The sequence below is a fragment of the Pipistrellus kuhlii genome, unplaced genomic scaffold (genome assembly GCF_014108245.1).
Source record: "Pipistrellus kuhlii isolate mPipKuh1 unplaced genomic scaffold, mPipKuh1.p scaffold_m20_p_1, whole genome shotgun sequence".
NCBI lineage: Eukaryota > Metazoa > Chordata > Mammalia > Chiroptera > Vespertilionidae > Pipistrellus > Pipistrellus kuhlii.
In genome coordinates this window covers 150,058,632-150,130,466 of record NW_023425404.1, presented here as the reverse complement: position 1 = coordinate 150,130,466, position 71,835 = coordinate 150,058,632, and the positions used below count along the sequence as shown (strand labels likewise).

At 41.4% G+C, this 71,835-nt stretch overlaps 2 protein-coding genes across 9 annotated transcripts; one reads left to right on the top strand and one right to left on the bottom strand.

Annotated features, from left to right (window-relative positions):
* Positions 1-32,469: 32,469 nt before the first annotated feature.
* Positions 32,470-37,648, bottom strand: HNRNPDL (heterogeneous nuclear ribonucleoprotein D like). 5 transcript variants are annotated; one of them, XM_036412101.2, is made up of 8 exons: positions 37,203-37,648; positions 36,251-36,419; positions 35,988-36,149; positions 35,409-35,540; positions 35,193-35,307; positions 34,318-34,488; positions 33,897-33,989; positions 32,470-32,739 (listed from the first exon to the last, which is right to left on the bottom strand). In XM_036412101.2, exons 1-7 carry the CDS (start codon positions 37,646-37,648, stop codon positions 33,919-33,921), a joined length of 1,266 nt encoding a protein of 421 aa, XP_036267994.1. In that variant the 3' UTR covers positions 32,470-32,739; positions 33,897-33,918. The 5 variants fall into 5 exon arrangements, with proteins under 5 accessions (XP_036267994.1, XP_036267983.1, XP_036268012.1 ...); XM_036412090.2 differs by lacking the exon at positions 35,193-35,307 and adding an exon at positions 33,420-33,524; XM_036412109.2 differs by lacking the exon at positions 32,470-32,739 and adding an exon at positions 33,460-33,524.
* On the top strand, positions 37,609-64,197 carry ENOPH1 (enolase-phosphatase 1). Of its 4 annotated transcripts, none has more exons than XM_036412154.2 (6): positions 37,609-38,211; positions 53,066-53,167; positions 54,918-55,120; positions 56,216-56,348; positions 57,859-57,982; positions 63,691-64,197. In XM_036412154.2, the coding sequence occupies exons 1-6, from the start codon at positions 37,609-37,611 to the stop codon at positions 63,828-63,830; spliced, it is 1,305 nt and encodes a 434-aa protein (XP_036268047.1). In that variant the 3' UTR covers positions 63,831-64,197. The 4 variants fall into 4 exon arrangements, with proteins under 4 accessions (XP_036268047.1, XP_036268053.1, XP_036268068.1 ...); XM_036412185.2 differs by lacking the exon at positions 37,609-38,211 and adding an exon at positions 38,706-38,841; XM_036412160.2 differs by lacking the exon at positions 57,859-57,982.
* Positions 64,198-71,835: the final 7,638 nt, after the last annotated feature.

Below are 71,835 nucleotides of genomic sequence, written 5' to 3'. Positions count from 1 at the left end.
GGCCAGTTGTTTCTGGACGTTTTGGAATTTATGTTTAAAAAAAGAATAATTTTGCCCTGACCGGTTTGGCTCAGTGGATAGAGCATCAGCCTGCAGACTGAAAGGTCCCAGGTTCTATTCTGGTCAAGGACATGTACCTTGGTTGCGGACACATCCCCAGTATAGGATGTGTAGGAGGCAGCTGATGGATGTTTCTCTCTTAGTGATGTTTCTAACTCTGTATCCCTCTCCCTTCCACTCTGTAAAAAATCAATAAAATATATTTTTTTAAAGAAATTTTAAAGCTAACACCTTTACTGTCTACTACGTATGTATGATGCCATATCATTCATGTCATCAAAAATTCCATTGCTTCGGGAGGTTCAGTTGTGTTTCAGATAACACACTGAAATACTGGATCTTCAATGAATTCAGCTTTTGTGAAGCAATAACTGCAGAAAAAAACTAGAGTACTTTTAAGAGGCGAAAAGAAAAAATTCATTTAAGATTGAAACGAATCACTTTTACCCAGGAGAATCATCTCACACCTGTCAGAATGGCCAACATCAACAAATCAACAAACGACAAGTGTTGGCGAGGTTGCGGAGAAAAAGGAACCCTCGTGCATTGCCGGTGGGAATGCAGACTGGTGCAACCACTGTGGAGAACAGTGGAGTTTCCTCAAAAAACTGAAAATGGAACTCCCATTTGACCCAGTAATCCCACTCCTAGGAATATATCCCAAGAAACTAGAAACACCAATCAGAAAGGATATATCCACCCCTATGTTCATAGCACAATTTACAATAGCTAGGATTTGGAAACAGCCTAGGTGTTCATCAGTAGATGATTGGATCAAAAAACTATGGTACTCTACACAATGGAATATTATGCTGCCATAAAAAGGAAGGAATTCTCATCATTTGCAGCAATCTGGATGGAATTGGAGAACATCATGCTGAGTGAAATAAGCCAGTCAATGAAAGAGAAACACCACATGACCTCACTCATTTATGGATAATAAAGAACATTATAAACTGATGAACCAAAAGATAGATGTAGAGACGGTAAAGCAACAAGCAGACTGTCAAATTACAGCGGGGAGGTTAGGGAGATCTGGGGAAGATGAGATCAACCAAAGGACTTGTATACATGCATATAAGTACAACCAATGGACAAAACTCTGGGGAGGGAAGCCATGTATGGGGGGGGAGGGGCAATGGTATATGTACACAGATAATTTAATTTAAAAAAAAAAATAAAAAAAAAAAAAGTACATGCCTCTGACCAGAATCTAACCTGGGACCCTTCAGTCCAGGCTGACGTTCTATCCACTGAGCCAAACCAGTTAGGGCAAGGAATCACATTTTTAATCTGCTAAATAAACTACAAACAGAGCAAGCATATCCAGAGCTTGAATTTTTAAAAGTGGCAATCTAGAATAAACTGTTCTGAAGAAACAACTGGAAGAACACATTTCTTATACAAGGTACACATATTTGAGCCTCTTCTACAACTATGCTAGTCATTTGCTCATCTGCAGAACACTCAGTAGGATTTAAGCATTTTGTTAAAGAATTAGCTTGTGGTTTTAGGTGAAGTGACCAATTGCCCAAACATCATGACAGGAAACTTTTACTTCACTAGACAAATAGAGGCCCCATCATTCTGAACTGTCACATTTTACTTCAGCAAGTCTGTCGTGTTCTGCTTAACCAGAGATGTCAATACAGTCCTTTAAATTCAATTAAAAGAAAACCTAGCTCCAACAGACAGCCCTAGTAGCCGGTTTGGCTCAGTGGATAGAGTGTCAGCCTGCAGACCAAAGGGTTTCTTGATTCTCGTCCAGGGCACATACCACAGTTGCAGGCTTCTCCCTGGCCTGGGCCCTGGTCAGGATGCGTGCAGGAGTCACACAATTGATGTGTTTCACTTCTGATGTTTCCATCTTTCCCTCTCCCACTCTCTCTAAAATCAATGGTAAAATATCCTTGGGTGAGGATTAAAAAACAACAACAAAATAACTCAGACAATAAGGCAATGTAATTATCTAACTCTAAACCTACATATCCCACTGCATACTTAACACCTACACTTGATGTTCACAGGCATCTCAAGCTTTAGAGGTCTAAAACAAAAACCAGAATTATATGAATTGCTGAAGGGGGTTCTTTCAGAAGAGAAAGAAAATAAAGATAAAAATTATAAACAACAAATACATAGCTATCAACAAGTGATTCTAAAAACCAAGGGAATTAAAAAACCTGTTGAACAATATTAACTATTGAATATAATAGAATCAGAGGTATGGAAGGGGAGTGGACTGATGATTCTCAGGGAAAAGAGGAGTGGGAGGTGCGGGAAGAGACTGAACATAAACTGCACCTATGGATGAAGATAATGTTGGGGAAAGGGCAGAGGGTGGGGTAGGAACCTGGTGGAGGGGGGAAAAAATGAGGAACTTTTGTAATAATATGAACAATAAAGGTTTATTTAAAAATTAATTAATTAAAAAAAATAAAACACCTTCCCAACAAACTAGCTTCTTGTCTACCTCCACCCACCCATGTGTTCCTGGCAAAAATCATGGAGTCCTTGATACTACTCCATACATCCAATCAATCAGTTTCTATCTCCAAAATGTATCTTCTTCATTCTAAGTGCATCTTAGAACATAAATAGTGGGGTTATTTTTAATTAGATTTACTCACATTCAACCATGGAATTTAGCACATGTACATTTCTGATGCTTGGAATATGTGCCCAAAACAGAAAAGTCTTTCATCTCGGCTTTGATTCAGTGGGAGAGGCAAACAGACAAATAAGTAGATGTCATATAATTTTACGTAGTAATAAGAAGGAAAATAGTAAGGTGCTACAGACAGATTATGTTCTGTTTCAGATAGGGTAGTCAGAGAAGACTGCAAGGAGGTAGCTTTTTGAGTAGAGCCCTGAAGAAAGCGATAGAGAACGCCATACACATACTTTAGGGAAGACTGCAAGGTAAAGGTTGGAGGGTACATGGTACTTTCAATGAATACAGTGAAGAGAAAAAAACATACAGATCATACCTGAGAAATAACTAAGAATGAGATCAGCCAGGCCTTGTAAGCTGCAGTTAGCACTTTGCTTTTATTATAAAGGCAACGAAAAACTATGTGAGGGTTTTGAGAAGGGGAAAGGCATGACTTGACAAACATCATTCTGGATGTTGTATGGATAGTGGACTGTGGGGGGTATCAGAGATGAGTTAGAAGGCCACTGTCATGAAGCCTCTCATGGTTGATTGTTTCTGACAAGAAGCAAATCTACAAATAGGGTATTGTTTAATCAGTCATGTGACTGTTTTGAGTTAATATTGTCAATATTTCCAATAAAGATTAAGATTCTCGTTTTCATTAAACTCAGAATATTTTCGAATTTTTTTCTCACCCTTTTCGAAGCTCTGGGATGAAGTTTGTTAGCTGTTGCAGCTGGGGTTTGTCCAAAGCCTCTTCATAATCCTGCACAGGGAATAGGGAATAACAAGCAACTGATCAGAATTAATTCATCTCCCCTGGTCACATTTTCTGGTTTGGGAAGGGCACTAGGCCTAAGTCAGCCAATGACATGAAGAGCTTCTCTTTGACATTTGAGTGAAGAAATACTCTCCTACAGATTGATCATTCACAAACTGAGAAGCATGTAACTGAGGGAACCACTCAACAGCCGTTGTTTTACAACAGAAAGATGCCTATGAAATTAGGAATCAAACAGCAAGTAGGAGTTACCAAGACAAGACGGACAGGATACCAGGTTCTGATCATATTCTTTTAACTACTCTCTGGAGATTAGCTTACCCTTGCCTGAGGACCCCAACAGAACAAGTACATTGCATAGTATTCTGTGGATTTACCATAGTTTACCAAATGTGGAAAGCTATTTGTAAAGACTGATAAAACATTTCTCAAAGGTGATACTGTATTTGTTCAAGAGGACTGAAACTTTTTTTGGTTTGTTGATAGTTTAACTGTACAGCTAACTGACAATCTGTGTGCCATATAGCTCTATTTGTGGGGGCTGATTTTTTCCCTTTAGTATTACACCATGGCTATATGATGATGGTAATGACCCAGTAGAAAGACAAAAACTAGTGATGTAAAAAAAAAATAAAAATAAAAAACTAGTGATGCAGGTGGAAATAGAGGAATAATAGCAAAAAACAAGTTCTTAACTAGGTAAGAGGAGATGGGATCCAATGCACAAGATGGAGTAAAGATGGTTCTTCCATTTTATAGAAAGATTATATGACTACAGATGTAGGTCCATTGATAGCTTTAGTGATAAATGGATAATTCTGGTTCCTTAATTTTTTTCTTAACAACTAGTTAAGAAGTCTGTCATTAGCTGAGAATGTGCACGGGGTAGAGATAGAGAAAATTTAAGTACGTACATTCGGGAACATGGAAGCACAAATTCACTAGATCTTTGAAATTCAGAACTAAAAAAAAATGTTCATCAGGACAGAGCCCTCAAAGAACCTTTTGGATGCTATTGGAGATCTACTTATATGATTCGAGAGCCATTCCCTCCAAAAAACCTTCAGCAGTATGTCAGTGAAGTAGGTATGTAATCATTTACCAGTTACAATTTATCATCTTGTCTATTCAGTCACCTCCCATTTCTGGACCTTAACCCTGAAAACTCATGAAAATCCAGGTAGCAAATACCTTCTGAGATGTCTGCCAAGCCATGACTCCCTTCTCTGTACTCTCCCCCTAACGAAGGGTGGCCTCTTTGCAACCAAATTTATATTAGATGACCCCACCCCCACTTCCATTGCCAAAGCCAAATCCAGGGTGGACACCTGACCCAAGCAATGAACTAGATTTTCTCTCCTGGGAATTGAAATTGGGATACCGGTTCGCTAAGCACTTGCACTAAGGGCAGGAGATAGGAGAAATTTGATTATAAGACTGGGCAGCTTTTTTGCCCCGTGTGCATCAAAGAAGCTAAACACATAGGCTGGTGGTTAAAGGGAAGAGAGAATGAGGCAGGATCCAGAGGCACGTGGTTCTGACAAGATGCAGTTGATATTTCCTTGGTTCTTGATGACATATCTGTCACTGACTTCAGTCCTCAGCTGAACTCCTTGGGTTTTATGCAATGCTCCTGGTTCCCCTGGATTCGCAATTTAACATGAGAAAATCTAAGTAGAGTTCTGTTACTGTAACCCAAAGAACTTTGATCAAGATCAAAGATATAGCAAATGCTATGCTAAAATTAGGATATATTTTGTGTATAGTAGTTTGTTAATCTAGTACAATGGTCGGCAAACTCATAAGTCAACAGAGCCAAATATCAACAGTACAACGATTAAAATTTGAAAGCCAAATTTTTTAAACTTAAACTTCTTTTAATGCCACTTCTTCAAAATAGGGCATGCAGGAGACAGCCTACCAGCGATTCTCTTTCATCATTGATGTTTCTATCTCTCCCTCTTCTTTCCTCTCTGAAGTCAATACAAATGTATTATAAAAAAAATAATAATACAGCCAAAGCCGGTTTGGCTCAGTGGATAAAGAGTTGGCCTGCGGACTGAAGGGTCCCGGGTTCGATTCCAGTCAAGGGCATGTACCTTGGTTGCGGGCACATCCCTAGTAGGGGGTGTGCAGGAGACAGATGATTGATGTCTATCTCTCATTGATGTTTCTAACTGTCTATCCCTCTCACTTCCTCTCTGTGAAAAATCAATAAAAATATATAATAATAATAATAATACAGTCATTATCCAGTACCCTCTGATTTGAAATTCTAAAAAGAAGTTCCTAACTTGGTGAATATGGCTATTTTTATATTTTAAAAATTTCTTTTTTATAGGATTGTAAATAATCAGACTTTACCATTTCCTGCATCCCTCAATATTAACATTCAACTTTTTCTTGGATCTATACTGGGTCAATCACCATTTAATTAATAATTCAGCCTCATAGTTACCTTCATATGAGGAAGGTGTTATTCTTCATGGTAGCCATAAATGTTAAAGTCACTGGGAAGGAAACGTTTCCCAGTGCCTAAAATTGTATATAGCCCATTGATGTGGTTCAGTGGTTGAGCAATGACCCATGAAGTAGGTCACAGTTTGGATTCCCAGTCAGGGCACATGCCCAAGTTGTAGGCTTGATCCTCAGTAGGGGTTGTGCAGGAGGCAGCCGATCAGTTGATTCTCATCATTGATATTTCAATCTTTCCCTGTGCCTCTAAAAAAATAAAATAAAATTATACATAAATACATTAATAAGTTGGCATTTGGGTATATGATTTTGTTTTTTTAAATAAGCCTGGGGAATGTGTGTGTGTGTGTGTGTGTGTGTGTGTATAGCATATATATATATATATATATATATATATATATATAGTTTTATTTTAGAGAGAGAAACATTGACTATCTCCCCTATGCACCTCAACCAGGGATCAAACCTGCAACCTTTTTGGTATACGACCAGACACTCCAACCAACTAAGTCACCCGGCCCAGGTGGCATTTTGGTTTTTGCAGTGGCATATTGTGTGTTTATACAGTGGCAGAATCTGAACCTAAAAATCTGAAAACCAGATCTTGGTCTGGGGCGGGCATACTAAAGTACTGCTCTGTGAGCCCTTCTGGGGAGGTTTGCCAGCCCCCTTCATTCCCATATCTGTCTTCTGAGTTTTGGCCTCACTGACTGTGGAAAACATCAAACCCAAAACTGACAAAACAAAAACAAAAAACAGCCAAGCAATTGCAGAGTAATTTGTAGGACATAACTAAGAAAAAGAGTGATCTCATCTATACCCATAGCTTCAAATACCATCTCATGTTGATAACTTTAAGGCTTCAGGTTTCTGTTTTATTGTTATTCTATGTTATTTCAGGTGCCTTTTATCATATATATTTAATATTACCTAAATTCCCCCCCCCTTTTTTTTTTAAATATATTTGTATTGATTTCAGAGAGGAAGAGAGAGAAACATCAATGATGAGAGAGAATCATTCATCAGCTGCTTCCTGCACAGCCCCTGTTGAGGACCAAGCCCACAACCCGGGCATGTGTCCTTGACCAGAATTGGACCCAGGACCCTTCAGTCTACAGGCCAACACTCTATCCACTGAACCAAACCGGCTAGGGATTCCCCCCTCTTCTTCAACATTTAACTTAAAGCCCTCTTGGTTCATTTGGCATATTTCTGGGGAAATCTGTTTTCCTTACTCTCTTAGGAATGAACTCTATTCCTAACCACAATACTAGTTTTCATTATCCAAAGATAGGATTCAAAAAACCAAATTCTTGCCGAAACCAGTTTGGCTCAGTGGATAGAAAGGTCCCAGGTTCCATTCCGGTCAAGGGCATGTAAATATCTTGGTTGCAGGCACATCCCCGGTAGGGGATGTGCAAGAGGCAGCTGGTCAATGTTTCTCTCTCATCGATGTTTCTAGCTCTCTGTCTCTCTCCCTTCCTCTCTGTAAAAAATCAATAAAATGTATTTTAGCCGAAACCAGTTTGGCTCAGTGGATAGAGCGTTGGCCTGCGGACTGAAAGGTTCTATTCCGGCCAAGGGCCTGTACCTTGGTTGCAGGCACATCCTCAGTAGGGGGTGTGCAAGAGGCAGCTAATCGATGTTTCTAACTCTCTATCCTTCTCTCTTCCTCTCTGTGAAAAATCAATTAAAAAATATATATATATATATATATATATATATGATTCTTTGCAGCAAAGCATCTGCATACTATATCATATTCCTTCCCACTAACCTTTTATTGAAAACACTGTTGAGAAAACTTTTTACTCCTAAATACTTTGTCTTCTGACCCAGCACTTCAAATTCCCTTAATGGACATAGTCTCTTCTGCAAGGGGGATGGACCTTCCCCACAAATTAGAAAAGGCAGGTAGTGACTGTCAAGTTTGAGGACATTAGACCATATATCACTGACCAACTGGGTACTCCAGAAAGATAGCATTTCTCTCCGTTAGCCAGAGCAGAGACCAAGGCTGCCTGTGAGCTCTTCCTCAGGAAGTTGCCAAACATCACTCAGCAAGCAGTCTGTCATGGCCTCTTGTATGGCAAGCAGTATGACAGGCCTAGCACATGGTCCAGCAGTCTAATAGCTTTTCTTTCTGGGCCGAGGAGCCAGTATCCTTACACTGTTTACCACTTGTGAAGCTTCATTACTTTATTTTGTACTACCTTCTTATTTTCAGTTTAAAGCAATATTGATGGGCACAAGTAATATGTGAATACAGCTTCACTTTTAAAATCTAGAGAAACAAAAGTATGTGGAGTAAAAAAAAGAAAGTCCTCTTTAACCCACTCCCAGTTTCCAAAAATAAACTTTAGAGTGGTACCACCATTCTGTGCCCTTAGGGCATGTCACCCTCAACATGTTTTTGTGTTCACCAACCAGGAAGCTTCCACTGAGGTTCAGTGTTCAGAGTTCTTATAGGGGTTTCATGATATAGTCATGATTGAATTATTGGCCAAGAGAAACAATTCGATTTCCAGTTTCCCTCCCCTCCTCAGATGCCAGAACAGAAGTTTGGGCTAATATCACATAGCTCAAAGCCCCAAATCTCTAAGCACAGGGCCAGGCACCATCCTGAAGTTATCCACCGGTCCACCATGAGTCACCTGTTAGCATAAAATCCATTGTGATCCCAGGGGCTCATGAAAAACAGACATCCTCCCGGGGACAAAAGCCAATCTTATTGGATAACTGGAAGCCTGGTGCATGAAATTTGTGTGCTGTGCACGGGGTTGGGGGGCTCAGCCCATCTTGTGCCCTCTCACAGTCTGGGACCCCTCTCTCCTTACCAACTGCCTGCTTGTTGCTCCTTGCTGCTTAGCTCACTGTTCCTTAGTGCTGCCATAGAGGCTGGAGAGGCTCCTGCCACCACCATTGTGTTCGACAGCTGTGAGCCCGAGTGGCGCTCCCCTAGTGGGAGTGCCCTGACCACCAAGGGGCAGCTCCTGCATGGAGTGTCTGCCCCCTGATGGTCAGTGTGCATCATAGCAACCAGTTGTTCTGGTTGTTCCACCATAACGGTCGCTTAGGTGCATGGATTTGTGCACATTGAAAGGAAATTAACTAGAAGAAATATTTTTTAAAATATATTTTATTAATTTTTTTTATAGAGAGGAAGAGAGGGATAGAGAGTTAGAAACATCGATGAGAGAGAATCATCGATCAGCTGCCTCTTGCACACCCCCCACTGGGGATGTGCCCGCAACCAAGGTACATGCCCTTGACCGGAATAGAACTTGAGACCTTTCAGTCTGCAGACCAATGCTCTATCCACTGAGCCAAACCGGTTTCGGCTAGAAGAAATATTTTAATATTGCTATTCGCCCTTTATCTATAAAACCAGTGTCCACCAAATTCACAATCGACAACAGATTGAAACACACACATGTGATTGGAGCCAGCAAGAGCTTTATATGTATCACGCATGTGCAAGACAACCTAGCTTTTTACTGGTGTGTGTGTGTGTGTATATATATATATATATATATATATATATATATATATATATATATTAAACTTGCTTAATTAGACCTGCTTTTTGATTTAGCTGAACTTTTTCCAGCCCATTGAAGCAACTCAACTTCTCTTTAAGGTAATTGTAAGCAACACAGCAGTAAATATCAACATGAAGCAGATTATTATTGTAGATCATGCAGTCTGAAAAAAGGGTGAAATATTTCATTGCTGCAGTGTTTAACTATATTCTGTGCAATAAAAAAACCTGAAGTCATTTTCAAGGTCTACCATTTCTTACTTTTTTTCAGTTGGGTCAAATTTCTAACCTTTCTAAATCTCCATTTTCCAGCTAATAAAAAAAAAAAAAAAATAGGATTCTACTGAGTCTCCAGGACTTCTGTCAGGATCAAATGAGATGAGGCATGGAAAACACTTCACAGACATTTGGTTAAAGTGTAAAATATTTGCACCTGGCTATAAAGCAAGTCATGTAACTGGGATGAAGAAACTGCAAGGAGACTAGTTACTACCGTGTTTCCCCGAAAATAAGACATCCTCTGAAAATAATACCTAGCGCAACTTTGAGAGAAAAAAATTAAATGTAAGACACTGTCTTATTTTTGGGGAAACAGGGTAGGGAGAGGAAATCAGGCGTTGCTATGTGATGTCATTACCTGGCACCCACAGTCATCATTTCCGGGCTGGGCTGGGCTGGGCTGTGGGCTGAGTTTTGTACCATGGGGTCTCTGCAGTGTCAGCTGCGATTTGGTGGGCTCTCGTTCCAGGGTGATGATGGGGCCTGTTTCCCACTTGGGGGAAGCCAAGTGTTTCTTTGTCAGCACCAGGTCCATGGTGCCATTTCCTTTTTTAAAAATATATTTTATTGATTTTTTTACAGAGAGGAAGGGAGAAGGATAGAGAGTTAGAAACATCAATGAGAGAGAAACATCGATCAGTTGCCTCCTGCACATCCCCCACCGGGGATGTGCCCGCAACCAAGGTACATGAACCTAGGACCTTTCAGTCTGCAGGCCAACGCTCTATCCACTGAGCCAAACCGGTTTCAGCTATGGTGCCATTTCTTTGTAAATGGCCAGTGCACATAATAGCAGCTCCTGCATTGAGCCTCTGCCCCCTGGTGGTCAGGGCATGTCATAGCAACCAGTTGGACAGTTGGAGGGACATTTAGCATATTAGCGTTTTATATATGTAGATAATAACCAAGAAAAAGTAAAATATAAGTTTATACCAAAACTTGTGTCTGAATGCTCAGAACAACATTAATTATAATAGTCAAAAAGTGGAGCCAAAACCGGTTTGGCTCAATGGATAGAGCGTCGGCCTGCGGACTGAAAGGTCTCAGGTTTGATTCTGGTCAAGGGCATGTAATTTTGTTGTAGGCACGTCCCCAGTAGGGGGTGTGCTGGAGGCAGCTGATTGATGTTTTCTAACTCTCTATTCCTCTCTCTTCCTCTCTGTGAAAAATAAATTATATATATATATAATTTATTTTTATAATTATATATATATAATTTATTTTTCACAGAGATATATTAAATATATATATTTAATTGTTGTCAGCTCTTTTTTAAAAATAAATATATTTTATTGATTTTTTACAGAGAGGAAAGGAAAGAGATAAAGAGCTAGGAATGTCGATGAGAGAGAAACATCAACCAGCCGCCTCTTGCACACCCCCCACCGGGGATGTGCCCGCAACCGATGTACATGTCCTTGACCAGAATCGAACCTAGGACTCCTCAGTCCACAGACCGACGCTCTACCACTGAGCCAAACCGGTTTTGGCAAAATATATATATTTTTAAAATGTGGATATAATCTAGATGTCCATCAACTAATAAATGGATAAGCAAAAATGTGGTATATTCATATGTTTCAGGGGTTCTCTGATTGAAGACCACCCCTATATTCAGTAATTCATCAAGATTGACTTGTCATACATTAATTTTTATTGGTTTGGAATACTTAATTGTTATAAACATATATAAATGAACTTGTTAAACTTTTCCACAGGAGTCCCAAGCTAGGGAAAAACACCTGAACACAACATTGCAGTGTTGCCTACATAAAAGAACACAGGCTTTCGAGCCAGACAGGTTTGAATCCTAACTAACAGGGTAAGACATTGGACGAGTCCTCTGTCCTTGTAGAGGCTTTTGTCACATACAGTTATTGAGCAAGTTACTCCACACTTTCTAAACTGGATTTCTGTCCACAGGGTTGTTGTGAGAATTAAGTAGGTTAAGAAGTAAATATATTTAGTGTTGTTCCTGTTCCCCAAAACATGCTACCCAGAGCCTTGAAATGTAAAGGGAACTCTGGATGAAGGGACCCTGGAGTCATTGCCATTCAGAGTTCCAGCAGATGGGTGAAGAAATCATTGCAGCTTTATACAAGGAATGGGGTCTGAAGGATAGTGTCTAAGAACCAGAGACATTTGGTATGTTGACTTTTCTTAAATGATCTTTTTTTATGATATAAGATTTCTGAAGTTAGAATACAGTTTAAAATCTTATATGTAAACTTAATACAGTATTCATGTTATGGCTATTATTTTCTTTTTAATTTTATTGCTTTGTAATCAGTGATTAGGTCTGGTTTCTGTTTTGCAAACTGTGTACTTTTTTTGTGGCTTAAAATTAAATCATTTTAATAACTATTTTAATCAAGCTTGCTTATTGTATTACTCAAATTGCCAATGGCCTTATTTTTTTAATTTAATTTATTTATTTTTCTGAGAAAAATCTATTAATTTATCACCGATTGGCTACCCCCTGCATTCTCCACACCGCAGATTGAATATTAGTACAGTATAAAATGGCTAAAACTGGTTTGGCTCAGTGGATGGAGCATCGGCTTGCGGACTGAAAGGTCCCGGATTCGATTCCAATTAAGGGCATGTACCCTGTTTGCGGGCACATCCCCAGTAGGGGGTGTGCAGGAGGCAGATGATCGATGTTTCTAACTCTCTATTTCTCTCTATTCTTCCCTGTGAAAAATCAATAAAATATATATATTTTTTTAAAAAGATAATTAGTATAAATGGAATATTTGTATAAAATATTCCACATTATCTCTTATTTATTTTTACCTTAAATTCAATTTTCTCTGTTATTATTATTGTTAATATTGTAATGCTATGTATTTTCTGATGCCAATATTTTTAACTTTCATATATCATTTTTTAGGGTATATCTCTTATGAATGGCATATCCCACATTTGTCTCTATTTTTCCCATTTGTGTTTTATCAGATAATTTTAATTCATTCATACTGTGATTATTGCTATGTTTGAACTTATTCCAGCCACTTGATTTTGTACTTTCAATTTATCATTCTTTCTTAGAGTATTATCTTTCTTGTTAACTTACTTTCTAGCTATGCAGACAAACTCTGAGGTGATGACCCCTCACGTCTTTGTGCAGTCACCTATCCTTGAGTCTATGGAGGACTTAGTTGCTTCTAATCAATACAATACAACAAAGGTAATGAGATGTCACAGCCATGATTACCTTACTTGCATAAGACTCTTGTTATCAACTCATCCAAATATTCTTCTTGCTGGCATAAAGAATCCAACTGGACAATTTAGATTAGTGAGGTAGCCAAAGCATTGGATATGTAATAACTCCCTCTCCTCTCACCCCCACACTAAATAATAGTTTTAGGTTAAAAAAAACAACTTGTGTTGTACCCCACAATGTTATTTTGTTGGTGATAAATTGGCCAAACCTAGGTATGCATCAGTGGGGTAGCAAACGTATTATGGTACAGCCATATGATGATTTATCCATGAATGAAATCTTGCTTTGAAAATACTAAGTCACAGAATACCATAAAGTTAGAATGGACTAGAATGCTATATTTCCAATGAATAAAAGGTCTACTGTGAGAGGAAAACAACAAATAAAAAATAGTTTTCCGCCAAAACCAGTTTGGCTCAGTGGATGGAGCATCAGCCTGCGGATTGGGGGGGTCCCGGGTTCGGTTACGGTCAGGGGCATGTGCCTTGGTTGCGGGCACATCCCCAGTGGGGGGCGGGAGGGGAGGCAGTTGACTGATGATTCTCTCTCATCGATGTTTAAGGCTCTCTATCCCTCTCTCTCTCTCTGTAAAAAAATCAATAAAATATATTTAAAAAAAAATTTTTTTTTAATAGTTTTCCCGCCCAAACCGTTTTGGCTCAGTGGTAGAGCATTGGTCTGTGGACTGAAAGGTCCCGGGTTGATTCTGGTCAAGGGCATGTACGTTGGCTGCCAGCACATCCCCGGTAGGGGATGTGCAGGAGGCGGTTGGTCGATGTTTCTCTCTCATCAACATTTCTGGCTCGCTATCTCTCTCTCTTCCTCTCTGTAAAAATAATCAATAAAATATATTTTAAAAAATAGTTTTCCCCCTGTACATCTACCTAAATTATAGTAGAAAATAAATTTTTGAACTTATTTCACTAAGTTGTTATGAGAAAATAAAAACAAAAGCATTAACAAATAAAGATTATATTTTATATATTTTTCAAAAACCTGCCACTATAATTTATTTTTATGACCATAATTTCTACCAAATCAAATTTCCCAGCTTTAATTTTATATATTTAAATTTTTTCAAAAGATTTTGTTCATATAATGTGTGTGTGTGTGTGTGTGTGTGTGTGTGTGTGTGTATATATATATATATATATATATATATATATATATATATATATATATATTTCAGGGAGGAAGGGAGAGGGAGAGAGATAGAAACATAAATGACGGGAGGGCTGCCCCACACTGAGAATCGAACCCAAACCCAGGAATGCGTTCTTGGCTGTAATCGAACCTGGGACCTTCAGTCCGGAGGCCGACGCTCTACCTATCCACTGAGCCAAACCAGCCAGGGCTGTTCTTCAATTTTTACTTAGTAAAAATTTTTCTTTTATCAGTTGAAAGTTGTGTTTTTTAGTTAATTATTTCTAAGCTTTTCTTAGGATGTACTGCAACCAAGGTACATGCCCTTGACCTGAATCGAATCTGGCTTTATCCACTGAGCCAAACCAGTTAGGGCTACACTTACCTTTTAAAAATCATTCCTTTTTTGTATATCAGGCCTCCTGGGATCACTTAACTTCTACATTTAGTGTAGGCTTTAGATTTTCCTGTAGTGAAAAAATTCCTCATGGTGAAGTGTTAGTTTCTCTCCACCACCCCACCCCCCGAAAATATATTTATTTTCTCTCCAATCTGGGGGGGGGGGGGGGGGGAGGATTGGCTGATAGGGAATCCTTGGTTGCAGTTATTTTCTTTGAGAATATTGAATATAACCCTGCATTGTTGACTGACTTCCATTGTTTCCATTCAGAAGTTAGAAATATCCCTTACTCTTCTGCACCTTGGGAAATAATACTGTCCCCAGTTGCTTGTTATTTTATTTTATTATTTTTCATACTTTCAAATGGAAATTTCCCAGTATGCATAACTAAACTAGAACTAATTAATGTACCCAATTTAAAAATTATCAATGTTATTCCAGTCTCGTTCTTCTTATTTTTTTAAATATATACATATATATATATATATATATATATATATATATATAATTCTTATTTATTTATTTTAAATATATTTTATTGATTTTACATAGAGAGGAAGGGAGAGGGATAGAGAGCTAGAAACGTCGATGAGAGAGAAACATCGACCAGCTGCCTCCTGCTCACCCCCTATTGGGGATGTGCCCACTGCCAATGTACATGCCCTTGAACGGAATCGAACCTGGGACCTTTCAGTCTGCAGACCGACTCTCTATCCACTGAGCCAAACGGGTTTCGGCTACCTTTCTTCTTATGCTGTAATATACCATATCATTTTAGCATAAATATTTTTGTTTGTGTTTCTGACAAAAACTTTTTAAAAAAGATAATTACCCAAAAATAGATAATTACCATTGTGATAGCCATGTTCAAATTTCTCTTAATGTATTTAAAAGTTGTCTTGTTATCGTTGATAGTTTGAATCTTTTTTTTAAAGACCAAAAGTATACTCTTTGTATTGGATGTATTTTTTTTTATTAACTCACACTTTTAAAGAGATATAATTCACATAACATAAAACTTATATTTTTAAATGTACAATTTAATGGTTTGTAGCATGTTCACAAAGTTGTGCAAATACCACCACTTTAGAACCTTTTCTTCACCCAATAAGGACATCCTGTACACATTAGCAGTCATTCTCTACTTCATCTTTTCTTAGCTCATGGGTGGCTATTAATCTACTTTTGTCTATATAGATTTGCATGTTTTGGACAGTTCATATATATGGGGTTATACATGTCCTCTTGCATCTAGCTACTTTCACATAGCATGATGCTTTCAAGTTGTAGTATCAGTATTGTATCACCTTTTATGGCCAAATGATATTTATGGCCAGATATATCACATTTTATTTATCCATTCATCAGTTACTGGACACCTGGATTATTTCCTCTTTTTGGCTAATGAATAATGTTACTATGAACATTTCTGTATACATTTTTTGTGTGGATACCTTTTCATGTTTCTTGATTAGACTAAAATTGCAGGGTCATATAAAATTTTGAGGAAATATCACATTGTTTTCCAAAGTGGTTCCACTATTTGACGTTCCAATCAGCAATGTATGAGGATTCTGTTTTCTTCATATCCTCATCAAAACTTACTGTCTTTGTGATTTAGCCAGGTTAGTGTGTGGGAAGCATATCTCCTGTGGGTTTGATATTTCCACTTCCCTAATGACTAATGATGGTCAGCATCTTTGTGTACTTTTTGATAATTTGTTTATCTTTTTTGGAGAAATATGTGTTAGGTATTAGAATTCTTTGCCTATTTTGTTTTATTTTTTTTTTCTTTGCCTATTTTAAAATTGAGTTGTCCTTTTCTGCATTTTAAGAAAAATTACATATATACATATGCTAGTTACAAGTCTTATTATATTTATGTTTTGCAATATATTTTTTTATTGCTTTCAGAGAGGAAGGGAGAGAAAGAGATAGAAACATCAGTGATGAGAGAAACTCATTGATTGCTTGTCTCCTTCATGCCCCACACTGGAGATCGAGCCCACAACCCAGGCATGTGCCCTGGCCAGGAATCAAACTGTGATCTCCTGGTTCATGGGTAGATGCTCAACCACCAAGCCACACTGGCTGGTCTGTTTTGCACTATTTTCTCCCATTCTGTGGGTTGTCTTGTTACTTACTTGATGGTGTCTTTTTGAAGCATATGCATCTTTAATTTTGAAGAAATCCAATTTATCAATCTTTTTTTCTTTTGCACCTTGTGCTTTTGGAAAGTGTTAGGCCTAATCCAAGGTCACAAACAGTTACTCCTATGCTTCAATGTTTACTTCTAAGGTTTTTATACTTTGAGCTATTACATTTAGATCTTTCATCCATTTGCAGATACGTTTTGTGTATGTTATAAGGTAGGTGTCCAACTTTATTTTTTTGCAGATGGCTATGACATTGTTCCAACACTGTTGGAAATACTATTCTTCTTCCATTGAATTGTGTTGGCAACCTTATCAAAATTCAATTGATCTTAAATGTAATGATTTATTTATGATCCTTCAATTTTATTCCATTGATCTATATATTTATCTTTATGCCAGTAAAATGCTATCTTGATTACTGTCTTCCAACTTTAGTTGTTCTTTTTCCCCCTAAGTTCCCCCTGGGTCTGTTATATTTCCCAAAGTAATTTTTTAAATGTTTATTTTTTATTTATATTTTACATTCAATATTATTCTGTATTCTTTTCAGATTTACAACATAGTGGTCAGAAAGTTGTGTACTTTACATGGCCTCCCACACCCCCGCTGTTTTAAGTACCCACCTGGTCCCATACATATTATGACATTGACTATTCCCTACGCTTTAATTTACTTATTTCCATAATAATTTCAAGGTGAGTTGTCATCATCAGTGTCCAGCTGAGGGTATGATAGTGATTACATTCAATCTGTAGATCAACTTTAGGGTCTGTTGCCATTTTAACAATATTAGGCCCAACTCATGAACATGAACTATATTTCTATTTACTTAAGTTTTCTTTTATATCTTTCAACCATATTTTATAGATAACTATTTTTAAAGTCGTACATTTATTTTGTTAAACTCCTAAGCATTTCATTCTTTTTGAGGCTATTGTAAAAAGATTTTTCTAAATTTCATTTTTGGATTGTTCATTGCTAGTGTATAGAAATAAAATCGATTTTTGTATTTTGATCTTATACCCTGCAGCCTTGCTGCACTCAATTATTCTAATGTTTTTGTGGATTCTTTACTATTTTCTATATACAATATGATCTCATCTAAATAGTGATAGTTTTATACTTCTTTCTTTTCAATCTAGATACCTTTCATTTCTCTTTCTTGCCTAACTGGGCTGGCTAAAACCTTCAGTACTATTGTATGTTGAACAGAAGCTACAAGAGTTGATAACCTTGTCTAGTTCCTCATCTTAGGAGCAAAGCATTCAATCTCTCATCATTAAGTATGATGTTGTTGTTTAAAAACAAAACAAAACAAAACAAAACAAAACAGTTTTATCAGGTTAAGGAATTTCCCTTCTATATTAGTTTTGTCAGGCTGCCATAACCAAATACTGAAAACTGGGTGGTTTAAACAATAGACATTTATTTTTTTCACAGTTCTGGAAGCCAGAAGGCCAAGATCAATCATTAATAGTGTATACTGATCCTTTCTATATGTTGCTGGATTTGTTTCCTGGATTTTTTTTTTTTTTTTTTAAGTATCTCTGTGCCCTAACCTGGTAGCTCTGTTGGTTAGAATGTCATCCTAATAGGCCAAGGTTATGGGTTCAATCCCTGGTCAGGACACCTACAAGAATCAACCAATGGCCGAAACCTGTTTGGCTCAGTGGATAGAGCATCGGCTTTTAGACTGAAGGGTTCCGGGTTCGATTCAAGCCAAGGGCATATACCTTGTTTGCCGGCACATCCCCAGTAGGGGGTGTGCAGGAGGCAGTTGATTGATGTCTCTCTCTCATCGATGTTTTTAACTCTCTATTAATCTCTCTTCTTCTCTGTAAAAAATCAATAAAATATATTTTTTAAAAAAGAATCATCCAATGGCTGAGACCAGTTTGGCTCAATGGATAGAGCGTCGGCTTGGGGACTGAAGGGTCCTGGGTTCGATTCCAGTCAAGGGCATGTACCTTGGTTGCGGGCGTATCCCCAGTAAGGTGTGTGCAAGAGGCAGCTGGTCGATGATTCTCTCTCATCGATGTTTCTAACTCTCTATCTCTCTCCCTTCCTCTCTGTAAAAAATCAATAAAATATATTAAAAAAAAAAGAATCATCCAATGAATGTATACATAAATGGAACAACAAATCAATAACCTCTTTCTCTCACCTTGATAACCCTTCCTCTCTCTCTCTCTCTCCCCCTTTCTCTCTCTCTCTCAAATAAATAAAATTTGAAAAATAAGGTATTTGTGTGTATATATTCATAACAATATTGGTCTGTACTTTTCTTATTTTATCTTTGTCAAAGTGTGATAACAGGGTAATACTGGCCTCATAGAATGAGTTGAGACATGTTCCCTTCTCTTTTGTTTTTTGGAAAAGTTTGTGAAGGATTGGTGTTTATTCTTTAAATGTTTTGCTAAAATTTACCAGTGAAGCATCTAGCCCTGGGTTTTTCTTTATGGAAAGTTTTTTTAAAAAAATTAATTTAGGTGAATCCAAGATGGTTGCACAGGTAAACACCTAACCGCAGCCGCACACAACAATTTCAATAAAATACAACTAAAATATAAAATGGACATTACCCAGAACTACAGGAAAGTCGACTGACTGGAAATTCTACAACGAGAAGGAAAGAGAAAACCGGAAGGAAGAGTGGAGGAGCTGTAAAAGCCTAAGGTACGGAGACATGCGGAGCGCGCGGAGAGGACAGAGCCGGAGAGGAGGGGCGGCTGAGTGCCTTGCTGGCGTTCCCTAGCGGGAAGGAAATAAAAGCTCCGGACTGTGCTGAGCCCCAGTTCTAGGCCAGACCCTGGGGACCCAGGCTCGTACAGAGAGAGCCAGGGCTGTGAGGCGGAATCCTGGGGGGAGCGGCGAAAGGTAGAGCCCCCAGAGGCACGCACATTGCGTGCAGAGAAGGGACGGTTGGCTGTGCCACGGTATTGCCCTGGCAGGAAGGAGATAAAAGCTCCAGTCTGCTCTGAATGCCACCCCCAACTCCACTTCCAACTGAACTGAACCCCAGTTCCGGGCTCATTGGGGGAGAGACTAGAATGTTTGGTAGCGGGTGAAAATCGAGGGCACCTTTCTCTCAGAGGTGCTTACAAGGAGTACTGAAGGACCCTAAGGAACACTGAGACTCAGGAGCCTCATAGGGCGGGGTTGACGGAAGCCAAGGCTGTATGCTTCACCCTGAAACTACATCCAAGCAGAACACAGACTTTTAAGGCTACCAACTCAGGGAAGCTGCGAAAATGCAGAGACAAGGAAAAAGATCACAAAGGAAAGAAATGGAGGACAAAAAGCGACTGGATATAGAGTTCAAATCTATGCTTATAAGGTTTTTCAAGAATTTCCTAGAAAAGGTCAATAAGACCTATAAGGATATGAAAAGGGATCAACTATTGTAGAATTAATAAGGAATCAACAAGAACTAATAAGGGATCATCAAGAAATAATAAGGGATCAACAAGAAATAAAGAATACATTGTCTGAAATAAAAAATATTATACAGAGTCCTAAAAACAATCAAGTCAAAGATTTGGAACATAAAGAGCCAGAAGACACTCCTCCGCAGAAGCAAGAAGACAAGAGAATCCAGAAAGTTGAAGATAATGTAAGAAACCTCTGGGACAACTTCAAGCAAATCAACATCAGAATTATGGGGGTCCCAGAAGATGAGAGCAAGATATCGAAAACATACTGAAAGAAATAGTGACAGAAAACTTCCCCCACCTGGTGAAAGAATTAGACTTATAAGTCCAGGAGGCGCATATGCTGGAAACCAAATCAGTTTTACTGAGAAAGAGATGTTGACAGGAAGCCAGGAAGGCTGGTCAACAACCTTAATTGCTCAACCTTTAGTTGAGATTATGTTAGTTTGAAGCAGCTGTTATTTCCTGCCTAAGGGCTAAGCCTCAATAAAAGGGGATGGCAGGGCCAGAGCAGTTGTAGTTCTCCCACTAGAGTTGGACTACCGCCTGGCCCCCCAAATCGCCAAATTGAATTTCTTCAAGTCTCTTTTCATTTGTGTGGGCCCTTCTCCAGAACCTGAACCCTGAATTGGAACTCTTTCTACGCGGGCCGTGAAAGAGAGTCCTATACGCATAGAACTCCAAACAAAAGGAATCCAAAGAAGACCACACCAAGATAAATCATAATTAAAATTCCAAGAGCAAAAGACAAAGAGAGAATATTAAAAGCAAGAGCAAAGCAGGTAGTTACCTATAAAGGAGCACCTATATGATTGTCAGCTGATTTCTCAACAGAAACCATGCAGGTCAGACAGGAATGCAAGAAATATTCAAGGTGATGAATAGTAAGAACCTACAGCCAAAAATAATCTATCCAGCAAAGCTATCACTCAAAATCAAAGGCCAGATAAAGAGCTTCACTAATAAAAAAAAGCTAAAGGAGTTCATCAACACCAAACCAGAATTATATGAATTGCTGAAGGGGGTTCTTTTGGAAGAGAAAGTAAATAAAGATAAAAATTATGAACAACAAATACATAACTATCAACAAGTGAATCTAAAAACCAAGGAAATTAAAACAAAAATCTGATGAATAATATTAACTGTTGAATATAATAGAATCAGAGGTATGGAAGGGGAGTGAACTGATGATTCTTGGGGAGAAGAGGAGAGGGGGGTGTGGGAAGAGACTGAACATAAACTGTGCACCTATGGATGAGGACAATGGGAGGTGGGGAAAGGGCAGAGGGTGGGGTGGGAACCTGGTGGAGGAGAGCAATGGAGGGGGAGGGGGAAAGAGGAACATTTGTAATAATATGAACAATAAAGATTTATTTAAAATAAATAAAAATAAAAATAAATTTAAGCCAAAACCATTTGGCTCAGTGGATAGAGCCTTGGTCTGTGGACTGAAAGGTCCCAGGTTTGATTCCAGTCAAGGGTATGTACATTGGTTGCGGGCATATTCCTAGTAGGGGATGTACAAGAGGCAGCTGGTAGATGTTTCCCTCCCATCAATGTTTCTAGCTCTCTATCCCTTTCCCTTCCTCTCTGTAAAAAACCAATAAGATATATTTTAAAAAATTAATATAATCTCTTTACTTGTTCAGTTATTTTACTTCTTTTAAAAATATATATTTTATTGATATTTCACAGAGAAGAAGGGAGAGGGATAGAGAGCTAGAAATATCAATGAGAGAGAATCATCCACCAGCTGCCTCCTGCAACCCCCCCACCAAGGATGTGCCTGCAACCAATGTACATGACCTTGACCGGAATCGAACCTGGGACCTTTCAGTCCGCAGACCGACGCTCTATCCACTGAGCCAAACCAGTTTCAGCTATTTTACTTCTTGAGATTTTTCAGTAGTTTTTATCTTTCTAAGACTTTGCCTATTTCACCTCCGTTATCTAATTTGTTGATATACAAAGTTTATTGTATTCCCTTATGGGAGAGTTACAGTGTCACAGAGCTCAGTTGTGAGGTTGTCATTTAAAAAAAAAAATGCTTCTTCAGCCAGGCCCGGAGCAGCAGCCAGGCCCGGAGCAGCAGCCAGGCCCAGAGTAGCCAGGCCTGGAACAGCCGGGCCCAGAGCAGCTGGGTTGGGAGCAGCCAGGCCCGGAGTGGCAACAACTGCGCCCCAAGCAGCAGTGGCCAGACCCAGAGCAACAGAGTCCAGGCCCGAAGCAGCCGGGCGGAACAGCTCACTCCTCGCCTGCCCATGCCCCAGGGCTGCTTCTCAGGCATGGCTGGAAACTTTTGGGGGAACTTGAGGATCTGCTGAATCAAGTGATGAAGGCTTAGATCTGGATGTGTTGAGTTGTTGTAGCGCTGGGGTGTTGATCTGTGAGTGCCTTGTGTGGGGTCTGGATGAGGTTGGTTGATCTATATGGATGTGTCTTTTGTGTGAAGTGTATCCTTGGGGATGTGGAGGTATTGATTTGAGAAAATGCTAAGTAATTGATTTACTACCTGAAAAATTTAAAGTTCTGAAAGTTTAAGGTCTCTTGCCAAAAAGAGGTTTTAAAGCTAACACCTTAATTTTAATGGAGAAAGGAGAGGACACGCCCTTCCCACCCAGAACAGGTAATCCTCTGCTTCCAGCCAACAGCTATCTTTAAACAATGTGTTCATTTACATTTGAATGGTTACGCCTTTTGATAGCATAAGGGCAAGTTTACATGTAAACAAGTTTGCTTCTCAGTTCCCTGGGCAGAAAAAACAAGGTTTAAAATTATTAGATTTTAAAATTTATTCTTAAAAATATAAAAGTTTATTAATTAAAAAAAAAAACAAGGAAATTAAAAAACCTGAACAATATTAACTGTTGATTATAATAGAATCAGAGATATGGGAGGGGAGTGGACTGACAGTTCTCTGGGAAAGGGGGAGTGGTGGATGGGGGAAGAGACTGAACATAAACTGTGCACCTATGGATGAGGACAATGGGGGTGGGGAAAGGGCAGAGGGTGGGGTGGGAACCTGGTGGAGGGGGGAAGAAATGAGGAACCTTTGTAATAATATGAACAATAAAGATTGATTTTAAAAAAATGCTTCTTGGATTGTTGCAAGACTTTATTTTATAGAGTTGTGAAAAAAATGATTTTGACAAATTTTGTCACTATTCTCAATGATTTTAGTGGAGAAGTGAAATTTTGGGTGTTGTTACGAAGGGAGTCCCCAAGAGATGGACCACCGGAGCCAATTTGATTAAGCATGCTAGAATTTATTACAGATTTGAATCTGGACTCAAACCATGGCTGACACAGCAGCCGGTAAACACCCAGGTAAGAGCCCTGATGGAGGGGCAGTCCCTCCAGAGCGCTCACACAAAAACACAGACAAACACACACCTACCGCGGCCAGTCAGGCTCTCCGGAATGGGGGTCCCTCATGGTCCTGGCTGGGGATTCCAGTCATGATCCCCAAGGACCACCAGGGAGCCGAGTCCGATGCAATAAACAAAAGAGCCATCTCCATGCTAGCATGGGCTATCCCACTCATGCCGGCAGCATGGCGGAAGAGAGCGAATTTCGCCCAGTCCAGGGGTTTTACTCAGGTCGGTGATGTCACTGCCTCGGCTAACCCTGATTGGCCCCTCAGGACTAAATTCTAAAGACTGGGGACAGCCCGCAGGGTGGGTTCCCAGTCACACCCTGCTTGACATTGGAATGTGGCCCTATCTTGCCCATAATACAAAAGCAGAACTAAAGGTTATCTACAGTTTCTACCCCTGAAGCTACTGAGTCAGTGGGAGTCAATCTCCTGCAACTACCCTATTGTTCAAGCAAGTAATCAAAGGTCGAAGTCAGATAGCAAGGTTAAAATTCAAACAGCAGTTTTTAACCAAGTATGAGTGCTACCATATTTCAGGTGTACTCACTCTGCTATTCTGGAAGTGCTTCTTTGATTAATATCCATTCCATACTCTTAAGTATTCTGTGGGGTTTTTCTGAGCTAAAAGTTAGTTTAATAATGATGATTTTAGTAACTCAACTCTTCAAGAGAGTTGGAAAGCCACTCTTGGGAACTCTCATCCAGACATTATTTCTAAAATTACAGAACTGGCTCCATACAGACAGACACTGTTTTTACTGCAGCTGCTGCTGCTGTGTACACAAACCCTGCTGCTTTCAACATTGACATTACCAGCGCAAGATACTGGATATTGCTGCTAGAACCACTGCTCCTTTAAAAAAGTATCTGTCTCCATGGCTACCACCTGTTCTAGCACTGAATCCACTAAATCAGTTTGATTCACTAGCGCCTGTCTCATAGTGTAATACAGAATTCCAACTGATAAAGCTGAAATCACATATTTGTGCTGCTAGCAATTACCCAGTTAACTGCCACACATCCAAAACAGAAACCATCCCCACACGCCAAGAAAGCTTGAATTTAATTTTAAAAAATCAATTTGCAATGAATATTATAAATATTATAAGAATATTACAATTGGATGTTCTTGAATATTTTCAGCTGAAAATTCTCACGAGAAGTGATCTGAGCCAAGACCGGTTTGGCTCAATGGATAGAGCGTCGGCTTGGGGACTGAGGGACCCGGGTTCGATTCCGGTCAAGGGCATGTACCTTGGCTGCGGGCATATCCCCAGTAGGAGGGTGTGGAAGAGGCAGCTGATTGATGACTCTCTCTCATCGATGTTTCTAGTTCTCTATCTCTCTCCCTTCCTCTCTGTATAAAATCAATAAAATATATTAATAAAAAAAAAAGAATAACTCTTTAAAAAAAAAAAAAAAAGAGAGAGAAGTGATCTGAAAATTGGTCAGGGCTGCTACTTAGGGAAAACATTTTTATTTATTTTTTTTTGCTTGGCGGGTGGGGAAGGTCTTCCCTTGGGTCTACAGACACCTAAGGCATACAATGGGGAAAGGGAGCTTGGGAAAGTGATTTTTACATTTCTTTCCATGTGCTAGAAAACAATCTTTGTAGAAACAATTAGAAATCAAAGGTGAAGAAACGATTTTCATCCATGCATTTGAGGCCCCATTCCTTTCTAGGACTATCTTCAATTCTGAGACTGAGGCTCCCTTAACAACACGTAGTTGAGGAGCCTGGATTATCTCGTTTTAAGAGTGTAGCCCTTTTATGGAGCAATTGGGCTATGCACATGTGTCAAACACAAGGCCCGAGGGCCAAATCCGTCCCTCCAGGCCTTGCAATGTGGCCCGCACAGCGCTGTCATCACTGCACTCCACTGCGTTTCCATCACAATGACAGTTTGACTGTTCAGTAAACCATTCGGCCTGCGATTTAGGCTGGATTTTAGATTTTGGCCCCTTCTCTGATTGAGTTCGACACCACTAGTATAGTCTGCAACTAGGGTGGTTACAACTACAATACAAACTACACTTTGACTTCACTGTCCTTTGTCCCACAGGCCATCAAAACTCAGCTTTGAGCAGTATGCTTACTTTTCTAGGTTTTAACCTCAAGATTTTAGCAAGGTGAGTTTCCCTTTTCTTCTTTCCCTTTCCCTTTCCTTTCCTTTTCCTTCCTTTTCATTTTTGTTTCCATCACTCCTCTCTATCGAAGTTTTTTTATTTTTTTAAATGTTTTATTGATTTTTTTAATTTTTTTTTTTTTTTTTTTTTTTTTTTTTACAGAGAGGAAGGGAGAGAAGAGAGCGAGCTAGAAACATTGATGAGAGAGAGACATCGACCAGCTGCCTCCTGGACACCCCCCACCGGGGATGTGCCCGCAACCAATATACATGCCCTTGACCGGAATCGAACCTGGGACTCTTCAGTCCACAGACTGACGCTCTATCCACTGAGCCAAACCGGTTTGGTTTTTTTTTTTTTTTTTTTAAAGAGAACTTAAGGAAAATTTAAATTTTTAATTACACTTTACATTCAATATTATTCTGCATTTGTTTCAGGGCACTTCAGTTTTTCTAGAGAAGATTAAAAAATATTTTTTTTCATCCTGCTCGTCTTTAGGATTAGTTTGATTACTCAAGCCACCCATATTTGCTGAAAGTAGAAGTAAAAATACCTTTTGAAAAATTGTATACCTTTTATCTTATGTAGTTGTATGTGTACACCTAAGTATGTACTCTTACACAATATGTAGGGCTCTGCTAATGCACAGAAGTGAATATGTAACATAAAATAAAAAACAGAATATGATCTTAGGAGCAATTTATGGAATAATGAATTTGAGAACCTTTGACATTTTAATGTAATGCTCTATCCCCTTTCTTTTCTTTTAAATATATTTTATTGATTTTATACAGAGAGGAAGGGAGATAAGAGCTAGAAATGTTGAGAAACATCAACCAGCTGCCTCTTGCACACCCCCTACTGGGGATGTGCCAGCAACCAATGTACATGCCCTTGACCGGAATTGAACCTGGGACCTTTCAGTCCTCAGACCGATGCTCTACCACTGAGCCAAACCGGTTTTAGCTCTATCCCCTTTCTTATGGCAACCAATGGAGTTCAATAAACTGACCATTGTTCTTAAGTTATACTAAGTTTGTATACCTTTTCTAGAACTGTCAAGAGAACAATATTTAATGTCTGTGTATTTCCTAGTTGAGTTCTTGTTTCTATGAAAGGCAGAAATTTGCCACTTGGTATCCTTATTTTAATCCTCCCCGAAGGATCTATATTGATTTTAGAGAAAGAAGGGAGAGCACGAAGCATCAGTTGCCTCCCTTACACGAGATCGAACATTTAATGTAGGTATGTGACCTGACTGGGAATTGAACCTGGAACCTTTTGGTATATGGGACACCACTCCAACCAGCTGAGTCCCCTTGGTATCCTTTTTCTTTCTTTAAAAAAAATATATTTATTGATTCTTTACAGAGAGGAAGAGAGAGGGTTAGAGAGTTAGAAACATTGAACAGCTTCGTCTTGCACACCCCCTACTGGGGATGTGCCCACAACCCCTTGGTATCCTTAATGAAGAAAATAATTTCACTTCAACAAGGAGCAAATTTTACACCCAGAATTTAAAAAGGACAATTCAAATAAAGAAAGCAAGTATTAGTCTGGTGGCATTATTTTTTTTTAATGTATTTTTTTAAATTGATTTCAGAGAGGAAAGGAGGAAGATACAGAAACATCAGTGATTAGAGAAATCATTGATTGGCTGCCTCCTGCATGCCCGCCACTGGGGACTGAGCCCACAACCCAGGCCATGTGCCCTTGACCCTTGTTTGCAGGATGATGCTCTATCCACTGAGCCAAACCAGCCAGGGCAATACTGTGGTTAAGTATGAATAATGGCAACTCTGTATCTGCCATCAACACCAAGATAACCCTCCTTTCTTAGGATAAAAAAAAAAAAAGTACCAGTCAGTATAAAACCATATACCGTTTCCCCGAAAATAAGAGTATCTTATATTAACTTTTGCTCCCAAACATGCACTAGGTTTTATTTTCAGGGGATGTCTTATTTTTCCATGAAGAATACAGTACACATTTATTGTTAAATGAATAAAGGAAATTTATTACCTGCATACGGTACTGTAGTATAATAGTTGTCAACACAAACCAGACAAACTGTGAATCCTACAGTATCAAGAATTTATCCATTTATTCAATGACAATTATGTCATCTTCTTCTGGATCATCATCATAACAACCCAATTCCTGAATTTCCTGGTGAATTTCTTGTGACTCCATTTCTTTCAGAATCAGTGGACCAAATCTCTGTTTAGCAATAGCATTCTGAGACAGAGCCTAGGGGGGCCTTATTTTCGGGGGATGCCTTATATTTCACTCAGAAGGAAACCTGTAAGTAGGTCTTATTTTCGAAGGATGTTTTATTTTCGGGGAAACACAGAATGGCACATTTGAATTTTTCATTGTTTTGGATAGGAAATATAGGGGGAGGGGGGGGGAATAACCCTTTTGCTAGTGTCTAAAACATCATGCTAAAGCAACTAAAATAAATAAAAATAAAAGACGTAGACCAGAGAAGAATTAGTTTTGATAGGCTCTAAACCCTGTTTACATGGATTATAACTAAAAATATAAATGTTTTAAATGAGACAAAAGGTATAATTTGTTCTATTCCAAATGAAAAATTTTAAAAAGTTATATCTGTATCACAAGTATTTTTCTGTATCACAAGTATTTAAAATATCACTTTTTTTCAGATGAAAGCTTTTTCTCTTTATCTCCAACAATGTGAAGTTCTAAGTCCTAGAAGTTCCCCTTAAAATAGGGTATATATTTTAATACCCCTCCTAGTTGAGCCTGAAACTGTGGATAGCACCAACTTGATATTTAAGTATGTTTTTCTACATATATCTATTTATGATGTTTTATGTATAAATTAGCCTGGTAAGAGATTAACAATAAGTAATGACAAAATAGCAGAATTATAACAATCTACTGTAACAAAAATTATGTAAATGTCATGTCTCAGCAACCTGGAACTTTTAAAAATATTTTTATTGACTTTAGAGAGGGAGAGGGAGACATTGCTGATAATCATTGATCGGCTGCCTCCTGCATGCCAACTGGGAATCGAACCCAGGCTGCCCTCGTCTAGAATTAAACCCAGGACCCTCCAGTCCGCAGGCCAATGTTCTATCCATTGAGCCAAACCAGCAAGGGCTGGAATTTTTTTTCCCTTTCACAATTTTACACATTTGTTCTTGCTGTAGATTTTTAGCAAGCTCTGCATACATTTCTTATTAAATAGAACTTTCACCTTTTCATTTAAAGGAATTCTCAGCATCACAACTTTTGAGCTTTGGGTCATTAAGTAAAATGTTACTTGAACACAAGCACTGAAATACCATGACAGTTGACCCAATATATGAGATAGCTATTAAATATAATGGACAGGAAGTGTATACTGCCTGGACATGCTGGAAAAAGGGATGATTCACATCCAGGTGGGACAGAGCTGGACTGCTCGAGATTTTTATCATACTACTCAGAATGGTGCACGATTTAAAACTTACATACTGTTTCTGAAATTTTCCATTTAATATTTTTGGATCAGGGACCACTGTGGTAACAAAACTGCAGATAAGGTAAATACTGCAGTAATGATTATATGCCTTCCCAAGTGGTATTCCTCTGAAATAAATGCTAATAGAGTAAAACCAGATATTAAACTATTTAAAGTAATACGAATTAAGTCTTCAGAATGTTCAGCTTTACCCCGTAATTCCCAGAACACCATGGTATTGTTTCATTTATAAAAAGTGGTTGAGAAGTTAAATGTGAATTTTTATTGTTGTTCAATCAAAAGTTGTTGCAATTCCACAGCTAACTTAACAGGGCAAAAAGTGTAAAATCCCAACCAATCCTAAAAGAACAGCCCATATTTTTATGGCTAATACTTTTGAATGACAATATGAAAGACAAAGTTGCATGCTTTTGCTCAAAAAATTAAGACCACAATAAACGACAGTTCTATTAGCTTGGAAAGTGTGAGGAGGAATCTTTATATAATAAAGGCCTAATGTACAAATCAAATGGAGGAACAACCAGTCGCTATGACACACTGGCCACCAAGGGACAGATGCTCAAGCTGAGCTGCCCCCAGGCCAGCCGAGGGTGCCAGTGGAGGCCACTCCCCCATCGTCCTGCTGAGGGAGGCTACAGGGGGCAGACCAGTGAGTGGGTGGTGCCAGGCTGGTGCTAGAGGGGGCCCCCTAATCACCCAGCTGGCCACCCAGATTGGCTCTGAGCACTAGCCAGGCCTAGGGACCCTACCCATGCAAGAATTTCATGAACCAGGCCTCTAGTGCTTTAACACCCCTTGATTTTGCTTAATGCTAGTATCAGTTCAAATGATAAACTCATCTCCTACAACTAAAAATTTATATACCTTTAGTGTTCTGAATTATCTTTTCAACTAAAGTTAGCAGTGGTTTCCTCCCTGTCACCATTATGAAAAAGATACACTGAGGATGAAAAAAAAGCTCCGCTTACCACCCTGACTAGTGTTGCACAGTAGTTAGGATGTTGGCCCAACATACCAAAGGGTCAGTGGATTCCTGGTCAAGGGCACACAACTGGTTTGGAGGTTTGATCCCAGCCCTGGTTGGGGCACATGCAGGAGGCAGCCAGTTGAGATGTTTCTCCCTCCCTCCCACTCATGGAACTCTAGCCAATTTGGCTTAGTGGATAGTGTATTGGCCCTTAGACGGAAGGGTCCTGGGTTTGAGTCTAGTCAAGGACATGTACATTTGTTTGCAGGCTTAATACCCATCACATGTGGGAGGCAACCAATTAATTTGCTTCTCTCATACTGATGTTTCCCTGACTCTCCCCTACTTTCCACTCAATAAAGAAAAAAGATATCCTCAGGCGAGGACCGAAAAAGGAACAAGTTTTGCTTACCCATGTTTAGCATCCCAATAAACACCTTAATTCTTAATATTCCTAACTTTATAAACATAACTAGGAGACTATGGAACAGTAACATTAATCAACAAAATTGCTATTGTAATAAGGTTAGGATGAGTAACACTACACAGAATTTGGTTAAAACAATCCATGAAGCATATTTCAGAAAGATACACAAGCTAGTTGAGTATATTTATCATAGGTACTTCAGAATTAACCCCAACTTGTCAAATCACTTTGCTTAGTTCAAGTACTTCAGAATAAAACCTTAATGCTAACTTTTATTTACTCTTCATCCTAATAGATGTGTCTAGAGCACTTAACCTTAGCATACTTATTTCAAATTTATGTGCTGGCACTTATAGAGCCTAAAATCAGAATTAAGCATGGAGCCCAAAGCACCTTGGACAAGTGCAAAACACAAAGACATATACTCATTCCCCCTCCACTTCGTATTTCTTAAGTCATATATATTAAGACTTGATTGAAAAGTTTGGATTTTGTTTAAAAAGCCTTTATTCATTTTTGATCAGGGAAAGGACAACTCAATGTCAACTTGTCACCTAATCATAAACTTCAACTTACAGGATTCACTGCCCTAAAAGACACTGCACCTGTTGACTGACAACAAAATGAAAACATCCCTTCCGTGCTAGGGGTGTATGTTTAAACAGAATCCCTTGCAATAGCCAACACTGGGACTTGGCTTAGGTGTAAGGTCAAAATATGAAAACAGGAGCAAAACAAGGCCAAGAGTTTTGCAACTTGATAGCCCAGCAAATACAAACATTATATGAACAAAGTTGCAGGCACCAAATAAAAACGGCAGGTTCATCAGCATAAGCTTACACTGAGGTGAGGTCAACTATTCCACATATGAACATATCCCAACCCCCAATGGGTAACATGAAACAAAAACAAAATTTTAAAAACAGTTAAGTCCAATAACTATACTTAGTATAAAATTCAAAGCTTGGATTTATCCAGGAAACCCTCTCAAAATCTAGAGCTAAAACTTTTTAACGATGTACCAAGATTGGTCTATTGACATGACTTGGTCACACTTAGATTTGCATTAAAATAACACTCAAGTTTCCCTACTATTTCTTCCTGTTTGAATATGGCTATGCGTAGCTACTTGACCCATGCACTAACTGCATTTAAAAATTGAGCTAACATGGCTTTTTCTAAGAGCTCACAACCACATTAACAGTTAACATCCAATATAGCTTCCAAAGAATGCCCCCAAAGAAAACAATTGTTGGTATGGTGACATACCAACTAAAACTAATTTAATTCAGTCATTACCTTTAAATACCCTATTTTAACTTTTGCTCGTTTTAATAACCTCATCTGCCAAAATGTGATAACTATTTTTGATAGCTTCAAATTATAGGTCCCACTAGTTCAAAAGTCCTGATACATCTGGACTTTTTATCAAGAAAACAAAGTCATGGTATTATTACTCAAAGGTCTTTCTAACAAACCACTTAAAATATTTAACAAATTACAACAAATGTCTTTCCAGAGAAAGGAACAAAAGCAAAATACTTCCCATTCATAAATGGAGCAGCCAACATGCTTTGTGCCATTAAGGGTACTCTCTTCAGAGTGTAACCACTGGAAGACTCATGGTCTAACAAAGCTTCCAATAATCCCAACACCTATGACACGGGACACTCCCATGACAAGGTCTCCAGATACACAGAGGAATTTTGAAATGCAGTGAAAGCCTCAGTTAACTGGGAAATGAAGAGTGGGAGCATAGAATACAGCGAACAAGAAATGGGAACAGGGTGACACCGTAGCTGGCTGTTCATAAGGGCCACAGTTTCTCTTTACAGACCAATACTCCTTACAAAATAAACTGTGCCTTAGTTATTGCTTATTTAAAATCACCTTTTTTACAGAGCTATTAGTACCTGACGCAGAAAAACAATCACATAAGGAAGCATTTATTTGAGGTTTAACATGAAATCATACAAATAAAATTTGTATAAACACAAATCCACATTGAATCATAACACAGATAGCAAAAGACAAAAGTAAAAACCAAAGAAAACTAATTGGCGGCTATATACAGTTGGACACGGTTGTGTCTTATACACTAAAAAGTCTTTTACAAAATAATCATCTTAGAGCAAGAGAAGACCAATCAATCTTCAATGTCGTCCTGCCAGATGTGTTACTTTAGCAATCTCCTCCTAAAAACAAAAACAAAATAGCAATTAGATTTGTGCAACTCTGACAAGCTTTCAAAGGTCCACTTTCATGAATTGTTTAAAGTCCTCACTTTATTCTTTTCTTCAATAATTAAAGATCACATGCATAGTCATTGGCAAATGTGGTTTGGGTAGTAGTTAGGAAATTCACCCGGTTTCCCAAATGACAGCAAATTTAAATCTATTTAGAAAACAATCTGGGAATAGAACTTCCCCATAGCCACAGGTTGAACTGTGCTAGATTAGTCTACTAGAAGTATCTCTAGTAAACCAAGTAAAACGACTTTATGACATACATTTTAGTAAGATTATTGTATTTCAAGGAAAATTGTTGTGTGCATATGATCTTTAATTTATATCCCAGATTTTAAAGTTCTTGTTTTGGTTTGTAGATTTCACTATTAGCTATAAAAAGAAAAAGCAAGCATTAAATCTTAAAGAATGAACACTTAAAATGAGGCTCCACAATTGAAATACAACACTAAACAGAAGACCAAAATGAGTAAGCTGTAAAAAGGCATTTATGTACTTTAACTCCTGTAAAAAACCATTTAAGTTAAGTTTAGACACTTAATCTCCAAAAAGATTAAAAAAAGAAGCCAAAGTCTGAAGTTTTCCACTTTAATCTTTACGCTGGTACATGAAGTTGGAAGAGACCATACCACAGGACAGCGTTTTCTGGTGTATGCCTTGCGCTCTGCCCGCAACGTGCGACCCCCAGAGATAGACGTGGTCAGGGTGACACACGGCCTGCAATGAAGTTCCCGCTGGCGGGTACAAACAAGGTATAATGTCAGAGTTAGAAGACAACATTCGTGTTTTCCTTAAGTTTGTACCCATTTCAGTACTTTACCTGTTAATAGTTCTAAAAATGTTTAATTATTCCTCTAGATCACCTGGTACACAAAGCAAACAGAAAAACTTTTAAGTTTTTCTGTAATACTAAGGAAAGTGAAGTGAAACTTTAAAGTTAAAGATCTATAGACACTTTAGGCAAAACAGGCTTATAAAGCAATTAAAATTTAACAATTTAGTTAAAAAAAAAAGCTACACAATATTGTTTACTTGTTTTTATTTTGTCTATTGATCTTTAAATTAAATTAGGTATTTCCACTGGTGCCTCATCCTCTTATACACACCTGTGTTCTCCAATGCCCTCCTTTAGTATGGCTGGTAATTGTTTTGGTGATTGCCTCCCCCTCGAGACGCCTTGCCGTAAGTGCTCTGTTGGCCTATTTCGTAAGACAAAAAATCATATCAGGATAATTTTTATGAAATGATTTCATTATATAAGTATACTTACGTATTAAAAGTATAAAACTACATGTCAAATAGGAAACAAGATTGTAATAGCCATTATAAACTAGTCATATATCACATATTCTTGAACATTTATAACCAGAACTTTTATATTAGTAAAATCACTCTATGACTATCAATTGCCTTGAAAACATAACTCAAAGCATTTCATTAAAGGGGAAACACAATTTTAGAATGAGATTATAATTTAACACTGAATTTTGATACCATTGATTATAAAATTAAGTTAAATATTCTTACCACTGTAGTCTGCATATCCCTGTCCATATCCATAGTTCCCATAGTTATACCCAGTATAATCATAGCCGCCATAGCCACTATAGTTTTGATCACCACCATAGGCACTATTGTAATTTCCATATCCTTGATCATAATAGTTATTAAATCCTTGGTTCCAGTTTTGGCCCTGACCTGAAACAATGCACAATGATTGTTAGGAAACAACTTTTGGACCTGTCTCTCCCCAATCCTAACATAAAATGATGCATCCTGTCTCTTCCTCTGCTAATCTTAAGCAGAAAGGATGTCTATATCACTGACTGAAAATTACAAAAAGGGGGCAGAAAGTTCACTTATGCTAGTATCATGCTTCCTAAACTGAATGGAAAATCAGAACAAAGGTGGAGAGAGGTAGACCATCTAACTTTAAAGCAAGAATTCCTAGGCCCTGGCCAGGTAGCTCAGTTGGTTAGAGCATCATCCCAATTCACCAAGGTTGCAGCTTCAGGTTTGAACCCGTCAGGGCACATACAAGAACCAAACAATGAATGAATGTATGTATGAATGTGTGGAACAAACAGGTCAATGTTTCTCTCAGTTCTAAAAATCAATTTAAAATTTAAATCAAGAACTCCTTCCAAGCAAACATATCACACACCATGGTGTACAGTGTAATCTTCACAACAGTTAATAGGATTTTTCTACCAGTGATGACAGTCTCATAGCCATTCTTGAAAAGGTGAAACCAGTCAACAACACAACAAAACTTCACCCACTCAACCGAGCATTTTCCTGAAGCAAGCTATATCTGATTTTACTTTCTCATGTCTTTACTTTTTCATATTTAGCAGTTTATAGCTTAAACAATTATCAACTCATTTTCCAAGAATTCTCACCTCGGCCTCGACCCCTAGTACCACCTCTTCCGCCAGCTGAAGCACCTCTTCCTCCCTTTTGTTGTTGCTGTTGCTGCCTATATACCTCTTTGGGTTGGGCAACTTTGATTTCACACTATAGACAAAATTTAAAAAGCAAACAAGATTGAGAAATAATTTCACTAAAAAAACCCCAAAACTCAAAACCCCCACTTAATAGAATTAAAATGGCTTTACCTTCCCAGAACCAATTTGATGATATCTGCTTTCTAACAATTTCTTTACTGGCTCCTCATCTGTGTATGTGATAAAACAAAAACCTCTTCTTTCATTTGTTTTTGTATCCATGGGAAGTTCAATATTTTCAATCTGAAATTAAGAAGCACACTCAAGATCATCCAGTAATGGCAAAAAGCTACCAAAAGGTCTTAGAAAGCCACAGGTCCTTTGCAAACTTCAACATAACATGGTATTCTAATCTGATGACTTCTGTCTAGAGACTACTACTACTACTGCTAGTTGATTTATCTGTTAAGGGAGAGCAAAGCTTCCTTTATTTAAGACCTTCTCATACCCTACAGGTGCCACTAGTTAAAAGTCCAAACACTGACCACACCAAAGCATCCATGTTTTCTACAAAATAAATTAGAAATTGGTTTGCATTACAGCACAGAAAGCAGTGATTCAAGTGTGGCGACTGGAAGGACCCCAAGCAGTAATTTAATCCCCTCTTCACCTGACATATGAATTTATTCTGGAAGAAGTGGGTCAGGGATGAATATTATGTAAACACACACACACAATCACATAGCGCACCTCTCCAAAGGCTCCAAAGTATTCTTTAATCTGTTCTTCAGAAGTATCTGGGCTCAAGCCACCAACAAAAACCTTTTTGGGGGGTTCCTTCCCTTTTAAAGCTTTGGCCCTTTTGGGATCTATCAATTTGCCATCCAGTTTGTGTTCCTTCAGTTCCAAAACCTGGAAGACATATTTATTTAATCTGACAGCAACGTACAATCAATCCCCAACCAGTTTGCAAAAGGCATACAAAAGTATCATCATGCAAAACCCATTCCTACCTTATCCACACTAGCTGCATCTTTGAAAAGCACAAATCCAAATCCTCTTGATCGTCCAGTGACGGGATCTGTTTTAATTGTGCAGTCTACAACTTCCCCAAATCGCGACAAATATTCAGTCAGATCTTTCTTGCTCGTATCCCAGCTCAAACCTCCAATGAACATTTTACTAGAAACAAAGTTTTTTTTTTTAAAGGTTAGCAGCGGGTTTACCTATAAAGTACGGGCCGTTTAATCCCCCACCCCCTACCCCAGTGCAAGTAATGTAACCCATGTTTTCAGAGACTCATTGTATCAACAGACCACAGCGATTCCAAAGTCCCATCGAGGTCACTTTACTCCAAACACCTTACAGCGTTGCTCTCCCACACCGCATCACGCAAAGTTTTAAACGAGGGCGAGGCCAACAAAAGGTTAAAAACATCGCTACTTTGGAACATGCAGCTTCCTAAACCAGTCCCTCACAACGGAGGTCCGTCCACCTCCTTCCTCAGCCATCCGGCCAATGTTCCACCCAACCAACTCCGCAGGATGATTTCTGGGGATCCGGTGCACCGGCGCTCGCCGGCTCCCAAACCGAGAGCGAGCTCGCTAAGCTCGGCCCGGGAGGGCCGCGTGGGGCCCCAACAGACACAATGAGGCGGCGGCAGCTGCAGCAGGCGGCGAAGCCAGCGGCCCCTCCCCCACGGCCCACGCGGCGCCTGCGCACTCGGGGCCCGGACGCCGCCGCCCTCCGCCTCCAACCCCTCCGCCCGCCCTTCCCCCACCGCCGCGGGCCTCTCGAGTCCTCCCCCTCCGTCTCCTACTTTCCTCTTCTCTCCGAGCTAGCGGGGCCCCCGCGGGCACGCGGGGAATCGACTCCGGGCAAGAATGTGGACGGCGCGGGGCTCTCGAGGAACGAAGGGCGCGCGCGGGGGAGGAAGGGGAGAAAGAGGGGAGCAGCGTGCGGTACCCGTCATCCTGCTGATTCTTGCTCGCGTTGATCTTGGATCCCTCTGCGAACTCCTCCGTGTTGCTGTACTCGTTCACGTCCTCCATGGCGGCGGCGCTGTCAGCCGGCGGGTGCTGGCGCGCAGTTCGAGTAGCGGCGGCGGCGGCGGCGGCGGAGCGTTGTATGGAGCCGGATTTAAAATGGCGGCGGAAGAGGTCCGGGCGCCGCCTGCGCCCTCCCTTTATAGCCGCCCCGCCCGCCAATCGGGAGGGCTGCTGGGCGGTGACGTGGCGCGGGCCCCGGCGCGCCCCCTGCCGGGCGGTGCCGGCAGCGAGCGAAGGGAGCAGCGGCGCCAGCTGCCGCGGCGGCCGAGGCCGCCAATGGGAGAGGCTGCGGGAGGCTAGAGTGGCGGGCGCCGAGGGGAACAATGGCGGCGGCACATGGGAGAGCCGGGGCGGGACCTCCATCGCGGCCCTCCGGTGGTGAGGAGCGAGGTCGCGGGCTCTCGGGAGGAGAGAAGCGTCGGAAGCGAAAAAACGAAGGGGCGAGAAATCCTGGGTTCACAAATTCCCGAGCAGCAGCGCCGTCGCAGGGCCGAGTTCCTCTTGCCTGGAGAGCCTTTGTCTCTGGCGTCCGGTCCAGCCCACTCCTAGCAACAGCTGTCCACCCTGCCTTCCTCCGCCCTCGGCACCCCCGCGCGGGACTGCGGCGGCGGCGGCTGCTCCCGATGAGCTCCGCAGCCGGCCTGCTCCAGGAAAAGGCGTCCTGCGCCCGGCACCGGCGGATGAGGCGGCGAGCGCGCCTGCCGTCGCCGCGCGCAAGCGTGTTGGGTCCCCGCTCCGGCTGGAACCCGCCGACAGGAAGCGGCGCGGCGGCCCCTGCGGGCAGCGGCGCCTCTTCCGCTCCTGCTACCCGGGAGGGGGCGGCGGGCCTCCCGAGCCGATCGGCCGGAACCACCGCAGTCAGACCCCCCGGGGCGCCGCGCGGCCTCTTTGGCTGGCCGAGGACGGGAAGGAGGGGCGCAGGCCCGATTAGATTACAGTAAATATGCAAACGCGGCGTGGGTGGGCGGGGGTGGAGGGGTGAGGAAGGACTAGTAGGTGTCGGAGAGGGCAGGGGGCACTCACGTCCCCGGCGCGCCACTCGCGGGCTTCCCGTCGGCACGTGCCCCGGCCTCTCCGGCTCGCCTAACCTGTCTGCGGGGAGCGCGCGCCCGCCCGCGCTCTCCGCTCCCGCGCTCGCTTTGTTCCCGCCCCCCCCCGCGAAGCCCGACTTGACGGACGGGTCGGAGGCCCTCTGGTGGCCAGTCGGCGTCGCTGCCTTGTGCTTGCCCCGCCCCCTCAGGGCCCCGCCGCCCCGCCCCTTTCAGACCCACGTGGTTCCGGCCCCGGACCGCTCCCCAGTTCAGGCCCCTCACTCGGTGGCCTGCTCCACTGTCGGTGGTGTGGGGGTGCCCTCTTCCCCCTCGGGTTCAGGCCGCACGTGGTTCGACCGCCCCGAGGTTCCCAGGGAGCTTTTCCGGAAGCCCAGGACGGTGCTGGGCGTGCAGTCGGCGCCGCCCTCCTGTCCAGCAGGCCGGTTTCCGTGGTCGCATCCGGTAGGGAGATGGTCGTGCTCTCGGTGCCAGCCGAAGTCACGGTGATCCTGTTAGATATCGAAGGTACCACCACCCCGATTGCTTTCGTGAAGGTGAGGGGCTGAAGGGAGCGGGGAAGTGTTTGTGCCTTAAAACGACTTTACAGTATTGTGGACCGTGCACCAGAGACAGGAGAGGCAGGAGAGGCGGGGTGGCTCTGCACCCACCGAGGGGTGGGAGCAGACAGGCTGCAGCCGGTCGCGGGGCTGCTTGTTCTCCCAGCACCACGTTACCCTGCCCCGTCCCTGCCCTTGGTTAAGTGCGGGTAGATGGGAAGGGATGGAGGTGGTGGCGGAAAAGGGCGGTGGAGGGAATGGTCCCTGCTCCGCCCGCCTGCGGGGCAGGTGAGCGCATTTTGCTTGATGTCACCTGGTGTGGCGGCTATTGCAGGTATCCCTGATTTCTTGTGCTTTGTCCTATAACCTACTGATTTTATTAATATTAAATATTAATCGGATGCAATATTAACTTGTTATATATTAATTCATCGGAATCAATGTCTCTTAAAGTATTTTCATCCAAAAGTATGTCCAGAAGAACATTAGGTCTATATGCTTATACTCATTATGCAAAAAAGGTTTTATTATTTAAATGCACTTTTGGGGAAGTGTTCTGTACATGTTGAACCAGCTTTATACTAAATACTAACGATTATAGAGCCTTTATATCATACACATCCACACACACATATATGCTTTGTGAGTCTTCAAGAGAGCATTTCCTAAATTTAGCAAAAATAGTTCTATCTTTTGAACTCCTTTTACATTCTTCTTCAATCTCTGAACATAGAGCTTGGAATTGGGGATTAGTCATAGTAGGTGTGTGAACTTGCGCTGTTTCCTGTGGAATATGAAAGGATACACAGTACTGTATACATGTGACTTGTACACTTGACTCATCCTCAGAAGTCTAGCTGTTCCCATTTTACTGATGGGAAACTAAGGCTCTGAGAAATTGAACAATATGCCTGGTATTTGAACCTGTATTATCTGGCTCAAAACTCATTTTCCATTACTGAACTTGATTTCTGAAAAGGAAATCAAGTTCAGAAATCAAGCAAAGACAGAACAAGCCATTCTTGTTCTGTCTTTGCTTGGCTGCTGTGTATGTTAAATGGTACTGTTAAATGAGATTAAACAATATGAAGTACCATAAAAGCATATTGTAACAAATTTCAGCTTACATTATTATAATGAGTCTTAATGTATTTGAGGGTTTGGTTCTACTCTCATTGTATACTGTGAAAGTTGAGTATTGTTAAAAATTGTCCTTGAGTCGAAACTCGTTTGGCTTAGTGGATAGAGCATCAGCCTGCGGACTGAAAGGTCCCAGGTTCGATTCTGGTCAAGGGCATGTACCTTGGTTGCCGGCACATCCCCAGTAGGGGGTGTGCAAAAGAGGCAGCTGGTTGATTATTCTCCTTGATGTTTCTAACTCTCTATCCCTCTCTCTTCCTCTCTGTAAAAAATCAATAAAATATATATATTTAAAAATTGTCCTTGAAATATCCTTAGGAAGTCAGCCTTTGGAGGCTGATTTCCATTTTCAGTGTCATTTGCAGCCTTTTTTCCTTAGGGTTGAAATAATCCCTGCTTCTTCCCTTGAGCACCAGAGAAAGTAGAGAGACTGGAGAAATGAGAGTGTCCCAGGGAATAGAACGCCCTCATTTAGTGGAATGGCAGCAGATTGCCAGCACGGGTTACGGTTATGCCTCTCTCTCTCTCTCTCTCTCTCTCTCTCTCTCTCTCTCTCTCTCTCTCTCTCTCTCCCCCCCCCCCCCCCCCCTCTCTTTCCTCTTTGTTTCTTTCTCTTTGCTGAGCAATTACAGTTGACTAAACTACATAAGATAACACTAACGGTCTAGGATCTCTTAAAGAATTCCATAGAACCCTAGTCGTTTTGGCTCAGTGGATAGATAGAACAACAGCCTACCAACTGAAGGGTCCCGGTTCCATTCCGGTCAAGGGCACATGCCTTGATTGGGGGCTCTATCCCAGTAGGGGTGTGCAGGAGGCAGTGATCAATAATTCTCTTGAATCATTTGATATTTCTCTCTCCCTCTCCCTTCCTCTATAAAATCAATAAATACACATTAAAAAAAGAAAAAAAAAGAAAAAAAAGAAAAAGAATTTTATAGAATGCTTCTAATCTGGGAAGTGGTGTTCTGTGGACAGTCTGTTGCTGGATCAGTGCATGCCTCAGCCTTTAGACTCCAGGCAACAGCACACACTTGTTTTACTTACCAGCTATTATGTCTTTTTCACTGAATCATAGAATTGTCAAATTTCTAGAGCGGAAAGGCCGGCTAGCTCAGATTGTTTGGTGAGTGTTAAAACCAGCTAATTAATTTCTTCCGTGAGTTAATCGATGCCTGTAGGAATGGCCTGTGTGAGGATCATCACAGCTTAGAGCAGAGCAGCAGTAGAACCCAGATTTCCATAGATGCTCTCAGTGCATCTGAGTCATCAAAGTCACCAGCCTTTCTCCTCACTGTAGGACATGTGCTCCTGGAATTTGTTTTGAGTTATTCACTCTGATCCTTTACAGTGGTGATCTCCCAATTTTTTTTTGATCTTGTACATCAGCAGAAATGGAACAGGCACTACCAGTCAAATTTATAAACTGTGTATCTATATTATACTATTACTAAGTTATAAAATAAATTGGAATTTAAAGATGAGATTAATAAGTATAAATAAATGTTATTTCCTTACCCCATTGATTCATTTGCATGCACTCCTTAGAGCCACTTCTTTTTTTTAAAAATATATTTTATTGATTTTGTACGGAGAAGAAGGGAAAAAGACAGAGAGTGAGAAACATCGATGAGAGAGAGTCATCGATCAGCTGCCTCTGGCACAACTCCCACTGGGGATATGCCCGCAACCAAGGTACATGCCCTTGACCGGAATCGAACCCCGGTCCCTTCAGTCCCCAAGCCGATGCTCTATCCATTGAGCCAAACCGGTTTCGGCTAGAGCCACTTCTTGATCTTTATGGGGAGATAATACTCATTTTCTAACTTTGTGCATTGCATTATTCTAATGTTTTTAGTCTGTATGCTATGAAATAACACTATCATCAGTCCCTGTGGTTATCCTCTCTGAAACCTACAACTACTGTTTGACTTTGGGGAAAATAATCTTTTGTTCCAGAAAATGGTCTATAATTTGGTGGCTTGCTTGTTGCTACCTGTTGAGTTGGAAGTAGTTATGTTCTGTGAAATCACTGAGAACGATGTTAGCAAATACTATAGAGAAAATACAAGGTTAGGTTTATTTGAGTCTCTGGTCACAACATTTCCATCAACTGATTAATACATAACCTTGTTTTATGTGTTTCTGTTATATATGTTCTTATTTTATTAACATTGAACTCATGGCCAGTGTAACTTATGCTTTAACAAAGCTTATCCAACATTTATTTTCTACATAAACACATCAGTTTTCTTGCACTTAGGAACAGTAGACAGTGCTTGGTCAATTTTAAACTGCACAATCATCAATAAAAGGCACAATATATAAAGAGTAGAGGCCCCTCGGCCTGGCCTGTGGGTATCAGTGGACCTCCGTGCTGCTGCAACCCAGCCTTACCCACCAGCTCGGCGGGCTCAGCCCACGTCGATCCCGCGGGAAGTGGCAGGTGCTGGGGAGGAGCCCGAGCCCCGGCTGGCGCTGTGCTGCTCCGGCTCATCCCGGCCCCACTGTGCCTGCTGCTGGGGACTTTCCGGCCCACTGGGGGAGTGTCCTTGGGCAGTGGCAGCATCTGGCGCCTGTCTGTCACCTGAGTGGTACTTCCGCTGTGGGAGTGCACCGACCACCAGGGGGCAGCTCCTGCATTGAGTCCTGCCCCCTGGTGGTCAGTGTGCATCGTAGCCATGGGCCACTTGTCCAGTTGCTTAGGCTTTTATATATATACCATGTTTCCCCGAAAATAAGACATCCTCCAAAAATAAGACCTACTTACAGGTTTCCTTCTGAGTGAAATATAAGGCATCCCCCCAAAAATAAGCCTCCCCAAGCTAAACATGAGATTTGGTCCACTGATTCTGAAAGAAATGGAGTCATAAGAAATTCACCAGGAAATTCAGGAATTGGATTGTTATGATGATGTTCCAGAAGATGATGACATGATTGTCATTGAATAAATGAGATACTGTAGGATTCTTGACACTGTAGGATTCACAGTTTGTCTGGTTTGTGCTGACAACTACCATACTACCGTACAGTATACAAGTAATAAATTTCCTTTATTTTCATTTAACAATAAATGTGTACCCTATTCTTCATGGAAAAATAAGACATCCCCTGAAAATAAGACCTAGTGCATCTTTGGGAGCAAAAATTAATATAAGACACTGTCTTATTTTCGGGGAAACAGGGTACTAGAAGCCCGGTGCACAAAAATTTGTGCACAGGGTGGGGGTCGGAGGTGTCCCTCAGCTCAGCCTATCCCCTCTCACAATCCGGAAGCCCTCAGGGTCTATAATTTGGTGGCTTTCTTGTTGCTACATGTTGAGTTGGAAGCTTAGGTCCTACAGCTTAGGTCCGTTCCCCATGGCCGATCAGGGGAAGGCACCACCTCCACCATCTCCTCGCTGCTGCTGCCTCTAGCCTCCCTCTGCAACCTGGCAATCGGGAAGGTGATGCCCCATCACACCTCTGCTGCTGCCACTGCCAGCCGCGCAGCTGCCTAAGCCTCGGCACCGTAGTTTGCCTGAGCCTTGGCCTGGGCAGGGGCAACCACCATCTGCAGCTTGCCTGAGCCTCAGGCAGCCGCTGTGGCTTTGTCCAGAAGGATGCAGCCTCTAACCACTTCTGCCTGCTAGCCTGATCACCCGCCAATTGCTCCCCTGCCGGCCTGATTGATGCCTAACTGCTCCCTTGCCAGCCTGATCGCCCCCAACTGCCCTCCCCCAATGGCCTGATTGCCGCCAAAGCTTTTATTAGTATAAATAATACACATGTTCAAATGTACAGATGTATCAGGCTGGAAGGGAAGGCCTATTGTGCAAGAGTAGGCCTTCCTTCCCCCGGCTGCCAATACCGGCTTCCCTCTAGCACCTGGGAGGGGCTCTCCTTGCAGCCCTGGCTTAGTCTGGAAGGATGTCTGGTCTAATTAGCATATTATGCTTTTTAAATTTTTTTATTAAGGTATTATATGTGTACATATCTTACCATTGCCCCCCCCCCATATTATGCTTTTATTATTATACTTTCTAATAAAGAGGGAATATGCTAATTGACCATCTCTCCATCACAAAGATGGCTGCACCCACAACTGAAGCCAAGTTCCCATAAGGAGCCTTAACAAGCAATCAGCAAGGACCTGAGGCTTTGCCCTCCACTGCCCCTGTGAGGCTTGACAGATGATCTCAGGCCACATTCCCTATCTGCAGGGCTTGACAGGGGACCTCAGGCCATGCCCCTCACCCTGGCACCAGGCAGGGGGACCTCAGACCACATTCCCGCCCAGCGGGGCTTGACAGGGGACCTCAAGGTGCACTTCCTGTTATGGTGCTGGGTTAGGCGACCTCAGGCTCCTCCCCCCACCCCAGAATCAGGCTGCGCCCCTGCCTGACTGGGCTTGACAGGGGACCTCAGGCCATGCCCTCCCCCCCCAGCGGGGTTTGACAGTAGACCTCAAGATGCAACCCCTGTGTTGGGTCAGGGGGACTTAGGCCATGTCCCCACCCAGTGAGGCTTGATAAGGGTGGGACTGGCCAGGTCTGGATCTAGCCCAATGGTGGGAGTGGCCAGGTCCGGGTCTTATGCTATTTTGAGGCGCATGTGGGTGGGCAGGGACTTGACTCTGGGTCCTGTGGTGAGCCCCAGATTTTGACAGGAGGAAGGTTTTCATATACATTTTATTTATTTCTTTCATATCTGACACTTGTATTATAGAGAAAGGGCAAATAGCAATATTAAATTATTTCCTCTAATTAATCCTCTTTATTTATTTATAAATATGTTTTTATTGATTTTACAGAGAGGAATTGAGAGGGATAGAGAGTTAGAAATGTTGATGAGAGAGAAACATCGACCAGCTGCCTCCTGCACACACCCCCCCCTCCCCCGGGGATGTGCCCGCAACCAAGGTATGTGCCCTTGACCAGAATCGAACCCGGGACCTTTCAGTCCGCAGATCGACGCTCTACCACTGAGCCAAACCAGTTTCGGCTAATCTTTTAATATGCATGAAATTTGTGCACTGGGCCACTAGTAGATATATAAATTCTCAGGGCATTTGCTTGAAATTTCTTGAAGCAAACAATAGAAATTCAATTGCAAAGTTCTGAGAATTCAAGAATCCCAACTCTGATGGCATTGCATTGCTAGGTCAAAGTCCTTGACCTGCCCAAACTGCAGTTTCCATTCTGCATTACCTGTACTCCTTCCTCACCTTTGCTTGTTTCAGAATGGCAGCATGCTGATAGTTGTCAAGGTTCCTAGAAAGTGCCTAGACTGGAGCAGCATCCATGTCTTTTGAAGATGCACACATACTATTCTGTCTCATTTCCAGCTCCTTCTTTCACCACCCAGTGTTTTTGGGATGGTCGTCCATTGCCACACACCCAGCTTTCAGAGCTGAACAGAAGCTTTCCACCCAGACAGTTGTGGATTCAGACCCTGAGTCTACCTCTCCTTATCTTGAAAATAAAATTTTAAAAAACCACACATCTATTTTATAACTTTCTAACAAGAGGGATAAAGTGTCTAATGTGTGAATGATGCTTAAAGGTGACAGATCAGTACAATAGCAAAGAGCTTATCCTTTTTGGGCGAGTCTGGTTTTCAGGGAGTCGGGCATCACCCTAGTTTTCTATGCAAATAGTCCCACCTGTCCTCAGGCGGGAGGTGGCAGCCCTCTAACCCAGCACTGACCGCTGGTGCCACCAATCCACATCCCAGAAGGAGCGAGCCTCAGGTGCATGAGCCAGTGACTGAAAGCGGTGCCGCCCTCGAGGGCAGGCGCAGTTGCTGTTCCCCGCCTCTCTCTTCTTGGAATTCCTCCAGAGAAGCTGGGTGAGCTGCATTCGGCCGTGCTGCTCCTCTTAGTGAGGCTGTTCCCCAAATAGGGACTCCCCATTTACCACTGCCCGCTCCCCTATGTGGGCTGGGCACTCCACCCGCACATAGCGCTCAAGCTGGATGTAGCATCCCCATCCCACTCCAGTCCTTGCCCACCGTCTCCGAGGCTGGGGCTGGGCTAAGGGGACTGGGCACCGCCATCTTGTGGCTATGGGCGCCACCATCTTTATGGTAGAGTGATGGTTAATTTGCATATTACCCTTTTATTAGATAGTGTATACATGTATACACCAGAGGCCCGGTGCATGAAATTTGTGCACTGGGGTGGGGCCCTCAGCCTGGCCTGTGCCCTCTCACAGTCCAGGACGCCCTGGTATCAGGCCTAAGCTGGAACTCCGACATCCCTCTCGCAGTCCGGGGATCTCAGTCCAGGACCTCTTGCTCCTTACTGCCCTCCTGCCATGGGGCAGGAGAGGCTCACACCACCTCCACTGAGCTCACCAGCCATGAGCCTGGCTTCTGGCTGAGCAGGGGTGGGGTTGGGGGGAGTGTGGCTCAAACAGAACCAGATAGGCCCCACCCCCTGCCCACTGGCATGGGGATCTTGGGCCAGGCTGGTTAGGAGAGGGGCTGTGGAGGTTGAGGTACTGTGGTCACACCCTGTCCAGCCTCCATGGAGGCTCTGGGACCACGCAGACCCCTCTCCCCCACCTCTGTGGAAGGAGGGGCTGCAGCACTGGGACTGGGACCCTGGGACCATGGCCTCTGGGGAAGGAGGGCCCATGTGCTGGGAGGCAACCGAGCCTATCAGGGGAAGGCGCCACCCCCATCACCCCGCCGCCGCCACCACTGCCACTGTGGGCTGCCTGCCCTCACAGTCAGCGTGGCTTTGTCTGGAAGGAGTTCTGGACCTGAGGAAGATGGCTGGTCTATTTGGTCTAATTAGCATATTACCCTTTTATTAGTATAGATATAATGATTTCAGAGAGAGGGAGGAAGAAGGAAATAGAGAAACATCAATGATGGGAGAGAATCATTGGTCAGCAGCCTACTATACATCCCATACGGGGTTGAGCCCACAACTTGGGCATGTACCCTGACCAGAAATGGAACCGTGATCTCCTGATTCATAGATAGATGCCCAACCACTGAGCCACACCAGTTGTGCTTTCTAAGTAAGCTTAGTAGATCTCTTCAATGGGGAAAATCAGGTGTAGGTATCTAACTGTTCAAACTAAAAAAAAAAAAAAGACCTGACTGATAAACTGTATTCATACTTCACTAATTTATTCTTAATCTATACCTCTTTAAAATGGAGAAAATAATAGCACTTGTTTAATAAGGTTATTATGAGAATTGAAATTCGATCATTCAAGCCGTTTATTAACCACTTAAGTGAATTTGGAGTGCTTGGTAGCAGGAGCAGTGACGAGAATTGATTAGATTCTGGTTATATTTTGAAGGTAGGACTGAATTTGCAGATGGATTGACTGGACATGGGAGTGTGAGAGAAAGAGGAGTCAAAGATGACTGATTCTCGGGTATTTGGCCTGAGCATCTGGGAAGATGGAACTACTCCTTACTCAGAAATAAGAAGTAGACACAGCCCTAGCTGGCTTGGCTTGGTGAAGAGGGTGTCAGCCCACAAACTGAAGGGTCTCAGGTTCAATTCTGGTCAAGGGCACATAATTTGGTTGCAGGCTCTATCTCCTGCCTGTTGGGACACCACTCAATGTGTCTCTGACATGCTGTTGCTGTCTTTGCCTCTCCCCCTCCCTTCCACTCTCCCCAAAAATCAATGGAAAATATTCTCAGGTGAGAATTAAAAAAAAAAAAAAAAAAAAGAAGAAGTAGAAGCAGGAGTTTGGTTTCAGACATCAAAGAGGAGATTTGGGAGTTCAGGTTCAGGGAAGGAGGTCCAAGCTAAAGCTGTGGATTTGAAGGTCATTAGCAATAATGATATTTAAAATCATGGGATCAGATGAGATCACTAAGGATTGCATATAGATAGAGAGGTGTCTGGAATAGTAAGGGCAATGTTGGCAGCTTCTATTACTACAACTATTTATATTGTTATTACTCTCTATTAAACGAGTTACAAAACTGCCAGGTGAACCCAAAGCTCTCATTTTCTTAATGCAAATCTCTTAGAGAAACCAAAACTATATTAGAAATGTCTATAGAGAATATGTTATGAGGATCCAGGGGGTTGAGTGACCTTAGTAAGCATGCGCCCATGCACTTACAAGCTGGATGGACTCAGGCATTGGAGTTTGAGTCCTGGCTTTACTTCGTAAAAGCAGTAAAATCTTTCTGAGCTTTAGCTTCTTCATCTGTTCAAAAGGGTCCCCTTGAAGGGATGGTAGTTGGATTCCAGGAGGTAAATGTCAATTCCTTCCTTTGCCCCTCCTCTGTTAGGGTCTAAGACAGTGGTTGGCAAACACATTAGTCAACAGAACCAAATATCAACAGTACAACGATTGAAATTTCTCTTGAGAGCCAATTTTTTTAAACTTAAACTTCTTCTAATGCCACTTCTTCAAAATAGACTCGCCCAGGCTGTGGTATTTTGTGGAAGAGCCACACTCAAGGGGCCAAAGAGTTGCATGTGGCTCACGAGCCACAGTTTGCCGACCACAGACAAGTCTAGGACTCTGGGCCGATCAGGTTTTCCTCTCTGGAACATGAGATACTAATATTTTGTCTCCTCAGCTTTTTTTATTTTATTTTATTTTTATTAAATTATTATCTGTGTACATATTTTAACATTACCCCCCCTCCCATACATACCCTACCTCCCCAGAGTTTTGTGTCCATTGGTTGTACTTATATGCATGTATACAAGTCCTTTGGTTGATCTCTTATCTCCCCCAGATCTCCCTACTCTCCCTGCTGTAATCTTACAGTATGCTTGTTGCTTTACTGTCTTTATATCTGACTTTTGGTTTGTCAGTTTATAATGTTCTTTATTATCCATGAATGAGTGAAGCCATGTGGTATTTCTCTTTCATTGACTGGCTTATTTCACTCAGCATGATGTTCTCTAGTTCTATCCAGGTTGCTGCAAATGATGAGAATTCCTTCTTTTTTATGGCAGCATAGTATTCCATTGTGTAGATGTACCATAGTTTTTTGATCCAATCATCGCTGACGGGCACCTAGGCTGTTTCCAGATTCTAGCTATTGTAGATTGTGCTGCTATGAACATAGGGGTGCATATATTCTTCTCAGCTTTTTTTTTTTTTTTTTAAACCTTACCCAAGGAGATTTTTTTTACATTGATATCTAGAGGAAGTGGGATGGAGGAGAGGGGGACAGACAGACACGAGAGACACACTGATTGGTTGCCTCCCCCATAGGCCCCTACTGGAGCTGGAGAATCTGCAACCAAGTTAAGTGCCCTTGACCGGAATGGATCCTGCAGCACTTTCATCTGTGGACAATCTCTAACCACTGAGAAAATCAGCTTCTTTTTAAAATCTATCCCAGCACTACTCCTTTATAATTATAATCTTCCCTTGTGCAATGTGATTCATTACAATTAATTAGATCATTGTTGATTGTTCTTTAATTACAGTTTAATATCCTTAATGGGATTTAGAAGATGCTGTTGTCTTATCAGCAACACATTTATTCATTTTTTAATGCAAATAATGAAATCTAATGGTTTTTCCTAAAGGCTTCAGCTTTCAAAAGGATATGGGTATGTCCCTGATTACTTCATGAAGGTAGGGCCATTTCATTTTGCATTAGAGTTTCATTCATATGTTAGAGTTTCTGTTCATATTAATAAGTATAATTTCAGTACATTAATATTCAACAGCTTTATAATCTTTTAGAGTATGAATATATCCATTTATTCTCTAGCTGGTAAAGATTTAGGTTGTTTTCAGTTATTTTGCAATTATACCCAGTGCTGCAATAAACATTTTTTCCCTTTCCTCTTTTTTTTTTTTTTTTTTTTAATATATTTTATTGATTTTTCACAGAGAGGAAGAGAGAGGGATAGAGAGTTAGAAACATCGATGAGAGAGAATCGTCGATCAGCTGCCTCTTGCACACCCCCCACTGGGGATGTGCCCGCAACCAAGGTACATGCCCTTGCCCGGAATCGAACCCGGGACCTTTCAGTCCACAGGCCGACGCTTTATCCACTGAGCCAAACCGGTCCCTGTCCCTTTCCTCTTTGTGTGCACATGTGTTAGTTTCCCTAGCCAGGAGAGAAATGGCTTGGATATCTTCAATTTTAATGCATCTTCTCAGATGACATTCTCAAGTGGGGGCCACTTTGCAGCCCTACCCCAGTGTGTGAGTGGAGGAGAGACATTCAGTAGAAAAAGGAAGGGCTAAGGCTGGGAAAATTAACTAATTTAAAGAAAATCAGAAATATATCAGTAGGGTAAAAGGAATCTCTTGGAAAAGAAAGCTGTCAATCTTAGCTCTTCATTTTTCTTCTTTTAGATTAAGAATGAGTTTTCATTGAGCTTAAACAAGGCTTTTCTGACAAGTATGCTGAAAAATTTGATGAATGATTCATTACTTACCAAAGGAGAATAAGCAAAATTGAATGATTTCTTTATTTTTTCTAGGGCAGGTGAAATTTGAATAACGTATTATGAAGAGAGATAAGCATTTCAGTCCTACCATTTAAAAAAAAAGCCATTAATAACCTTCTTGTGTTATGTATTTTCATTTGGGATTGTAGTTTAGTTTGAACGTGGGTCTTCTGGGAAATATTAAACCATTCTAATTATGTAGCCAATCTTTCTACGAGCCAGGGTAACGCTATGCATACTAAAAAACAACAACAACAAACTTATAGTTTTGTTCACATGGATCTTTTAACTATGTCCTAATCATATCATCCCTCAGTTTCCCGCCAGTTTCTTTCACCTATTTTGTCCTTGTTCACTGTCTTGTTATAATATTTAGGAACATGTAATGGCCCAGAAACCTGTAACAAGGAAGAGGTCCACGGGAAGAGGGAGATCGGTGGTTTTAAGATGTTCCCCACATCCCACAAAGCTGTGCTGAGGGCCAGTCCTGATTCATACTAATCGGAAGAGGGAGGTGGGTGCTGTGTTTGGCACAGGCAGCAGCATCAGGAATTGGAGCCCATTCTTACTGCATTTAGTGAGCCCTCTTTTAAGAGAATAGGATCACTTATCTTCAGGGCCTTTTGCACACCTTGAATGGTCTGGGAACATTTGAAAACCCTTGTCTTTTATCTCTGGCTTATACACTCCGTAGGTGAGGTGACTCTATCAAGAACCTTTCCCTCACCCACCATTTCCTCTGTTTGGAACATACTGTCCTCTGATCTTCTCTGGGTTAATCCTATTCACTTTGTGGTTCTCAGACTTTTTGTTTTCAGGTTTCCTTTTTTCTTCAAGACTACTGAGGAACCAAAGAACTTTTATTTATATGGATTATATTGATCAGTATTTACCATATTAGAAATTAACACTGAGTAATTTAAAAATATTCATTCATTTTAAACAACAATACTTTGTTCATATAAATAATAAATTTTTCACAAAATAATTTTTTTGTTTTGGAAAATATGTTTAGAAGAGGCATTGTTTCACATTTTTTGCATGCTTCTTCAATGCCAGCTATTGAAGACAGCTAGATTATCTGCATAGGGTCTCTTGTGATATCACACATTATCTAGCCCCTGGAAAATTATATTCACTCCTGAAGAGATGAAACTGAAAAAGGCTGATAACCACTAAGTATTCTCATGAAAAGATTTTGACCCTAGAGGACCCCTAAAAAGATCTCTTTCTGCTCCTTGTGATTAGAGATTATGTGTGGTTTTTGTTTCCCATTATATTTTCAGCTCTTACACAAGGCCTGCCCTGTATTGGACATTGAGTTAATGTTTGAATAAACAAATGAGTGAATGAATTTGGATTAACAGACTTCTTGAATTCAACTTGATTGTGGATTTCTCTTAAAATATAAGACCTTGCCCTGACAAGTTTGGCTCAGAGGCTAGAGTGTCGGCCTGTGGACTGAAGGGTCGCAAGTCCGATTACGATTAGCAGCATGTACCTTGATTGTGGGCACATCCCCAGTAGGGGGTGTGCAGGAGTCAACTGATCAATGTTTCTCTCTCATCGATGTTTCTAACTCTCTATCCCTCTCCCTTCCTCTCTGTAAAAAAACAATAAAATATATTTTTTTAAAAATGTAAGGCCTTCTCTGAATTATGTTCTTGGGGCCTATACTCATGGCATGTTATTCTAGGCTCTGGCTATTCCTAAGACTGTTGCAGTGCCATTACTCTCTGGATCATCCACATAGCATTCTGCTTGTACTCTGTCTTACCCATTGTACCCCATTATAATTCTTTGTTTACCTGCCACCTCCCACCCTCAGATTCTTAAACTTACTGAGAATAGGAACTGTGACTCGTTTATCTTTTGAATCCTTTTCTTCATGCCCAACTCTGGGACTAGCATATCTTGGCATATAGTAGACACTAAAGCAATTGCTGAAAGTGGCACATTTTATTTGAAAAGATACATATGCTACAATTGCAAGTAAGTAAAAATTTTGACCCAAGAGAGATCATATTCCCAGTGCACAAATTACTGACTATTTCTGAATTGTTTTGCACATCCCTTTCTTATAGGGTATTCTGTTAAGTAGTCTGATTACCAAGAATCATGGTGCTCAGGTGTTGTCATGCATGGACACTTTTCAGCAGATATTTGAGTTATATATGTTTGCCGAGTACTGTGGTGTGTATTGAGGTTAGAGCTGTAAACAACATATACTTGATCCCTGCCCTAGGACATATGGTCTAGCAATCTGTTCTGGAGTCAGCAGACTTTTTCTGTGAAGGGCTGAATGGTAAATGTTTAGACTTTGTGGGGAATATGGTCTTGGCTATAAATACTCACCTCTGCCGTTGTGGCCCCAAAGTAGCCCCAGACACTACGTAAACATGGAAGTGGCTATGTTCCAGTGAACTTCATATACAAAGCAAGATGTAGAACAGATGTGGGCTAGTGGCCATGGTTTACTGATTCTTGATCTCTTTATTTGTTTATTGGTCTATGTCTCTCACTCATATATCCACAACTGAACATTTCATGTTTTCAGTGGCTTATTTGCTACAGTTTGCTAAGGTGAGATTGTTGAAGAACTTCATCTCATGGCAAATTACTAAAGCTAATAGTTGTTATTTCCTTTTACTCTCTTACCAGGACATTTTATTTCCTTACATCAAAGAAAATGTTAAAGAGTATTTGCAGACACATTGGGAAGAAGAAGAATGCCAGCAGGATGTCAGTCTTTTGAGGAAACAGGTTGGGACATTCTATTCCATTGCTTCCACATTCCCAAGTATTTAGAAATAAAGATGCTTAGAGACTCATGCTCAAGCCCTTCCTGGGTGGAATGCAAAAGGTTTTACACTGTCTTTTCACATTGTTCATGAATGTCTCTGAGAGAGAGAGCACCTCGTCACCTCATTCTCTACTCTCTTCTGCCTCCTGGCATGAACCCCGCTGAGCCCTGCACAGTGCTTGCGGGCCCTGATATCTACACACCGCCTCCAGACCTCTTACCCCAGCTCGCACTTGGCTCAGTCCTCATATCTGCCTCTCTCTTGTGCTCTGTTCTCTGTTCAGTTTTCAGTCTGTATTTTTCCCTTACAAACTGTGTGCCATGGCACTCGTTTTTTTCTTAATTAAAATTGCTTCAGTGGCAAAGATCTTACCTACTGTGCAGAGCTAACTCTGTGGCACTTACTTTCTAGTTAATTTTCTACTTTGAACAATGTAGAATGCACTCTGAAGTTTTTAAGGTTATTAGTTAGGATTGGAAATATAATCATATTCTTTGGGACATGGGTATTTGAGTTTGTTAGATTTTCTAGATAACTCCAGGTCAGCCTGAAACACCTCCCCTTACCTTTTTTGTTGTCTCAACTCCTGTTGAAACATACGTACATTTCCTCGCTGTAGGATATATATCATCAAGTCCTTACAGGTTGGACATGGGTGTTATCACATTGTCAGTGATTCAAATAGCTGTTTGAGTTTTGCAAGATGTGACAGATGGCAGGAAACTGAATATGAAGCAACCCTAGGCATTATTTCACTAGCTTCTTTTCATTGAATTCCAGGCATGAACTGATTTAAAGGTTTTCTTGTATGTGTGTTCCTCCCCCACCCCACTTAGTTACAATGCAAAGAAAATGATCAGATTTCATTGAATCTTAGTTTGTTGATCCTAGTAAATGAATCAACAAACTAGGTCTTAACTGTATCATTTTATCATGTCCTCTCTTTCTTCTTACATACATGCCTCTCAGTTTAAATTTTCGCTTTAGCAATATAGGAAAGATCATGTAAATTATTAATTATAATCCACTAGAGCCTCGGTACATGAAAATTCATGCACTGGAGGGGGATCGCTCAGGCCAGCCTGCCCCCTCTCACAGTCTGGGAGCCATCAGGGGTGGGAGGCTACCCAGTGATCAGGGGAAGGCGACGCCCCCATCACACCTGCTGCTGCCACTGCCAGCAGCACAAGCCTTGGCCAGTCCTGGTTACCTTAGCCTCGGGCAGCCACTATCCGAGGCTTGGCTGTGCCTTGGGCCAGCCCTGAGGGGCTGGAGGGCTGCGGGGTCTGGGGGAACTCCTCTGGATCAGGCCTGTGAAGCAGCCGGATCCACTTGCAGATGGGCCTGGCTGTGCCACATGCCTGCCACCCCGACAAAGCTGCGGGGACTGGGCACCACCATCTCGTAGCTGTGGGTGCTGCCATCTTTGAGGGCATGACAGTCAATTAGCATATTCCTTATTGGCTGTGGGCGCTGCCATCTTTATGAGAGTGTGAGAGCCAATTACATATTCCCTCTTTATTAAATAGGATTTCTTTTGGGAATCATTCAGATCAGCACCAAAAAATGTAGGATACTTTAATTTGTAACAGTGCTTGGTGCTAAAGGTAGTTGGAAAAAATCAGTCAGCTTGGTTTTCAGGTCTAATTTTAAGTACTCTTTTTTTTCGAATAAGTAAGAAACAAATTCATGTTGTTTATGACTTGAAGGCTGAAGAAGACTGCCACCTGGATGGGGCTGTTCCGATCCCTGCTGCATCTGAGAACGGAGCAGATGACTCGCAACTGATGATCCAGGCCGTGGTGGATAACGTGTGCTGGCAGATGTCTCTAGACCGAAAGACTACGGCACTGAAACAGCTGCAGGGCCACATGTGGAGGGCAGCGTTCACAGCAGGGCATGTGAAAGCAGAGTATGTAGCTGCTCATGGGACTCTGAACATTTTATCAGCCCCAAAACCAAATACATCTTCCACTAGTCCTTTTCTCCAGTGTTGCATGATTAGTAAAATAGATAAAATAAAATTCTTTTAATTCTAACAAGTGAGTGTTTTGTTTTTTCAAAGCTGGGATAAATCCTCCAAACCTGATGTTTGGCTTGGTGTGATGGTTGAAGGACTTTTAATCCCACTTTGAAAATAGCTTCCTAGGAAATGGTGACTTTCTTGAACTAAGTCAGATCTGATCCTTTGCTGAGCTGCTTCCCAGGACCATTGGATGATCTGTTTTCTGTTCTGTTAGAGAAGTAAGAATTCTGTAAAATTCTGTGCCCCGTTGCTTTGGGGGTTACTCAGTGTCAGCAGTGCCACTCATTTCTGTGCTCTTTTGAGCAATTTCCACAGACTCTTTGTCTTGATTGTGGAGTTCCTGAGAACACTCCTGCTAAAGAAGTCCTGTGTTGCTGAAAATTTTTTAATAAGATACTGCCATATTTTAGACTGTTCCCTGATATAAACCCTAAGAGCCAAGACTGTTTCCAGCTGCCTATGTTTGTTTTGTTTTTTTGCAAATGAGATGCCATTCCTTTATATACTTTACAAGGGGCTTTCACCTTTTTTAAAATATACATATATTTTTTTAATTTCAGAGAGGAAGGGAGAAGGAAAGATAGAAACATCAATGATGAGAGAAAATTATTGATAGGCTACCTCCTGTACACCCTATACTGGGGATCAAGCCTGCAATCTGGGCGTGTGCCCTGACCGGGAATCAAACCATGACATCCTGGTTCATAAGTCGGTGCTCAACCACTGACATACCAGCCAGGCTGTAATCACTTTTGATTATCATAATGGGGCTGTCAAAAACTATTTTTCTCTCCACCCAAATTATTGCTTCTGATCTGTGTGATCCTGGAACTCCGTGACATACTTACTAAATCTGCAGATGGAGTCCCTTCTCGTGATGACCATTTGGGCACAAAGAGAGAAACTTGTGACAACTATTTTGACTGGTTTTCATCTGGCAACATAATGTATTCCTGCATTTTAACTTGATTTTCTGTCTAGGTTCTTTGAAGATGTAATTCCAGCAGTGAGGAAGTGGAGAGAGGCTGGAATGAAGGTGTATATTTATTCTTCAGGGAGTGTAGAAGCACAGAAACTATTATTTGGGCATTCTACAGAGGGAGATATTCTTGAGGTAGGTTACATCATAACTTTGTTCTTTGACATTATCAAAGCATGAAATAATGATTTTTAAAGGAATATGGTACAGTTATAAGCTAAATCATTATTCAGATAAGTGTGTGTGTGTGTGTGTGTGTGTGTGTGTGTATGTATGTGTGTATGTGTGTATGTGTGTGTGTATATATATATATATATATATATATATATATAGCCAAGCACATTGTAAGGGGAAGTGGAAAAACTGGGGAATACATTATAAGCAAGAGTGAACTGTTTCTATGTTAACCAGTCTTTATATCAAAGGTTCTTAAGCTTTGTTGCATAAGGATCACCTGGGGGGTGGGGAGAATCTGTTAAAAATATAGATCCCTCTGGGCCCTGCTTCCAAGCAAATCTGAACCAGCAGGCCTGGGGCGGGGAGTCAGAAGTCTGCATTTTTACACTTTCACCCTCAGTGGTTCTGTGACAGTGGTACTAGAACCATATACAAAATACAGCTAACAAGGCATAAGCTCTAGCTTGTAAATCAGCTATCCTGCCAGTATTAGGAAGTTCTCAACTGAAAGGAAACTAATGACATGCTTCTTTTGGTTGTTTAAAGTAGAGCAGGTAAAATGTAAAATAGTGGTACTTGCCACTATCCAGAAAACAAAAACAAAAAACAGACTTCTTGAATGGAGCAGAGTACAAGGTGGATTGATTGTTTCTGGTACTTTGGAGAGACAGATTTTACTTTAGCAGAGCCAGCATTCTTATGTAAGAGAGCTGGGTACATCATTAAACAATTAAAAGTTAAGGCCACCTATTAAATTTCTTGTTCATGAAAAAATTCTTGTTAGCCCCTCTGTTCTAGCATCCTATGCCCCCTGGGGAACAGGGTGGTCATTGGAAGGGATTCACTTAAGGGATTCAAAAAGAAATGCTAATTCAATATACACTGACCTCAGTGATACACAATAGGTCGCTCAGCTACCTAGTTTTAAAATAAATAATTATTTAGCAGCAAGGATATATATTAGTTCTTGGGTAGAATTTCAGAATGTTTTAATCAGAAAATGAAAGTAGAGTAACAACTTATTAATGAGGTAGGATAAAGAAATTTGTTCATTCTGGGGTCAAAAGGAGTGAAACTTTCGTCAGCAGTGAAACTCACTGTGTAGTAAGTTTGAGTACAAATAGTATTTTAAGGGTAGAAAGTAGGTCATGTATATTTTAAAAGATTTTGTATAAAAAATCAAGAAAAACAAGAAAATCAATAAAAAAGAAAGAAAAGCAAGTAGATTGTAAATTGACCTTATATATGTTGAATTGGTAGTTTTCTCCTTTCAAATGTTTACTGCTATAAAATCTTTGAATGTACTTTTTGTAGTCATCTCCAAGTTCTCTTGTACGTAGATTTTCAGTTATATATTGAGTGAATGAAATCACTGTGATTGTATATTTCAGAGATAAGGGATAGAGACAAAGTGGTCCAGGTTACTAGTATGTTTGCAGCATCAGTATTTCCCCTTCTCTTTTTTCAGCTTGTTGATGGTCACTTTGATACCAAGATTGGACACAAAGTAGAGAGTGAGAGTTATCGAAAGATTGCAGACAGCATTGGGTGCTCAACCAACAACATCTTGTTTCTGACAGACGTTACTCTGGGTAAGGAATCTGACTTCTTACTCCAGGATGGGAGCTGAGCTCAGCCCTGCAAGCACATTGCCTCTTCAAAGAAAGTTTAAGTGTGGACCTTTGAAAAGTGAAAGTTTTATAAAAAGAAACAATGAACCAGCCAACTCATCTTTCTCTCCATTTACACCTCCTTAGGAGTTGTGTGTGGGGAAGTGGCATTAGAAAGACTTAATTTCTCTCATTTCAACTCCTTGTCCTTAACCATCTGTACTTACACAGGTGAGATGGGAAATTAAGAAAGGACTTACAGGGTATCATTGTGGAAACGAGCATGCAGGCAAGAACATGATGGTAGGTGCATGGCTAGGTAAGGATAATAAGGTCACAGTGCATCTGCATCAAACATATTAACAGCAGTGAGATCACATACACACACTGAGCCGATAAAAGAGAAAAAGAGAACTCTAGTTTGAGTGACTTTGCCTTACAGTCATTCGATTGGTGCCCTGCCCTGGCGAAAGTAGGAGCCCCATCCCCGCCTTCCTGGGGACTGTCTCAGTCCCCCAGGCCTTCCAGATTCACTTGTTTAAAGACAGCATTTTCTTTACGCAGCCTGGCCCTCTTTATTTTAAACTAGGGGCCTAGTGTACAAATTCATGCACCTTAAAAGGAACTGTAGGCCACAAGGCTGCAGTGGGCACAGGGGTGGGTCTCAGCCCATCATCCACAATCCCGCCCAGCCCCTTCTGCCTCGGTCCCTGGTCCCCTGTCTGCCAGCAGCTCTGCTCCTGCCATCACCGCTCCACACACTGAGAACACCAGCTCCACTTTCACCCGCTGACAGCACAGAGATTGGAGCAGGTGCCAGCAGCCAGTGTGAGTGGTGCCTGCTGCCCATCACTGCTAAGGAGCAGGGGGAGGTGGAGAAGCCCTCAGAGGTGATTGGGGCTGGCAGTGGGTGCGAGTGGTGGCTCCAGCAGCAGCTGCAAGCCCAGCCCAGAGGAACTACAGCATGTGGGAGCAAAGAATTTTCAGTAACCCCCAGAGGCTCATCCTGATGACAGCAACCAGCGCCCTGCCTTGGTCTGGTGCCCCCATTCACCTGCTCCACCATCCTGCTGCAGCCAATGCCCACCATGTTTCCCACTCTGCTGCCTACTGCCAACGCCTAGATATAATAGATAGAACATTAGCAGATGCATGATTACTTTAAGGATTGAATGCACAAAACAATGTTTACTGTTCTTCATTGGCAATTTAAGTGATTTCAGGAGTAGTTTTGACCAAATGTAAAATATGTACTCAAGTATCTGTGTAAGACTGTGAGTCCTCTATGAAATTATAGAGGGAAGTGGTAGCCAATAAGGAAACAGGAAGCAGCAGGCAAGGGAGGGGGGTGTGCGGTGGGAGGGGGGAGAGGAGGAGTGGAGTCCCTGCTGTTCTTACTTGAAAGCCCCTGGTTGGTGAGGCTTTCCCACACTCCCCACCCTTGATTTTTGTGGTTATTTGTGAAAAGCCACCGCCAGCGTGGCTTTTGGGTTCAGAGGCTTGGAAAAAGAGCTGACGTGTAAATTAAAACACAAGAAATAATAATTTGAAATTATGGGGGGAAGCCAGGGAAAACCTAACTAGTAGTAGTCAAATTCCACTGAGTCTCCTTTCCCAGCTGCTTTTATTTACTAGAAACACAATTGACTTTTAGGAATGCAAACGGACATATCAATGGTAATGTTTAGTAAACAGTAAGATTATCAGTTTGTGAGGAGTTTGCTTTAGGCCATTCAGTTAGCAGCAGGTAATAAGATGAAAATATTCACACTATGAATATCAAAGGAGCCCAGGTCAGCCTTCTGATGGACTTCTTGCATTTATATTAATCATTGTTGATCTTGGTTTCTCCTTAGAGTCCTGCCTTAGAGCCCCAGGGGCTACCTTAGGTGTGTTTATTTTTATTTTTTATTTATTTTTTAAAATATATTTTATTAATTTTTCACAGAGAGGAAGGGAGAGAGATAGCCAGAAACGTCGATGAGAGAGAAGATGAGAGAGAAACATCGACCAGCTGCCTCCTGCACACCCCCTACTGGGGATGTGCCCGCAACCAAGGTACATGCCCTTGACCGGAATCGAACCTGGGACCCTTCAGTCAGACCGACGCTCTACCACTGAGCCAAACCGGCTTCGGCTACCTTAGGTGTGTTTATAATCACACTTGTATTTGAAGGTAGTTCTATATATTTATGTTTCTTCCACTCACCTTGGGTTGTAAGTTTCACACTCTGTTTACCCCAGAGCAGGGCTTTGTGCATTGCGCAGCTGCTCCAGCACCCGCCTCCTGCTGGAGAAGGTGGTTGGGGGAGAGGCAGAGGGCAGGGGGGTGCTCTCTTGCCTAGTCAGCTCTGTGTGGCTCCTGGGCCCCTTGGGGGCTGCTTCAGCACCTAGAGGCAATATTCCTCCCTTTATCCCTCTGTCTGTGTCCCAGACTAAAGCCACCCAAGCACTAGGACTTTCAGAGATGGGGCCCAAAGGCAAATCAAGGCTGCTGGCAAGGACATCTTACCTGTGGTAGTGTGTATTTTTTCTACTGCTGACCCTTGACCTTTTGGTCTCTTGTGTTAGGGAAGAGTTGTAGTTATATAACACATGCACGAATTTGCTAAGTGATTTTGGAAATAATCTTAACCAGCGTAGCGCATCTAGAATCTAGATGCCTTGAAGAAACTGAAATGTGTCTTTGGAAAAAGGGGTAAAACAGGCTTAATTTCACCTGACATACCAAAGATATTCAGTAATTGTTATTATCTTTGTTAAATTTCATGCCTTGGTGCATCTAGACTGGATTTTTTTTTTACCTAGTTAGACAGTATTTAGTGGGGATCAGCTGCTGTCCTGGCTTAGCTCAGCTTCAGAGTATAAGGGTTTCTACAAATGGTGTCTCATTTTCCCACATCTTGGAAAGCTTTACATTGGCATGAAGTGAGACAGACAGATGCATGGACACACTGCTTTAGGGTTCATGGTGTAACTAGGTAGCCAGGCCACTTAAATGTGCTGTCAACAAACATTTCACCTGGTCTTTGAACTGTAAATGTTGGCGCTTCAAAGCTACAATGTACCCTCTTCCTTGAATGATTTTTGGGGACTTTGAGTGGTGGAGTAGGGAGGTCACTTTGTTGTCCATATAGGTTAGGGATGCGCCAGCAGTTTTTGTGAGGAATGATAATTTCACTCCTTATTGAAAGAAGACAGACAGGCCTTGTCCTAGTGAAGTTTGTCTGGTTTAATCTGTGAATTGCTTTTCTTTGATCATTCACATAAAGAGGGCTATTGAAGATGAAAATTTGTGGTTTGTCCTCTATTTAATTTTCTTAGGACTTTGAATGGTTAAGTTTCTGCGGGCTTAGAATTAGGGATCTGATTTGTGGCTGGGGCTCTCCGTAAAGTCAGCCGGTCCAAGCATTCTGTGACCCCCAGACCCAATATTTCTCTCCTATCCTCCACCTTTTGGTTACTCTTAATAATTACAGCCCCTGCCCTAAGATCACTTACAGTTTTTCATAGTTTTGTTTTCAGCTACATTTTTTTTTTTTGTCTAGTTGCCATCGTAGTACATCTATAATTTCAGGTCTTCCTTTTTCCCTTAGCCCACATGTGTCAAACACAAGGCCCGCGGGCCAAATCCGTCCCACCAGGCCTTGCAATGTGGCCCGCACCGCGCTGTCATCACTGCACTCCGCTGCGTTTCCATCACAATGACAGTTTATGACTGTTCAGTAAACCATTCGGCCCGCGATTTAGGCTGGATTTTAGATTTTGGCCCCTTCTCTGATTGAGTTCGACACCCCTACCTTAGCCATTTCCTTTCCTTAGGGTGCAGTCCCCAAAATTATTCTTATTCTTTTTACAGACAAGAGATGATCCCCAGGTTGGCCTCAGGTTGGCCTCACAATGAAATTGATTCCCTCTCAGTCCTCCACAAAGAGGTTTTATTCTGCCCCTAGGCTTCTGCCAGCCCCACACCCGGTAGTAGAGCCAGAACTGGGCCCATCTGTAGCTGGGATGGGGCCAGGCAGCTGGCTGTCTGCCTCATTCTTGTCTATTATCTCTGATCCTGTGTTTTGGTATCATATGCCCAGTCTTTTATTGCCAAGGCAGAGAGGTGGACTAAGTGATATCCCGAATAATACCCAAGCATAAAAGAGAATTGAGCCAAGGCCTGTGTTTCTCAGTGGTTAGAGCGCCAGCCTAGGCACACAAGGGTTGCAGATTTGATTTCCACTCAAGAGCGTGTACCAGGGTTTCAGGTTCAATCCCCTTCCCTAGTTGGAGCATGTGTAGGAGGAAGCCAATTGAGGTGTCTCTCATACATCAACGTTTCTCTCTCTTTCTCCTCTCCTTCCCTCCCTCCCTTTCCTTCTCTCTCTTTTCCACTCCCTTTAATCCATTCAGATGTTGCAACTGTTTTCCAAAGATAAACAACTGAGGTGTTTTTTTAATTCTCACCCAAGGACATGCTTATGTGTGAATGTGTTTGTGTGTGTAATTTTAAGTTGATTCTAGAGAGAGAGGAAGGAAGAGAAGCATCGATGTGAGAGAGAAACATCAGTTATCGCCCTCACCCATAGGCACCCTGACCTGGGATTGAATCCGCAACCTAGCTATGTGCCCTCACCAGGAACTGAACCTGCAGTCTTTTGGCGTATGGGACAGCACTCCAAACAACTGAGCCACCCGACCAGGGCCTATAGCTACCCTGGTTTTAGAGCACAGACCACAGAGTCGGAGTAACAATTTCAAACTTTAGTTCTACCTCCCTAGCTCTCAGTTTCCATATCTGTAGAAAGGGTTAGTAATACTAATGACCTCAAGCCTGTTGTGAAGATTTAGATGAAGGTGGGAGCCTTGTTTTGTTCTGTTTCTAGAATAGGACCTGGTACCTGGTAGGTACTAAATTTACATATTAGCTGTTATCTTTCAGATGGGAGATACGTAACCCAAAGCATTTTAGAGATATTCCCTGCAATGTCTAGTTTTGCTTTACTAATCCTGTTCTTATTTCTACCCACTATGCAGTCACAGATCACAATCTATTGAGGGAGGGAAGTGACAACAGATAATAACTGTCACCTTTTGTTGTTGCAATAGAGCTAAATACAGGGTGTTGAAGGAACACATAAGTTGCTCTTAATAGCGCTCTGGAATATGAGTTAATTAAATTGAATTATAAAGACTAGGAATTTGCCCTACAGAAAAGATGGGTGTTTTAGTCAGGAGTTGTGATACTTTTGGGCTCTGATTGTGAGAGCCCAGATTTCAGCCTTATTCGTCCTAGATTTCTGTTCTTCTCATTTCTTCTTAATTGGTATTTTCCCTGCCAGGCTGCGCTTCGGGGATACAGCTCAGTTCTCTGTAGGACTAATGGGAGGGAGTGGAACAAAGGTGTGGACAGAACATGGCTCTGTCCTTCTGCATTCACATGTACTTAATAAAACTCAGAGGTCTGGATAGTTGCCATTGTAGCCTGTCATGTATAATTATTTATTAAAATTTTTTATTACAGAAAAATTGAAATGATGTAAAAGAGAATAATATAGTCAGCACCTATGTACCCTTCTAGCTTCAGACATTATCAGATCAGGGTCAAACTTGTTTTTCATATTTCCACATCACCCTGATTACTTTGAAGCACATCTCAGATCATATTTTTAAGTTTCTGGCATTCATTTTGATTTTCACAGAGGCCAGTGCTGCTGAGGACGCAGATGTACATGTAGCTGTGGTGGTGAGACCTGGCAATGCAGGGCTAACAGACGATGAAAAGACTTACTACAGCCTCATTACGTCCTTCAGTGACCTGAACCTGCCTTCCTCCACGTAGAGGCTATCTGAGGAAGACCAGCCGTCTCCACAGAGTCGCCCCTGTAGACTAGTTTTTTCCTAGTGGTACAAGTAACTTCCTTTAAACATACATATAAACACACGTATGTATGCATGAAAGTATATATGTGTGTGTTCAAGTTCTCTTCGTAGGCACACAAGTTTGGGGGGAAATCTCAGTTCAGTGAAAAGGAAACTAATTTAAAGATGCTTTGTATATAGAAATGGTTTGAAACCGCAACTCTCACCCTTATTGAGGGTAAAATGTAGTTGATAGAAGAAATTACTACAATGCAGATTATGGTTATCACATTATGGACCAAAATGGAAAGATAGGTTTGAGAAGTTATTCAGAAGCTTTGGTATTTTAAAAACTGGAAATATTTTCAAGACTTACCGTATTTTTCGGACCATAAGACTCACCGGACCATAAGACGCACCATTTTTTAGAGAAGGGAAATGAAGAAAAAAAGATTCTGAAACAAATAGTGTCCTAAAATATTTTATGTGCATTAAAACCCAACATCACAGTCATAAACACATGTAATCAACCCTGTAAAGCACATGTGTCAAACACAAGGCCCGCGGGCCAAATCCGTCCCACCAGGCCTTGCAATGTGGCCCACACCGCGCTGTCATCACTGCTCTCCGCTGCCATTCGGCCCGCGATTTAGGCTGGATTTTAGATTTTGGCCCCTTCTCTGATTGAGTTCGACACCCTACTGTAAAGTAAACAGCATTTAGAACCATTTTAGAGCCGGGCAAGTAAAAAAACTTTTTTTAAAAGGTATATGTGTAGGCTATATTTGGACCATAAGACGCAAGGACTTTTTCCCCCCACTTCTGGGGGGAAAAAAGTGCGTCTTATGGTCCGAAAAATACGGTATTTCTAATAGTAATTCAACCCCCCTTTTAATTATGAGTTAGAAAATTATTAGCAGCTGAATTTCAAAATGTTAGTTTCCCTACCTATAGAAGATAAAGTTACTTATTTCTGCTCCAAAAGGAACAAAATTGGAAAGGAAGCTATTTGAGTCCTGATCAATCAAACATCTGTTACTTAAGAAACTTGCTAATCATTGTGGCTTCCCCAGCAAGTAGTTGCTTTATCAGTGAAAAAGGTGCACTGATGTAACAGGTAAAATGACAAAATAGTTCTAGTCCTACCAGTAGTGATCGCTAGATTTTATTGTTGCCCTTCTAACTCCTTCTTAGCACGGTTTGAGACTATCTTACTGCTGTTTACTATTTAAAAAAAAGTTTACTGAAATCAGTTTATAAGACTTAGAAGAGCCCTACTATGTACTATTTTCCTCAAAATGGATGTGAAAAATGTTAATTTTATAACTGCATTATTTATCCTGGGTCAATCCTATTGGGATGTCATGTTAATTGCACTTTGTGATTAATAAAAACATTTTTTCTTTCGCTCAGTTTTATGTAGGTCCCTGAACTATAATACACCACATATTGCCATAATCAAATGAGAAACTGGAGATTTAGAAAAATAAGAATTTCATTTTAGTTTTTGCTTTATCATGTGTGTTTTTTAATGGAATGCCATTGGAAATCATTGACTGTGAGTTATTATACATAGATGGTTAACCTCATTGGTTATTTTATTTGGATATAAGCATTCAAGATAAGAGTGGGTTTCTTAGGTTTTTGAGACTCTTACATTTGAGGTAACAAAGATAATGCTTTAAGAAGGCAATTATTCTCTCCTAAGTAATAAAAAAACTAATGAATCCTGAAGGAATGATTTCTGGGAGTGCTCTGAATAAGGAAAAGGAAGTAACCTTGCAAAGATGAGAGAATAGGGACTATAAAAGATTTTATGTTGATAATTTTTATTTTCTAGTAGCTAATTAAAAAATCTAATGATTATGGAAATATAAAAGAGTAGTAAAAGGGAAATGAATTTAAGTAAATCTTAGAAATATGAGTGAATTGTAAATGATGTAAGATCACAAATGTTAATAAAAGTTGAACTTCATATAATTTCTGAAAAAGCTCACAAAAAGATAACAGAAAAGGTATATTTTACTGAAAATAAAGGAATAACTGGAAAAGTAAGGAAGAAATGAGAGAAAATTATACACCAGGACCTGAACTAGAAATGAGTCTAAGGGAAACAAGTGTAAATATCTAGCCAATGAAGAATTGAGGTGGAGAAGTGTCTTAGTGGCTTCAGATTGCTATAGCAAAGTATCAGAGACAGGGTAGCTTATAAACGACAAAATTTTATTTCTTTTTAAAAAAATATATACTTTTATTGATTTCAAAGAGGAAGGGAGAGGGAGAGAGAGAGAGAGATACATCAATGAAGAGAACCATTGATTGGCTGTCTCCTGTACACCCCCCAGTAGTGACCAAGCCCACAACCCAGGCATGTGCCCCTGACCAAAATCAAACCCAGAACCCCTCAGTCCACAGGCCAACCAACGCTCTATCCACTGAGCCAAACCAGCTAGGACTGAAATTTTATTTTTTTACAGTTCTGCAGGCTGGGTCCAAGATCATGCTGCTGGCAGATTTAATGTCTGATGAGAGCCGTTTCCTCAGACCAGTTTTCTCTTTGTAACTTCACAAGGTAGAAGGGATGAAAGCTTTCTTGGGTTTCTTTATATAAGGGCACTAATCCCTTCATGAGGCTCTGTCAAGGCCTCCCAAAGTCCCACTTCCACATACGTAAGCATATGTGTGTGGGGAACACAAACAGTCTACCAGCAGCAGCCACTTTCCACAGTAAGGTACCAGGAAAACTAGTTTATATTGAATAATTGATGGTGGAAATAGATTAAAAAGTAAGAGAAAGTTGCGATATCAAATTCCATTTGTCAAAGAGGTGTGTGAAAGGAAAGGGGAAAGGTGAGGGGACTATTTCTTAGATCCTAAGAAACTTCTTTACAATATGAAGGGAAAGGAAAGGATCCTTGGAAGACCCTAGAGTTGTAAAGGAGACTGGTCATGAAGGAAGAAAATGCCTAGAAAGTGGGTTGTGCGCTAGGAGGTAAATCCAGATAAATTTGTGGTCCTGAGTAAGTGAAGGAGGAAAAATCTCACCTGTAATTTCCACAAAAGGACAAGGGCACTAAGTTTTCTCAGCATCCTGTTTGCAGAGCATACAGGGAACAAAGGCTTCTGGAAGTTGTGGCCCTTGTCATTTCCCTTTGTTAATCCAGTTCTACCTCAATTGTGCTCTTCCCCACAATAGCACTGATTTCCAATCTTGAGTCAAAACCCAAGTTGGTTTCTTAGAAGAGAAGCCTCAGTCAAAGGGGCTTCTCTAATCTTACCAGCAATTCCCGAGTAGCAGAGCTTTCTGTTTGGCCTCCTCAGAGGCTGGCCTTTGCTACTAAGCTTAGTTGGTGTCCACTTTAGTTTCTCTAAAGCACATGTGTCAAACACAAGGCCCGCAGGCCAAATCTGTCCCGCCAGGCCTTGCAATGTGGCCCGCACCGCGCTGTCATCACTGCACTCCGCTGCGTTTCCATCACAATGACAGTTTATGACTGTTCAGTAAACCATTCGGCCCGCGATTTAGGCTGGATTTTAGATTTTGGCCCCTTCTCTGATTGAGTTCGACACCCCTACTCTAAAGGAAAGGAAGGTAAAGAGTCACTGGTCTAGACAGGTGCACAGCAGCCTTTACCCAGCAGATGGTGCTGTTTCTCCAGAGACTATCAAATGTGAGGCCACCAGATACAGGGATGAGGCTTTAAGAGAAAAACATCTAATTCATTTATCTTTAAAAGGCAATAGGATGATATTTTAGGAGTCAGAGTAACTTGGAAAAATGGACAGTAATACAGAGTGAAATTCACCCACTAATATTCCTCTTCCCCCTTCTCTAATTCTCATTTTCTTAAAAAGTGATTTTTAGCCCTGGTTGGTTTGACTGCTTCTAGGGGTGTCGAACTCAATCAGAGAAGGGGCCAAAATCTAAAATCCAGCCTAAATCGCGGGCCGAGTGGTTTACTGAACAGTCATAAACTGTCATTGTGATGGAAACGCAGCGGAGTGCAGTGATGACAGCGCGGTGCGGGCCACATTGCAAGGCCTGGCGGGACGAATTTGGCCCGCGGGCCTTGTGTTTGACACATGTGGAGGGTTAGCCTACAGACTAAAAGGTCACCGGTTCAATTCCTGGTCAAGGGCACATACCTTGATTGCAGGTCCAATCCCTGGCCCCAGTCAGGGTGCGTGCAGGAGGCAACCAATCAATGTGTCTCTCTTACATAGGTTTTTCTCTCTTGCCTACCCTCTACTCTAAAAGCATCAAGGAAAAAGTTTCCTCAGGTGAGAATGTAAAAAAAAAAAAAAAGATTTTTGGAAAGCCAGTTTTTCTAGCTGAAGTGTAAAAAGGACTTGTTTTTAGGTGTTTAAACTTTCCACCAGAGCACAAAGTTGAATTAATATATACCAAAACAGTTTATTATCCCACCACTCATTCCCTGATGGCAAAATGCTATTATCTTAAACCTAATTTAAGAATAATTTGTAGTTTTTGCTAATATATTGCAGTAACTCTAATAGAAGTAGACTTCACCTTCCTTAAGATTTAACTCAAATTGTTCATTCAAATATTGACTAAGCATCTATAGTATAATGTGCCCTGGATCTGCTGGGAAAATAATGTAGAGTGATTTTTTCTAGGGGGTTGCTGAGAAGGTAACATCTAATCTGAATGACATAAAATGTAAGGAACTAGAAGGAAGAGCATTTCATGAAGATGGAAAGCCATATGTAAATATCTAGGTGCATATTCGGTATATTCCATAATCGTAATTGAGAGAAGGCCAGGGGCTGGATGCCATAAAAAAAGTGGGCAGAGCCAGATAGGGCTTGACCATGATAAAGTTTGCTCTGTGTTCCAAGTGTGGTGGGAAGCCACTGGAGAATCCTGTATAAAAAAGAGGCGATATGTAAATTGACCATCACTCCAACACACAAGATGGCCTGCAAGGGAGGGCAGATGTGGGTGATCAGGCCTGCAGGGGAGGGCAGTTACAGGTGACGGGCCAGCAGAGTAGGGCAGTTGGGGGCAACCAGCCCTGCAGGGGAGGAGAGTTGGGTGGGGGGAGGGGGTGTGTGCTCAGACCTACAGGAGAGGACAGTTTAGGGTGATCAGGCCTGCAGGGGAGGGCAGTTGGAAGGGGTCCAGGCCTGCAGGGGAGGGCAGTTGGGGGGGGGAGGGGGTGTGTGCTCAGACCTACAGGAGAGGACAGTTTAGGGTGATCAGGCCTGCAGGGGAGGGCAGTTGGAAGGGGTCCAGGCCTGCAGGGGAGGGCAGTTGGGGGGGGGGGACCAGGCCTGCAGGGGAGAGCAGTTAGGGGCAACCAGGCTGGCAGGAGAGGGCAGTTAGGGGCAATTGGGTCTACATGGGAGCAGTTAGGTGTTGATCAGGCTGGCAGGGGAGTGATTAGGGGGTGATCAGGCTGTCAGGCAGGTGAGTGGTTGTGATCAGGCCTAAACGGGCAGTCGACATCCCTCAGGGGGTCCCAGATGGGAGAGGATGCAGACTGGACCGAGGGACAACCCCCCCCCCCTGCACGAATTTCATGCACCAGGCCTCTAGTTTTAAACAGAAAATAACAGAATTTGATTTACATTCTCCATTGGATGGAGAATGCGTTATAGGCAGGTAAGAATAAATGCAGGAAAATCAGGAATATCAGGGTTTGAGTGCCAAGTCAGAAACCACTTTAGGTATCAAAGAAATTTATAACAAGGAGTAAGGTGTTGACACATCAGTGAGGACTAGAGGAGTAGTAAGGGAGGCTGCCTTTGGACTGTGGAGTGGAAAGACAGCCTACCTCAACTTTTATCTCCATTGTTTCCTTCTGCTTGCTTTGGGTTTAGTTTGTCCTTAGCTCTTTAAGGTGGAAGGTTATTGCTTTGAGACCCTTTTTATTTTAAATATGTTTTTATTGATTTTTAGGGGAAGAGGAAGGAAAAGGAAGGGAGAGGAGATAAAACCATCAATTGGCTGCCTCCTGCCAACCCCTACAAGGGATCAAGCTTGCAACCTGGGCATGTGCTCTGACCAGCAATCGAACTAGTGACCTGTTGGTCTGTGGGTACTCAACACGGAGCCATAACTTTGTGGACAACTTTGAACTCTTTTAATGTAGTTATTTATAGCTCCAAATTTCCCGGTGAGCACTACTTTCACTGCATCCCAGAGGTTTTGCTATTTTGTTTTCATTCATTTCAGAGTATTTTCTAATTTCCCTTATGATTTCTTCTTTGACCCATTGGTTGTTGAGGAATGTTTTGTTCAGTTTCCACGTTTGTGAATTTCTAAATTAATTTCTGTTACTGATTTCTAATTTCATTCTATTGTACTTGAAAAACATACTTTATATGATTTTGATCTTTTGAAATTTATTGAGACTTATTTTGTGGTCTGGGCTAGAGAATGTTCTTTGTGCACCTGGAGAATAATATGTATTTTGATGTTCTTGTGTGGAGTGTTCTATAGACATTTGCCAGGTCTACTTCATAGTATTGAGTCTTCTATTTGTTGATATCTGTCTAGATGTTTTATCCATTATTGAATGTGGAGTATTGAATTCTCCATCTATTATTTGTTGAACTATTTCTCCCTTCAATTCCCCTCCTTCCTTCCTTCCTTCCTTCCTTCCTTCCTTCCTTCCTTCCTTCCTTCCTTCCTTCCTTCCTTCCTTCCTTCATTTTGGTACCCTGTTTTAGGTATATACAGAGATAGGCAAATGTAGGTTTACACTTGTGAGTATGCAAAACAGTTTATTCTTGTATTTTGTGTTGTTTTCCTTTACTTAAAAGGCGAAAGATTTATGCGATCTGAAGAAAAATCAGAGTATTGTTTTCCTTCACTTAAATAATTTTTTATTTTTTAATTACACTTGACATTCAATATTATGTTTCAGGTGTATACCCACTCCAGTGATTAGACATATAACTAAGTTGGTCATCCCAATCTGACACCATACATTGTTATTAGAAGATTGTTAACTATATTCCCTATGCAGTATTTTACATCCCCATAACTATTCTGTAACAACCAATTTGTACTTTTTTTTCCCCCCTCCTTGATATATTTTTATTGATTTCAGTGCAGAAGGAAAAGAGAGAGAGAAATATCAATGATGAGAGAGAATCATTGATCGTGCCTCCTGCATGCCCCATACTGGGGATTGAGCTTGCAACCCGGGCATGTGCCCTGACCAGGAATCACATCGCAACCTTGTAGTTCATAGGTCAGTGCTCAACCACTGAGCCATGCCTGCTGGGCTCTTGCTGCTATTAAGATTCTCTCTTTGTCTTAATTTTGGGGCTTTAATTATGATGTGTCTTCATCTGGGCCCATTTGTGTTCACCTTGTTTGGGACTCTGTGATTCCTGGACTTGGATGTCTATTTACTTCACCAGGTTAAGGAAGTTTTTTGTAATTATCTTTTTCAAATAGGTTTTCAATTTCCTGCTCTCTTCTTCAGGCATCCCCATGACGCAAATGCTGTTGTGCTTGAAGTTTTCCCAGAGGTTCCTTACACTACTACCTTATTTTTTTATTCCTTTTTTTTTTTCTTCCTGTTCTGATTGCGTGTTTTTTGGGTTGTTAGTTTGTTTTTACTTCCTTATATTCCAAATTGCTGATTTGATACCTGGCTTCATCTACTCTATCATTGATTCCCTACAAATTATTCTTCATTTCAGTTAGTGTATTCTTCATTTTTTTCCCCTTTTTTTTTGCCATCAACCTTTTATATGTACAGAATAAGACCACTCTTGAATTATGTCCCCTTAATCCTTCCATTAGGTTTAAGCAGCAACAGTCATCACCCCCTTTCTCTGTTGATGTGTCTGGGTACGTCCTGGCTCGGGGGTCATGGCTCAGCAGTGCCATAGTCCTGGTCTTCCAGAAGCTTCAGTTACTTCTTCTCTGCCAGCTGAGGGTGAGTATGCTTCATTTCTGACTGGTTCTTTTTTATGGTGTTGAAGTTCTCACTAAGTTCATTGAT

What these genes read in the sequence shown, in the direction of transcription:
- HNRNPDL (XM_036412090.2), bottom strand. Translation starts at nt 37,648, where the DNA reads ATGGAGGTCCCGCCCCGGCTCTCCCATGTGCCGCCGCCATTGTTCCCC. An exon ending in ATGCAGCTAGTGTGGATAAG is followed by an intron (nt 36,150 to 36,250) that starts GTAGGAATGGGT and finishes TATGTCTTCCAG; the next exon opens with GTTTTGGAACTGAAGGAACA. An exon ending in ATCAAATTGGTTCTGGGAAG is followed by an intron (nt 34,489 to 35,408) that starts GTAAAGCCATTT and finishes GCATTGTTTCAG; the next exon opens with GTCAGGGCCAAAACTGGAAC.
- ENOPH1 (XM_036412154.2), top strand. Translation starts at nt 37,609, where the DNA reads ATGGCGGCGGCACATGGGAGAGCCGGGGCGGGACCTCCATCGCGGCCC. An exon ending in TCAGTCTTTTGAGGAAACAG is followed by an intron (nt 53,168 to 54,917) that starts GTTGGGACATTC and finishes TATGACTTGAAG; the next exon opens with GCTGAAGAAGACTGCCACCT. An exon ending in GCAGGGCATGTGAAAGCAGA is followed by an intron (nt 55,121 to 56,215) that starts GTATGTAGCTGC and finishes TTTTCTGTCTAG; the next exon opens with GTTCTTTGAAGATGTAATTC.